General features: G+C 36.0%; 6 protein-coding genes across 6 annotated transcripts; all 6 read right to left on the reverse strand.

Annotated features, from left to right (window-relative positions):
• Positions 1–3,787: 3,787 nt before the first annotated feature.
• Positions 3,788–13,312, reverse strand: LOC106062177 (uncharacterized). The gene is made up of 3 exons (XM_013220446.2): positions 13,079–13,312; positions 12,451–12,614; positions 3,788–4,536 (listed from the first exon to the last, which is right to left on the reverse strand). Exons 1-3 carry the CDS (start codon positions 13,237–13,239, stop codon positions 3,788–3,790), a joined length of 1,074 nt encoding a protein of 357 aa, XP_013075900.2. The 5' UTR covers positions 13,240–13,312.
• Positions 13,313–18,398: 5,086 nt separating this feature from the next.
• On the reverse strand, positions 18,399–23,826 carry LOC106056655 (uncharacterized). Its single transcript, XM_013213469.2, has 3 exons — positions 23,564–23,826; positions 20,299–20,462; positions 18,399–19,642 (listed from the first exon to the last, which is right to left on the reverse strand). The coding sequence occupies exons 1-3, from the start codon at positions 23,722–23,724 to the stop codon at positions 18,894–18,896; spliced, it is 1,074 nt and encodes a 357-aa protein (XP_013068923.2). The 5' UTR covers positions 23,725–23,826; the 3' UTR covers positions 18,399–18,893.
• A 17,100-nt stretch (positions 23,827–40,926) lies between these two features.
• On the reverse strand, positions 40,927–45,903 carry LOC106056642 (uncharacterized). Its single transcript, XM_013213455.2, has 3 exons — positions 45,692–45,903; positions 42,522–42,685; positions 40,927–41,687 (listed from the first exon to the last, which is right to left on the reverse strand). The coding sequence occupies exons 1-3, from the start codon at positions 45,859–45,861 to the stop codon at positions 40,927–40,929; spliced, it is 1,095 nt and encodes a 364-aa protein (XP_013068909.2). The 5' UTR covers positions 45,862–45,903.
• Positions 45,904–48,169: 2,266 nt separating this feature from the next.
• Positions 48,170–55,985, reverse strand: LOC106056643 (probable G-protein coupled receptor B0563.6). Its single transcript, XM_056038170.1, has 4 exons — positions 55,861–55,985; positions 55,382–55,545; positions 50,015–50,690; positions 48,170–48,341 (listed from the first exon to the last, which is right to left on the reverse strand). The coding sequence occupies exons 1-4, from the start codon at positions 55,983–55,985 to the stop codon at positions 48,170–48,172; spliced, it is 1,137 nt and encodes a 378-aa protein (XP_055894145.1).
• A 6,341-nt stretch (positions 55,986–62,326) lies between these two features.
• LOC106056644 (uncharacterized) lies at positions 62,327–62,821 on the reverse strand. Its single transcript, XM_013213457.2, has one exon. It carries the CDS (start codon positions 62,819–62,821, stop codon positions 62,327–62,329), a length of 495 nt encoding a protein of 164 aa, XP_013068911.2.
• A 7,431-nt stretch (positions 62,822–70,252) lies between these two features.
• Positions 70,253–70,963, reverse strand: LOC106056645 (uncharacterized). Its single transcript, XM_013213458.2, has one exon. The coding sequence runs from the start codon at positions 70,961–70,963 to the stop codon at positions 70,253–70,255; it is 711 nt and encodes a 236-aa protein (XP_013068912.2).
• Between the last annotated feature and the right edge of the window lie 1,126 nt (positions 70,964–72,089).

The raw sequence follows: 72,089 nt of genomic DNA on the forward strand, positions 1-72,089 counted from the left end.
TTCGGGTTCGGTTCGGTTCGGTCAGATTTAAGTTCGGGTTCGGTTCGGTTCGATGACGAGTATAGTTCGGGTTCGGTTCGGTTCGGTCAGGTCCAAAGTTCGGGTTCGGCTCGGTTCGATGTTATGAAATTATGTAATAGCGAAATTAAGTTATTAGGCTTAATGAAATGTAGCCTATTAGATAAAACACTTTCATTTGAATTTTTCATTAAACAAATACTTTGCAACATATAATAGGCCAATGGGCAATACTCATTCCAAAATAATGTTGCCTACATAAATTTCAAGGGTTGTAAAAAATGTCTTAATGAGTCAGTGTCTCACACCTATATATAGTTGGCCTATGGTCAGTTTTTTTTTTCCGAAATAATGTTGCCTACATAAATTGTAAGCGTTGTAAAAGTTTCTTCATGGAGATAGAATTGAAGATGCGGCATGTTTTCGCTCAAGTCGGCAAGGGGTTTAATTCCGGGCGGGACGCGGCGCTAAGCGTATTCTAAACTTTATCTCATAGTAAGAAGAGATTATTTTTAAAAAGCTTATATTTAGGTTTTCTTACAGAACGCACTAGTCATCTTATTTTTAAAAAGTCGAGGGCCATATTAAATCTAGTAATAAAGAAGCAGCCTTGACCAATAGTATTATTCGAGGGACATTCTAGTTAGGCCGACATATTGTACACGTACTTCTGTAATAGGCGTGATCTTTTTCAAAAATATTCTTCGTGTTAAGACGTCTCTGTCGCAAACTTTTTTTTCCAACAAAAGTCGTCCCTATAATGAACAGCAATAAAATTCGACTATAATGAGACAAAAATTCCAGAATAATCACACTAGCGAAGATGTTTTAAAATGTGTTCTTCAAAACGTTTTGACCCGTATTGTTGCATACGGGCCTCGCAAAAGCAGTCTACATTTAACAAGGTCTTATTAGAAGATATTCCTACTTAATATATTTTAATTTTTAAACATAATTTTACTAATATTCAGATAAGTTACACTGAAAAGAAAACATTTATTTCGGCGCCCCCTTTCCTTGTTAGTTGGTTTGTCGCTTACAAACAGCTAGTATAATTGAAGTTTATTGAACCAATAAAGACGTTTTATATTTTTACTTAAACTTTAAAAGAAATTTCGTATGCGAGCAGCTCAATATAGCCTAACTGTTATTACAATATTCACATATTTAACTTGAGATATAAATGTAATATTAATGAAATATACTGATATTTAAACGAAATCTAGCTCACCACAAAACAACGTCTTTACATTTTCATTTCTCAAAATTGTCTGCCGTTTCACATTTTCATTACTCTAATTTCATCATCCTCATTATACATGCATACACCAATCAATCGCTTAACCTCATCTTACCGCCGCCAGGAAACACACACACACTCTATAACACCCCCTATTTGTCAGGAAGTTACTTCCACCCCTCCCCCAATTCGAGGTACTCGCCATCCCCACACCCCTGCATTAAAAATACTGATGATCACTAATGCAAACCAGAAAAATAGTATAATATTCCTATACGGAATACTTCACAATTTTTAAACATACAACACTAAAAAGAAATGTAAATACCGTTATTTAGTAATTAAATATTACGTTTTTTAAGTAGTTCTAATATTAAATATTTATAAAAGAGATTCCGTTTTAAACTGATTTTACTATGAAAAGAAGATAATTAAATATATTTTAAACTAGAATACATATGAACTTATTGAAGATTTATATCTACACTCTATAGTCGTCCAAAAATATTCTACTTTCAACTAACAGCCATTTCAATAAAAGTGACAATATTTTAAAATTGACTTTCTACTTATTAGATCTACTGAGAGGGCGGGCTAATCGGATCAAAAGAAATATTGCAAACAGCCCGCGAAAATTCAGGGGCAGGGAGAGTCGGCAGGTAAGGAAAAACCCATGGGAATACCTCGCGCGCGCTTTAATTTTTCTTTAGTTTCCAAAATACCCCCACCCCCTTTATCTATCCCATGTTTGGATGATGGAATCATTAGAATTAAAATAAAATATTTAAGTATTTTATTATTATTATTATTAAACTAAACAAAAAAAAAAAGATGTAGAAATTGCAAAATTAGTTCGGTTAAGATAAGGAGGGTTCGTTCGGTTCGGTTCGTACCGAGCAGTTTCAAAGTTCGGGTTCGGTTCGGTTCGGTCATAAGTGGGGTTCGAGTTCGGTGTGTTCGGTTCGGGTTCGGTTCGTTTCCCATCTCTAGAATGTACGTAAGAGAGCCTTGTTACAATTACGTCTTGCTTGTTTATTTTGTTAGCGGCCCCCGAAAGGGGAATAGATGCTATTAGTTTTGTGTAGTTTGCCTGTCCGTCTGTCCCGTTAAGATCTCAGAAACTATAAGAGAAAATGAAAATTGGACATAATGATATTTTAGATCATTCAAAGTTCTGATGCAATTGCTACTTTTTTCTTTTCCGAAAGTGAACCATTCAATTTTTTAAATTATATATGCAATCAGATTTTTTTTTAAAAAATGCACCACTTTGAAATGAAAAACTTCATTGGAGGTAAGTTTTTTAAAAAGGACACAGACGTCTTAATTAGTAACTCAAACTTTATTCTTAGATTCGCGCAATAACTCAATGGATGGAATACTAATTATAATGATGTTTTTAAAAAAGAATTTTTAATTATAAGTATAAAAAAAATGAACTACTTTTATAGAGAGCAGTTTTCACATATCCTTATTATATAATAATAATATATATATTATAGATGTCTTAATAATTTGAACACAATTTTAATTAATAAGGCAATAACTTATCTTCTGACAGCTTAGGGGTGCAAATTTATTTATGATGTAAACAGAGTATCGCATTAAGAAGGGAATCGGATACGGACAGCATAGTACACCATTACCCGGTAACAAAAGGCCTACTATTCATGATCATAACATTGGTCAAGGTCTAGTAGTTATACGATAAAACGTGTAGTCACAAACTAGATCTAGATTCTAGATCAAGATTCTAGATCTAGTTCTAGATCTAGATCTAGTTCTAGATCTAGATCTAGTTCTAGATCAAAATCTAGTTCTAGATTCAAGATGAATGTATGAATATATGGAGATGCTCTGGCTGACGGGTGAAGCAATTGGAACCGGAAGTCCTGTAATCGAATCCTGGTGAAGACTCTAGGTGGACTACTTTCGGGGCCGATTTTGAGTTTGTTTTCACACAAACTGTCTTTGTAACCTTGTTTTAGTAGCTTACAAAACTCTCTTATGAATGAATATTGTTCTAACCTTGCCATGCACACCGCCATCCAAATTCTAGCAGTAGGTGCGCACTGTTAGAGACTAGACTAAAAAGGAATGTTGACTGAAATCACGTGTTCAACACTTTTACCACACAGACCAACAGATGAGTTGATATAAGCTTTGTATAAATATATTTCTCCGTTCGTCCTTGAGTTTAACACATTAACATTGGTGCTATCTAAATAAACATGCAATCTAATCATAAAAAAAAACAATTCTTTTCTTAAAACCTGGTTTCTATAACCAATTTATAAAATCTAACTAATACAATCATCACATATACTGTATTGGTGAAGTTTTGCGTATATGTAATATCATGCAAATGTTAAGTAGATACGATTAGACGTATACATATTGGGGAAAAACATGTACAGACATTTAGACGATAATACCTTAAGAGGTTTGGTTTCGTTGAGTTGTTTAATCTTGAACCAATGACAACCAAATTTTATTGAATTTATTTTCGTCCCAATATTAAACTACAAGCTACAACTGAGTCCAAACATTCTTTTTGGCGCTGAAGAGAAGTATGAGTGTTTTCAAACAAGTGACTACTCTCAATGAGTTCAGCGTAGCTTTGTATTTAGAGCTGACAAAATAATAGATAAATATAGTACAGCTTGAGTTAATGATTTCTGAGATCCAAGACACTGACCACATGACCCCGTACAGAAGTACGTATTTACCAGTCAGACTGAAATCTGGGACGATGGCGTATGCCGTAAAGTTGCAGGCGTGAGGGAGATAACATATGATGAGGAGAAACGCCAAGACGCTGATCACTTTAAACACAACCCGGTCTCTTTTCACAAATGCCGCATCCATGGCACCTCCAGAGTTTGCCACCGACTGACGCCAAAGCGATTTTCTTTGAAGCTCCACAATGATGAGACCAGTGCTGAGGATGATGACTCCCAATGGTATGATGATGCTCATTGTGTTGATGAAGCCGCCGATGAGATCAATTTTATGGTAATTTGGGCCGTAGCCGAACCCGAGAAAAGTTCTGTTCGAGACGAGATCGAACTTCCAGACAAGAAACACTGCATTCAGATAGGCATGGGGGAAGGTGATGATTACACCCAGGCAGTACAGAACCAGCATGCATACGGCAGTTCTCTTTGGAGTCAATAGAGTCTTCACTTTCAGCGGTGCAACAATGCACATACATCTTTCTAGAGTGATGAACACTGTGATCCAGCACGTTATCTTGGAGAAATAGGCCCTAGGCCATGCTGAAATAAGAATTGTACTAATAATAACAGAGAAGTATTGACATCTTTTATGGAGATTGATAAGCATGGAGACATTTAAACAGGTTTTTTTTAATTGTATACAATTTTAATAAAAAAATAACTTTTGAAAAACTGAACAATCCTCCATGGTCCGGTAAAAGTGAACCAAGATGTTGTCATGAGGACACTAGACTAAAGGTAAGGGTGGGTTTTCTGCTAATAACTGGCATGAGATTAAGCTTGTAGACCTAGTGAAAAGTAATTCTTTGCCTGTTGTAAAATCTTTATATATTTAAACCTCGTTAACTACTGTAGAGTTTAATATTTTTTTGCCAAGTTGATATCAACTCTGTGTCTGTCTGTCTAATAAAAAGGTTTGTACACGTTATTTCTACCAAACCCAATCTCGGATGAAGTTGAAATTTCGCAAAACTATATTTGTACCTGACAAAATAAGAGTCAATTAAAAAATTAACCTATTATTTAGTTTACTATTGGTAATTAATTATTTTATTTGGTATCGAACAAGGGAAAGAAATTGTACTTTTTTTGGTGGTTTAGGTTGAGTTAATCCCCTATAAACCGGTTTATCATCTGAAAATACGCATCTCTCCCTCCAAAGCAAATAGTAAAAAAAAATATTTAATAAAAAAAAAAGTTCTTGCTAATCGTATATATAGATCAGTGCGTCAGTGACTTGAAATGGACTATTCTTATTAGATCTACCCCGAGATAGTATTGCTTCTTCTTTTTTCGCGCCCGCTGACGCGCGAAGATTTAAATGTTTACTAGATTTAGATGTAACTGATCTAAATAGAGAAAAGTTCCTTTTAATGTGTCATTTTAAATGAAATCTTCAAACTGATTGGGAATTGATTGGTAGATTAATTCTTATTCATCTAAACTGTATCTATAGTCTTGAACTAGAGATATTTTATAATGTTATGCACCTATAGATATGCTTTAATAGTGTTATAAACTTGGTGGTGGCACAGAGAGGGGTAGTGGTGTGTGTGTAGTCAGACGACGCAAATCGCCCCAGGCCAGCGCTAGACGAGCGGTCAACCGTGACGAGTTACGACTGTCAGCCGAGTCGAGTGTCAACAGGACAGTTCGGGAAGGATCGCCGTCGTGAACAAGAGCTCAGGAGCGTCACGAGAGTTGTAGTCATCTGACCACCTAGAAACGTCGAGCGGCGTTCTGTCCGGTTCGAGAAGGCTAGTAGGGACCCTATATAAGAGCGGAGGCGACGCAGTCAAGACGGTTCAGAGAGCGGGTTCACGACAGGAGTTCAGAACACGGTCGACTACAGCACAGTTCAACGGTGTGGTTCTGTACGGAGCATTACAACGGTTCAGTGCGGAGTACTGTCAAGTACAGTTGAGACGAACGGCGTCTTGATCTTGGTCTGTGATCGAGTCCGACACAACGAGCCCAAGTGTGTGAAGTCAGTCCTGAACTGTTGAACCCAGTGCAAGCCCGGAACGAGACGGAGAGGCCAGTGCAAGACTTGATACGGCGGAACGGTGTTATCGGAGAGATATTTGTTATCGCAGAGCTATTTGTACTGTTCTACGTGCTGCCAATTGTACAGTATTGGCTGTTATTTATGGACATTAAACCTTTACGTTATTTTGGAGCCCTGACTTGTCAAGTTCTTTAAGTTGGTGGTGTATGGTGCAGTTTGCAGAGAGCCTGGATAGTGAGATTCGTAACAATAGTAATACTAATCTTAGAATTTACGTAAATCAAGGTGCAGGATTAATATCAAGATCTATAGATCTAAATAGAACTAGATTATTCTAGATTTGATCTAGATCTAAATTTTATTCTAGTCTAGTTTTCTAGATCTAGATGTGACAAGGAGTTTACTCATAGAACTATACTACTATATACTACTACACTTAGATCTAGATTTAGAACGAATCTAGAACAAAGTAGGCCTACATCTAATTAAAAATTTACTCTGCTGACTACGTGTTGCAGCTCAACACGGCTCTAGATATCTGTAACTAGATCTAGATCTACTCAAAATCAGCAATTTCTGCTATCTTATAAAGAAATTTAGCTATTGATATTTATGAAATCTAAAATTTAAAAAAGGGTCGAAATTGGCTGTTCTAACTTTGTATAGGTCTAGTATTTCGCATTCAACATACAGCCTACGATTCAGTAGGATTGTTAAAATACCTTTCAATAGCCCTATGCACAAATTACAAACCAATCAACTGTCTACAGATCTAGATATATTCTTGATCTAGATTTGATCATATGTAAACCACCTAATTCAGGAGAGAGTTCTTTAAAGATGATAGTGAGAAGAGCAGAAGTTTTAATAGAAGAAATATTGGTTGCTCTTAATTTCTCTCTTAGCATGATAAAGGGAATCAACTGACTTGCAGAAAGTATCTTCTGTGGCAGATCGAAAGCTACTGTTATAGTCACTAGCGACTAGCTAGATTTCATTACTTATGAAAGCCTAAATTCAAAGAATGAAATCAGGAGCATTCAAAAATTCCCCTTTTTTTAAAATGAATTTTCTGTTGCGCTTAAATGGAATATGGAATACACAAGAGCAGCGGTTCCCAAAATTTTTTGTTTTGTAGACCCTTTTGCCATATTTTCTGGATTACGGTAGACCCCCTGCTAAACTTATATTGCACCAACTCCATTTTTTAAAACTTATTTCTAACTGTAGTGATTTCAAGAATGAAAATATAATTTAAAGCTACATGAAAAGTTAGAGAGATTTTTTTAAATTGTAAAATTGAAATTTAAACCAATTAAAATAAAATTAATATATACTACTGGAATCTCCAAACACACTGGAAACGTGTGTGTGTATGTGTGGAGGGGGTTTGCAGGTTCATCTTTCATTGCTACGGGTATTTTCATTCATGGCTGTAGGAAATATAGATCATGTGAAACACAACTAATAGGACTAATTGATGATTTTTCAAAAGGTTTAGATAATAGTGAACAAATAGATGCTATCTTACTAGATTTTTCTAATGCTTTTGACAAAGTTCACCACCATAGTTTGCTTAAAAAATTAAAATATTTCGACATTAATGGTCCACTGCATCAGTGGATTAAAGATTTTCTGATAGGGAGAGAACAAACTGTAATAATAAATAGCTCTAAATCAGCACCGATAACAGTAAACTCAGGTGTACCTCAAGGATCAGTCTCTGGTCCACTACTATTTTTAATTTACATAAATGATTTACCAAATTGCATTACTTCAGGAACAAAATCAGATTATTTGCAGACAATTGCATAATATATAGAACAATAAAAACAACACAAGACACAGATATTTTACAAAGAGAATTAGATGAATTACAGAAATGGGAATCAAATTGGAGCATGTCTTTCCACACAGAAAAATGTCAGTTGTTAAGAGTAACAAAAAAACTAAAACAAATTAATTCCACTTATCTTATTCATGGCAAACCAGTAACACAGACTAAAAACGCAAAATACCTAGGTGTTATAATAAATGAAAAACTGTCATTGAATCCACATATTGATGAAACTACAAAAAAAATCAAACAAAGCATTGGGATTTATTAAAAGAAATTTCTATAAATCAAATAAGAACATAAAACTAAAATGTTATTTAACCTTGGTTAGGCCAATAATAGAATATGCATTCTCCGTTTGGGACCCCTCAACTCAAGAAAACATTAAAAAACTGGAACAGACACAAAATAGAGCAGTGAGATTCATAACAAACGAATATTCACATTTGACTAGAGTAACACCATTAGTAAAATCACTAAATTTGGAAAGCCTTCATGACAGAAGGCTCAAAAGTAAAGTAGCAATCATACATAAAACACTGCACCATAATCTTCAAATACAAAACAAAATTTAATAAAATACTCTGAAAGACACAAAGATAAAGGCACATTCCTCGTCCCATATGCTAGGACAAATTTGTACAAATACTCCTTCTTCCCTAGTGCTATTAGAGCATGGAATGGTTTGCCTGAGCTTGTGACTTGGCAGAATTTAGGTCATTGGTTAATATGCATGACTAAATGCATGACGCGTAGGACGTAATCATCTTTTTTTTTTTTTGAAGTATCGTCTGTATTATATAAGATAAGAAGAAGATATAGAAATTTATTGTTCTATAAAGTAGTCCTTCAAACATTAAATATTAATTAATTAATTTGCCTTAAGTATCATTGTCAAAGTTTTCGCAAAGAGTTTCTCGTGGATTTCTCTTTACCGTTTGGCTCAAATATTGGGTCCGCGGAACTGTTTTCAATAACAGGAAAAGGGGCGAAGGCGAGTAACTGGCGCCTAAACCACTAAGCTTTTTCGTACGCCTTGGCTTGCAGTCACTTAGCAGAAGGAAAACTAAATTCAAGTTCTGCTGCCTTGCAGCTATAGCCGAACCCTAACCCTAACCCTAACCCTAACCCAAACCCTAACCCTAACCCTAACCCCTAACCCTAACCCTAACCCTAACCCTAACCCTTAGGCAGTTTGCATCACAGAGCTACAGAACTTGCGACCCCGCTGATCCCAAACTGTATATGTCATTTGCAAAGAATTGCATAAGCAGAAGAAGCTTTTAATGTTATAAGTATATAACTCATACCACCGATGTGCCCTTGAAATGTTGTTGCTTAAAGAAATTCGTTTAATAATATCAGATGTAGGTTTTTCTTAAAATAATTAGTTTTGAAAACTACATCAACAGCTGGTAAAAATCAATGTTTTGTCAATCGTGTTATCTATAGTGTTCTCCATATTTGTCTTTAAGTAAAGAAATCTTGTAAGACGATCACAAACCACCATCTTCTCTGAATGATGTTGAAGAGGGATTTTGTGGGCCTATTCTGAACTTTATCTTCGAGAGTTTTATTTTTTTATCAGGGTGGCATCGTCTCAAATAATCATCAGCGTAATTAGTCACCTAGGCAACCGCTTGTTTGACAAGGAAGGAATGAATCCCGATTTTCAATAAATTTTAACTAATTTTTAGCGGCCTCCGAAAGGGGAAAAGACGCTATTAGTTTTGTGCGAAATGTCTGTCCGTCTGTCCATCTGTCCCGTTTAGATCTCGTAAACTAGAAAAGATATTAAAAATCCGACATCACAATATTTTAGACCATTCAAAGTTCTGATGCAACGGCTACTTTTTTTTTTCTGAAAGCGAAAAATCTAATTTTTAAAATCAGTTATGCAAGCAGTTTTTTAAAGAGAAAAAGCTAATTAGTATGCATTATGAGTTAGACCTAAATTAAAACGAATATTAATCTTGTAAGCTTCATTTTCGTAAACTTTCTCTTTAATACGAAACTAATTTTCATTTTTTTATAAGCATTCGAATAGGAGATTGAGCCTTTTCAAAACAATTATATCAATTATAAGATTTCAGTTAGGCCAGGAGAGGCGCGGTAGCTAAGCGTTAAAGCGCTTGGCTTCTGAACCGAGGGCCCCGGGTTCGAATCCTGGTGAAGACTGGGATTTTCAGCTTCGGAATCCTTAGGCGCCTCTGAGTCCACCCAGCTCCAATGGGTACCTGATATTAGTTGGGGAAAAGTAAAGGCGGTGGTCGTTGTGCTGGCTACATGACACCCTCGTTAACCGTAGGCCACAAAAACAGATGAACTTTACATCATCTGCCCTATAGACCACAAGGTCTGAAAGGGGAACTAGTTAGGCCAGGTTCACATCTAACTTTGCATTAACTTGCACCTATCCTTTGATCTGCTGTACCGTTGGGGCACTACACAAGATCTGTCAACCTTCTTTCTCCATTCTTATCTCTCATTTGTCTTTGATATAATTTCATTTGGATGTTCTTTCTGAAAATATTGAAGCCTGCCTGGGTGGACCACTTCGGGGGCCGATTTTGAGTTTGTGTTTCCACTCAAACTGTCTTTGTAATCTTGTTTTTTAAGCATTAGTCAAATGTAGACAAAATTAAGCTGTTTAAATCGGTATTGAAATTAAATACAGCAATTTTTCATTTGATTAGTGGGAACATTTAAAGGATTAACTAAAGTACAAATCATATATTCGTGCATGAAATAAGTACATTAATAGGATCTGAAAATTTAAGTCACGACCTGCTTAAAGCAAATCCATTATTGTAGACCCCCGTGGACATCTCCTAGACCCCCAATTTATTTTTTCACTTTCGTAGACCCCTTGGAAGTCTTCGTAGACCCATTGGGGTCTATATAGACCACTTTGGGAATCACTGCACCAGAGGCATTATGATCATAAAATCAACTACGGCATCATTCTACCATTTGATAGAAAAGTCTATGACAAAGACTGAATGTAAATATTTGGACAAATGTACCAAATGTCTTGCATAACTTTATGATGTGTTCACTTTAGGATTGATGCATTTCGTGTATGTTACGTGCTTGAATGAATTTTAGTCTTTCATGGGTGTATTTCTTTATATTTAGGAAAATACGCATGTGCCCTTCAAAATACACATTTCCAGGTCTGAGAATACGCATTTCCATTATTGCATGCAGGCATCTCTGGCCATAGGCCAGAAAGCTGCAATTCACGCGATAATATGGAAAAACGACTTATTAATTGTTTTATATTATGTCCAACTTATATGCATACTAAATAGATTTTTTCTCTTAAAAAAAAGTAAACATTTTTTGTGTAATGTAGTAATTAGTATAACATGTGTATTGCTAAGACCATTTGCATAAATGTGTTACAAATATGGTAAATAGTCGTCATCCCTACTATTAATAGTGAATAGTTGTAAAAGTGTATTTTTATGAAAAATAGATTTTTCGCTTTCAGAAAAGAAAAAAGTAGTCGTTGCATCAGAACTCTGAATGGTCTAAAATATTATGATGTCGAATTTTCACTATCTTTTTCTAGTTTACGAGATCTAAACGGGACGGATTGACAGACGAACAGACATTCTGCAAAAGACTAATAGCGCCTATTCTCCTTTCGGGTGCCGCTAAAAAAATATGTAACGCATTTAAATCGATCACGGTAACCTTTACATATAAACGTTCTCCCCCTCCCCTTTCCCAAGTTGTCCTGATAAGTGATAGTATCTTAGCGCATTGAGAAAACTAACAGCATGAAATGATGCTAAACAAAAACATTTGGTAAAAATATTTCTAATCGCACAGATTTATTATTGTTAGTCTTGATCTATTACAAATTTAATTACATTACTGATTCAAACCAATTGATCCAATTTCACGCAATGTAAGATTTATTATTAAATTATTATATTTTTTATTTTTCTCAAATGCAAAAGTCTATATAAGAAAATCTGTGACATTGCAATAACTTTGTAAAAAGTAACAAACAATTTTCGTCGTTTACGAAGCTGATAGCTGTTTGTAAAAGCGAATACTTTGCCTTTATTGTGGCAACAATAAAAAACAGTGATGAAGATTAGACTACTAGAGCTAGGTGTATGACATAGTGTTTACTACTTTGGTGATAGGCCTATAGCTCCAGAAGAGGCTGAACAAAATGTTCCTGAACGTCTATTTATCTATTTAACTCTTTAAAAGATTACAGGCGGGATTATTAGCTAGTGTATGTGTATCCAAGATATAGATTGTCTAGATTTCCAGACGAAATGTAATTATTAGATTATTATATTTTGAAAAATTATAAAGGTCAAACCAGAGTTTTCCTTTTGTGGCCATTTAGCTAGTAACGTTTTCCCAAAGATATAAATAAACTGTCAAATTTCTGGGAAACTCATTGTAGCCGTTTTCGAGATCCGGAGTCCACCCAGAAAGGTTTTTATGTTCTATGAAGCTTAAAAATTAGTTCAGGTCATTTTAATAAAAGCATCTCAAGATTTTCAGACTGCAATGTATTTTAAAGTTTTTTTGTATTTTAGAGTAAAAGTTTTCCAAGTCTTAAAATAATGACGACTACCTGCTGTGAAGTTCATAAACTCTGAAGGAGAGTAAGCGTAATTTACAAGTCTCACAAAGTCAGGATTCAAACCAATGCCATACCACAACGCAGAAAGGAGACCACCAATGTCAGAACATGCCAATGTGATGAAGCTGATATTGACAGAGTCCCGGAAGCCTTGGCTATGTAGAAAAGAAACAACAAGTACATTTAGTTAAATACAGCGAATGCCTGAAGTTTGACATTTTGCTTTAATCTTTGCAGGGAATATTTTAGCGACCTATCAAGTAAAATGCCCACTATTGGGAGTAGAGTTTAAAACTGTATTTGACTTTTTTTTTTTGATCGCCTGTTTATCTGAACACTTGCTATGTAATCATTCCCGTCTTGGTTAGTGAACTAATGGGGGAAAACTCATTAAATCTAATCTAAATTCCCTGAAAACATACAGAAAACATAGGCGTAATGTCTATTTGTGTAAAAAGTGTTCGTTCAGCTTCTTCCAAATGTCCTTGTTACATAACTCCCCAAAACGATTCCATTCATTTCGTCTTTTATTTTAAAGTTTATTTGTCATCAAATTTATGTCTTTCCAACCCTCTTTTTCTCACCACTTATGTTTCTCTACTGATCGCTTTCATCTTACCTGACATAGACGATAATGTTGATGATGTTGAAAGCTATACCAAAAGCTGCCACCAGCGGTCCGAGATAAACATAGTACACTAGACAGATATACTTGGCAGTGTCATAGGAGATGAGCGAGTCAAAAGTCACTCGACCAGCGGAACTGCCCGAAGTGTTCATAGTCGTCTGGAAGATCCTTGTGACGTAATGTTCTACTCAAATTGATTGATGGGGATTATTTGAAGATGTGTAATCATAGATTAAAGAATGTATGACTGTGGGCATTCAAAACAGTTTAAGTGTCATCCCTATAAAAAACAACATGCAGACAGTTCCAACAATGAAGCTTTTGAACTTATTTCATTATAAAATACATTCGTTTTTATTACTTATTTATCTGTTGCCATTAATATGGTTTTAAAATACTGTTTCGCTTATGTTTTTGTTTCCTGAGTATCGTTGTGCCAGACAGAACTCTGCACTGATGTACAGAAACTACTGACGTTACATCTTGTCTGGCTTTATAAACTTAAAATATATCTTAGTTGTTAGATTTGTTAAAGAATCCTTTTTATTAGTTTTATAACTTGACTTTTAAAGATTTCCCTTTGAACAATCTTTTGGCAGCATAATAGCAACAAACATTAAGTGGCACAGTTTTCTAGAAATAAAGTTTTTATAAGCATGCAATAAGAGGGAAGCTTTAAAGAATCGTTAATGTTTCGCTTAAAAACAGAGATTATATGTTTTGAACACGCCGTAGACGTTATGACACTTAAATGTAATTTTAAAAAATTAATATCCCAGAAGGAAGAAGAAGAAAATAATGCCAACTAATTTACTGGTATTAACATATGGTATTCTAACAAAAATTATCATCGTCATTGTTTTATTGTTAATATTTTCACAATTTCCACAAATGAGAAATAAAATTTAAAAAAACTTTATTTTGTTGTAAAGGCTTTAAATTTAACAGTTTTTTTTAGCTAATTGAAGAAGGAAGTGTGACTACCTACAACAACAAAACAAAGTGATTAGATGATCAATACTAGGCTCTGATTTGCACGATTTCTCCACAGATAAATCTCATTTAAAAGTCCTACTAGGGTGTATTGTTGAAGGATACTTAACAGAGAAACAACCAATTAAAAAGTATGACAAATCCATTATTTTGGGATGCACTATTTTATAATTATTGTTTGTTTAGTGGTACAATTAGGTATTCTTTTGTAAAGATAATTGGGTTTGAGAAATAAAAGCTATTAATCTGATGTCTACTGTAAATTAAGATAATTGATTCTCTTATTGAAATTCTGTTCCTCTTTTTCCTCTGACCCCAAAGTTAACAAAGAAACAATGGAGTGTTGATCCTTTCTCGTGTAACGTTTTGTGGAAGTTATAAACAGGTGAACAGATATACCCTAGTCAATTTGTGAGTGCAGACTAGTGTCAAGGAAATGATGAAGTCATTCATTATTGGCTCCAATTTTTACTACAAACTTATGGACATTGTTTACAGTGTGATTCTAATTAAAAAACGATTCAGTGATGAAAGACGCACGAACTTGACGAAGGAATCTTCAGAGATTTAGAAATTTTTGACAAAATACCAAGAAATGACAAGAAACAGAAATCTCTGATATCAAACTGATTGCGTCAGAGTCCGCTCTAGAGATGATTCATTACTTAAGAGCATGAATTGGCTCCTAAATCGGGAGTTTGGCTTTGACCTGCTGAGTCCATGAAATACAAGACTTTATTTAAGTTGTTTTCATAAGGACATTTGTCAAATTATGCCATGACGTAGAACAACTTTCTCCTTCAAGGTTGTCCATATGTTCTAATTTAAGAAGGATGAATAGCTACTTATTGAACATTTCGCTTTGGGAATTTTTTGTTTTAATTATTAGAAATGTAAATGCTGAAATAAAATCGTTCTCTGTACATCTTAGATCAGGATAGTGAACTTGTTTTAATGTTTAAGGTTTAAAGAAATGTCTATTGGTGTGGACAATTTGAAGAGGTCGTTTGGGAGTTACGCTCTAATAGTGATTGATAAAGCTCGTATTAAGTACTTAATTGGAATGTTTAAATATTTAGTTGTTTACTTTTTTTGAATAACTTTGAAGAGATGGACAATTCAACACCAAACATTTATGATTAAAATGAAACGAAACAAAAGGAGGTTTTACAATTAAAGTCACTATTCAACTGGCTGATCTCTGAACTCTTGAATCAAATGACTTTCATGGATTAAACTCTCTTTGAGTCTAAGTAAACAAAGGGCGTTGCCTGAGTCTTTGTTTGTGTAACAGATGACCTTGCTGTCAAGTATATTGCTTTAGCTAGAAACAGAACCCATTGTTGTAGGTCATAAAGTCACGTGACCAATGAACCAGAGATCAGACTCTTTCTATAAGGTTTAAGAAAACCGACACCCCCACCCCCCATGAAATTCAACTAAGTCATTGACAAATGATTTATTCTGAACCTATACCCAAGATTTCTTTCTTCCATCTATAAGCTAAAATAAACACAATCTAAGGATATTTTTAAAGCTATTTCTTTTTTCAACGATGACGTAGTTGTACACTAAATAACATGTACATTTAGCTAGTGCATGAACTAACTTGTGACACTTGTTCAAGAGGAACCAGATCGATGATATTCTGGCAAAACGAATGGTACAAAGTGTATCTGTGAGAATATTGATTTTATAATGACACTAACATCATTCACTGTACTAAAACAAATTACATCTAAGAATTTGGAAAAAAAAATGCGTTTCAAAAATTCGCACAGATAAACGATTTTTTGACTATTTGATTACTTAACCTATTTGGTGCAATAGTCCTAGCTTTGGATAAAAACTTCGTGACCTTGTCAGTTCGTGAGAAGAAAGACGAATCGAAATAACATATCACCAGAAACAACTGCGTTTAAATAATATCATTTAGATTTGCATTAAAACAAAAAAAAATTAAATGTAAGAAACTTTTTGCTGCACGAGGTTTAGGCGAGGAATTAATTCTCGGAATATTTGATCTTGATGTACAGGTTAAAGACTTTTTTAGTTTTAAATGTTTTATCTTGTTGGAGACTTTCATGAGATAGAGAAAATCCAAAACTAGTCAGATCTTTGGGTGTTTACTGTGTTCAAAATCCAAAACTAGTCAGATCTTTGGGTGTTTACTGTGTTCAAACTACAAAACTAGTCAGATCTTTGGGTGTTTACTGTGTTCAAAATCCAAAACTAGTCAGATCTTTGTGTGTTTACTGTGTTCAAACTACGAAGGTTTTGATAGACTAAGTAAAAGTTCCCATTTCCGACATTGCAATCTATAGGGCAGATATTGTTCAGGTCATTTGTTTCTTTGATCAACAGTTAAGGAGCAGGGTTTTCTTGTGGTCAGCACAATGACCAACTGCCTTTACTTTACTCAAGTCAAGTACCCATTAGAGTTGGGTGGACTATGGGGTGCCCTAAAATTCGCGAAACAGAGATTCGAACCCAGGACCTTTATATTCAGAAGTCAAGCGCTTAACTAATTAGCCACCTATATACACCATTCGTTTTTAAACTATATAATATTTGTATGCAGACTTAGCACTGTATAATAATTATATAAACATCAAAATGTAAGATTCTATTTACTGTGAAAATTTCCAATACTAATGAAAGATAAATTTGGTTGTACTGAAAAGTGTGTTCAATAAAAGAGGTTATTTGTTATTTTATAACAAGCCTTTTTTTTCCAAGCGTGTATTCACAAATTATTGTAAACAGTGTGTTTTTCTTTTGGTTAAAATATTTCATTCTATTGTATATTTTTTTGTTTGGGTTTATTATGATCATTTTATTTAACCCTGTTCAGAATATATTTCGGTTACTGTGACAAGTCAAAAGCTTGCTGTCAGAGTCACTCAATTTTATCACAGCATTAATTATTATTATTCTTTATTTATTTATTTTATTTCAATTATTTCCCCATCCTACCCCCAATTTCTTCACCCGCACCACCTTTTCCTCTCCAGGCTAGACTTAGTTGACCACATTGGAGATAGCTAGGCCTCGTCTTTCGACTTATCTTCCCTTGACCGGGGTAAAGATAGACACATTCTCTTTGATCGTACCGGCCGGATGTCTGACGGGCGCAGTTGACACCACCTTGTGTGGAATGCAAGTCAATACTCCCCCCCCCCCATCTCCCCATCTCTGTTTGACTGCCCCAGACTTGCTGATCTCCGTCTCGATAGGTCTGGGAAACCCAAAATTCTCGACCTGTATGGCGACATTTATGCACTACGCAAGACAGCAGGGTTTTTGTCCAGGGCTTTTGCAAGAGAAGATTTGAGCCTCTCAAGCCCTCACTCAAATGGAGTTTGATGATGATGATGATGATTTGCTAAACATCCGGATTTTTCATTTATTCGATTTATTTTTACAAATAAAGATTACTTTTTTAAAGAGTTGGGTCTTTGTGGAGACATCTTGCCACCCAATGCACCGAACTGCGCTGGGAAATCTAACTCTTTAGATTATTGTTCCGGATGGTAGTGATAAGGGAAAATGAGCTCTAGACAATGAATTGATGTGTTTTTAAATTATATGCGGAAATATGAATAAACATTATAAATCTTTTTTTTTTATTTGTGATCATAATATATTTTATTTCGAGGATCTAATCTAGATCTAGAGCTGTTGACTTTTCCACAGTGATCCGTTTTCATTTTTCATTTTTCCAATAATTTTGACATGAATAATTAAATCAAAATTTACATTATATGTGTTTCTCTATACATTTTTTTTTAAATATAGATAAATATGATAAAAAATAGATGTGTCCGATATAGTAAAATAATACATTTTTTTCAAGATCAGGTATAAATCTTGATCCTGAAGACTTTTTCGAAGTCGATAAGTTTTCATTTTTTATTTTCAAACATTAATATTAAAATATTTTTTTGTTTTAAAAAAATTACTTTGTGCTATCTAAAAAATGACATTCATTTCCCCATCAATTCTATACCAAATATTACATAACAAATAGATTATTTTCTAATAACAAACAAAAAAAGTTATATAAGTTTAATCGAAGCATTTTTCGCACTCCGAAAGGACGAAAACATTATTTCCGTTAAAATGTTGAAAAACATTCCGGGGTCAAAGAGTTAATGACGGCGTTCTGTGTATTAATGTGTTATTTTTTTTCATCTCTCTCACACACACAATATATTTATGTATGGATCATTAAAAAAAAACATGTCTTGATGTAATATATTTAGTGACCAGTCTAGTGCATCACTTGCTATGAGTTTGTTTGATTACATTGGGGGGGTAGACGGGAGAATTTTTTTGTAATATTATAAAATGATTTCAGTTATTGGCTCCAAAATGTCTCTTAATCAGCATCATCTAATTCTATTTAGTGAGAGTTTGAGAAGTTCAAATCCTCTCTTGCAAAAACCCTGGACAGAAACCCTGCGGTTTGTGCACGCATGTCACCATACAGTTCTAGAATTTGTTGTTTCCCAGACCTGTCGAGATTAGCAAAATGTCCCCCCCCCCCCAGCGAGTAGTGCACTTCAACATATAACAAAGTGTTTTTTTTATCTTTATTCCTTTATAAATAACAAGAAAATTTTAAGCTTTAAATTCATGACCATAAAATGTAAAAAATTTCTTTATGTTTCAAACAATGTAATATCTTAATGAGCAAATATTAATCTGGTAATTAGCTCTATTCTTCAAAACAAGTGAAATGTTTAAAAACAAGAAATGCTCTTTTATAGCCCAAATTGTATATATATTGTTAGTTTATACACGTTTCAGTCTATAACTGTTTAAAAAGTGACTGACAATGACGTTTCCATACCTCCAGCACAGAGCAACAAAACGAAGGTACTAAATGTTTAAACGTCTCTTTATATTTTGTACTCATGTTGTAGTAAATGAATAAACTTGTAGTCGAATTCAGAGTTTCAAACATCCAAGAAAACGACCACATGACAATGAAGAAATTGTTGTATTTACCGTACAGCTGAAAACCATCCAACCGTGACATAAGCACGCAGTTGGTCGTGTAAGGAAGATAACTCACTATCAGCACTGCCGAAAGAAGGACGATAGTTTTGCTCAGAGTTGTGTCCCTTTTGGAAAGATTCCTTGCATCCTTCACAGTACTCTTGGATGAGTTCTGTCGCCATTTTGATTTCCTTTGCAGAGCTACCGTCAACGCGATGGTGGTGACGACGATGACAATAAAAGACGTCAGGAATGTAATGGCATTGACAGACGTTGTCACAGAGTTGACGCTAAAATAATCGTCCCTGTAGCCCAGACCTAAGAAAGTCCTGTTGTGAAGGAAGTCGGTTTTCCAAAACAAAAAAAGTCCACCCAAGTACAGGACTGGGAAATTAACGATCGCTCCAGCCGCGTACAGCACTGTCAGAATGAAAATAGTTCTTTTTGGTGTTATCATAGTCCTGACATGCAGTGGCGCCACTATACAGAAACATCTCTCCAGTGAGATGTAGACAGTAATCCAGCAAGTGACTTTTGTAAAAAACACACGAGGAAAAGCTGAAACAATTAAACTATGTTAAAATAAATCTCATAATATCACAGATTTAGTACACAAAATGGAATATTTGAATCCACTCTTATATAATTCGAAAAATGTTCGCATGCTTTAAGAAATTTATATCTCTATATAAATTAGAAAATATCCAATATAAACATTGTATTTTTTAAATCCACACCTAAAAAAAGCAAATTTAACTTCATCCAGTATTCTGGTTTAGATATCCCCAATAAAATAAAGAATTCTAAAGATACATCCTCATTTTGTTCTTTCTTTAGACTTGTAGGCATATTTTTGTTCAATAATAATCGAATTTCTGTTAAATTATATATATTTTTTCTATATATTATTTTAAAATCATACTTGTATTTCTACTTTTTAATTTACATATATATATATATATATATATATGTATATATATATATTAGTTATTTTCATTTTATATCAATTATTAAAAGTTAAATACAGACAAACTTAAAGAATACAATCAAAAGAGAGTTTCCTCCTTTTGAAGGTAGTTAAAATCGTTAAGAGAAAGACCGAGAGAGACAGAGAGAGTGAGAGAGAGAGAGACGTATGTGGAGAGGCAAAGGGAAAAGGAAAGATAGCTAGCAAGAGAATTCAAGATAAAAAAATAGAGTATCCTAAAACAGACCTCCGGTTATATAAGTCACGTCCATTGAATCAAAAGAAAGGTCAGTCCTCGTAGCTAAAAGTGGACTCATGCCAATACCATACCAAATACAGCAGATCAGTCCAGCTAGGTCAGTGAATGCCAAAGTTAAAAAGCTGATGTTTACCGACTCGCTCAAGCCATGCCTGGTTTAAATGTAAAAAAAAAATGTTTAGCCCTTATTAACTGAAGTGCACTGAATGATCAAGCGTCATTTTTAAATGTGACCAAAACATTCGCCTACTATTCCCGTAAGGCTTTGCTATTACACACGGATCTCTAGGAGACTTGTATTAACTTCGTTTATTTTACAATTAGTTATTAGCCAGCCAGTAGAAATAATGGTACTAGGCTAGATATACACTTTATGCTCCAAAAGTATTCCATGTCAACTTCTAAAACAAGTTATATTAAGTATCTGTTGGGCTGTATATTTATGAAATTGTTACGTTTTGACCCAATAAAATCTTTATTAATATAGCTTTTGAAAAGGTTCCTAATACAATGTGGCTAGAGAGATTAAAATAAAGAGAGAGTGCCTTGTAAGGGGTTTGCCCACCATTCAGACAACAGCAATAGCAGGTAATTAATTTATAGTGTCATACGACTTAGCAGGGATTTAACTAACAATACTTTCATAATTGGATGGTCAATATACATTTATTTACTTATTTACATAAATATATGACAACATAACGGAGAGCATTTTAACCCCCCCCCCCTTTTTTTACACCCCAAAAAAAAAAAATATAATAAATCCTAACTACAACCATAAAACATTACGATAAAAAACTGTTCAGAATTTTTCGCCATTGTCAGACAAGGTGATTTTATTTTGTTTATTTATTCTCTTCCGTCATAGGCGATGTGGTGGCTAAGTGGTCAAGCGCTTGGCTTCTGATCCGAGGGGATCTAAGGTTAGAATTTCTAATATCGGGATTTTAGGACGTCCCTATATCCACCCAACTCTAATGCATGCGTGCCATTATGTGGGTAAAGAAAAATTGGTTGGTCTTTGTACTGGCAACATTAGATCCTGGTAAAACGTCGGATACTTTATTTTACTCTTCTGCCTTGTTACAAAATCATTTCAGAATGTCTTTGTTAGTACTGACAACCGTGGTTACATGGACGTTTGAGGGGGGGGGGAGTTAAGTGTCACAAGACGCTAGCAGTGTGCTGGCGCCTGCTTGAACTGGTCGTAGTCTAGGGTGATTCTGGAGGCCCGACTGTTGACGCTGGAACTTTGGTGGCTTTAGCCTTGTCGCGATTTTGGTGTTAGTCATTATAATTAAGATATGAAACTAAACACCGGAATACAGTTAGAAACTTTAACTTTAAACTGTAACTTTATTTACACACAACATATAATCTTCCAAATGAAACGTTATATACAGGTACATCAACTACTAAACTAAGGTCTCTAATCGCTATTAACGTTAGATTTCACTATCCGTTTCTCATACAATATTGAGAAGACAAGCAGAAGCGGGAAATATGACCGTCCGCGCTACAAGACCCACGCCAACTAACTGTCTCTTTTTCAGAGCAAAAAGAACCCTCCCACGTGGACTACACCGCAACACAGTGGTTACGTCCCCTTGCATCATCAGTGACGCATAACCTCAGTGGTTACGTCTACATGCATCATCAGTATCTGACCAGTGATGACCACTGCCCCTTTCCCCAGATTTCCCAGATCACCCCGCCCTCGTTGTAGCCTAGGTACTCTGGTCCCGTGACAACAAAATAAACATTAAAGCACAAAAAAAAATACTTATTTCCCCCTTCCAATAATAAACAAATCTAATTAAAATATATTAAAACATAAATAATGACATTAGATCTAAAATATAAATAACAGTAAACAAACTTAAACTTCCCACAATAACTAAGTCCATGGTAGTGGACTGCGGTTGTTCTGCTACACACACACAAACGGTTGTGGGCTCACAGCGGTTTGTGACATTAAGTTAGAAAACAAAATCCAGAGTTATTTTACCCTCTCTTCACTATAAAATAAAACCTAGTTGATACAATTACGCTTCACATACATTTTTTGTTCTTTTTGATGTAACTGTAAATCTTTGAACGTAGCCAGAAGGTTTTGAGTGTAAAACCCCCTAAAAGATGGTTTTCGAAAAATATCTAAAGCTAACTACGAATGAACAAATTCCATTATGGTCACATCCCCCCCCTCTCATTTAGCAATAAGAAAATCAAAGCTACAATTACTAAATGTCATGAGCGTAGCCAAAAGGGAAATTGTCGGTTTCCCTCCCATCTCCAATATCAATAAATAAAGAAAAACTGAAGTTACCACTTTCTACCACTCGCTACCACTCGCTGGGCTCCATGAATAAAGTGCACTGAATAGCAGATTTAGTTTTCGACCTACAATTTTTGTTTATAGAAAAGCAGGATAATGCACCTCAGAATTTGCTTTTTTTTTTTAGTTTTAAATACTGGAAATAATGCTTGGCGCTAGGGTGGGGGCGCTCACAGCGCCCTCACTGACCCCTAGCTGGAAAGGGCGGGGTGTCTACTGTGATAAGCCTCTGTCTTGTAGTTGTTGATGCCTGTCTTACTTCGACAGATTACTCGGGAGATGTCTGAGTTTCTTGTGCGGGTGTATTCAATGTAACCAACTGACAAGAATAAGACTTACACAATTTAACAAGATTAAGAAACTTAGTCTAAACCGTTGTATAACACAGATGATAGTCCAATACTGAAAAGGCCACAGTCGAGTCTCTGTCTATAAAACACGTTATCCCTAGGAAATCCACCAACTGACTTCATTTACATAAGTAATCTCTAACCCAACTAAGTCGTAACGTCACTAAGTCACGTTCAAAGTCCGTCAACTATGGTGAGTCTCTATACAAACTACTAATACTAACTAGGTGTCTCACTGTCTTTTTACTAACTAAAGCAAGAGTCGATTCTATGGTACACAAACAACGTCCTAAAGAATGAAGGGTGAAATTGTAATGAAGATTAATTACGTAAACACACACCTACACACACACTCACACACACACACACACACACACCTTGAAAACAATTCTGGCTATGCCCATGCGTGGTTATATTGCCATGTAAATACTAATATAATATAACGGAAGCAAATTGATTTCATGAAGGAACCAAGATATATTTGTCTAGTTCACTGATGTGAAACTTTTTATTCAATATAGTATTTAGATGACATGAATGAATATTCTCGTACAAAAAAAGGACTTACTTGTAGTAGATCCAGCTATTCACCATGTTGGTTAGAATACCAAGGACTGAAACTATGGGAGAAATGATGACGTAACAGATGAGACGTACAAGTTCCGTGACCTCGTCTGAGATATCAAGGTCATATTCATTTGTCGTCTGACTACTATTTCCAGAGTCCATACTGAACTTGTTTAGTATCTTCTATTTTTAAATCATTTTCACAAAGCGGATATCAACTCACTCTGTCTATCTGGTACAAGGCTTATATCAACTCACTCTGTCTATCTGTCTAGTAAAAAGAAATTTAACGTTATTTCTCAAACACCCAATTTCGGATTAAGCTAAAATTTTGGATACTTATATCTTTTACCTGACAAAACAAGAATCAATTTAAAAAAATTGTCCAACTAGTTAATTAACAATTGGTAATTAATTATTGTGTTGTTGTTTCGTATCGAACAAGAAAAAGAATATGTCCTTGATGTGTGGTATAAGTTGAATTAGTTCCCTTTATACTTTGCTTGAAAGTTTGAATACTATTTTTACTGCTAATCCACAACGCGTTTGACAAATTCACCAAAGGCATCTATCTCCATTCAAGATTTGGCGGCTAACTCCTAAATATTGCCAGACTAAGGGCCAAAACTAAAATCGGAACCACCCTCGTAAGAGATTTGCTATTCGCGGATGACGCAGTGGTAGTGACACACTCACAAGAGGAGCTTCAGTCACTAATGTCCCGCTTCTCTCAGGCCTGTAAAGAATATGGCTTAACTATTATCACGAAAAAAACAAATGTTATGGGACCACCTGCTACAGCACCATCCTCCATCCTTATAGACGATGATAACAAGCTGGACGCCGTAAACGAATTCTGCTATCTCGGATCCACAATTCAAGAAGAGAAGATTTTTAAAAAAGCGCATAGGGAAGGCTGCCTCGACCTTCGCTAGACTCAGACCAAGAGTTTGGGAAAACCACAAGCTAACTACGGTGACCAAAATGGAAGTCTGCAAGGCATGCGTTATGAGTACACTACTGTATGGCAGTGAATCATGGACCACCTACGCAAAGCAAGAGAGAAAACTGAACTCATTCCATTTGAGATGTCTCCATAGGATCTTGAATGTCACATGGAAAAAAAAAAGTGTGGAATACTGAGATCCTTGCACGAACAGGTATTCCCAGCATATTTACAACCCTCAGACAACGCCCCTTGCGCTGGCTTGGACATGTTCGCTGGATGGAGGACAATCGCATCCCGAAAGTCATCATCTATGGACAACTCGAGACTGGCTCAAGAAAAACTGGTCGCCCCCACCTCCGTTACATATAAGTAATAAAACGGGACCTCAAATCAGTGAACAACAATACTGACCATTGGGAAGACATAGCTCTAGACCGCACTAGATGGAGAGAGACAGTGACCAAGAAAGCTATGGACAGTGAAAGTACATGGGTCTCAGCTCAGGAAGAAAAACGTACAATACGAAAAACGAGATGAGCCATAGTCGTTCTACGACTGAAGGAGGCCAACCAAAGTTTGAAACAATTTTGAATTGATGAATTGAACAATATTAAAAAACAATACATAACTATAAAACCTCATATTTTCATAAGCACTTCTCTAGTACAGTGGTTAGTGTGTTAGATTGAGAAAGTTAGAAACCTCGAATTCGATTCCAGGTCTTTAAACTTTTGAATTTGTTATAAATGCATTTAAAAAGAGACCATGGTAATATTTACCCAGAAATCCCATTTTTTCTCCTCCCACCCAACTGGTCCAAACACATGATAGGGTCAAGGCGTAGTGAGAAAGTTCAGCTTAAAAGCATGAAGTTGCGCTAAATAAAAACAAATGGTTAAAAATAATATTTCTTATCACACAGATTTATTATTGTAAGTCTAGATGTAAACACAAATTTAATTACATGACTGATCCTAACTAATTGATACAACTACGCTTAGTATAAACTTTGTTTTTTTTAAGTATTTTTTTGTTCATTCTCTTGTTCTTTTCGCTGTAACTGTAAATTGACCTCAACGAATTACTGACAATGAATGATATTTTTAATTTTTAATGAGGCATCCAAGTAACAGTTTTGTACACCAAGGTGGAAGAGATATATACTGTCATGTTAAAGAGTGTACAATATGCCTTTGGTACTAAATAAGAACATATGAATAATATTTATACCGCATTTAATTTTTGAATGTTTATTTGGTTACCATTAATTTTATTTATTGTAGTGCTCAGTTACTTTATATTCATAATGAAATTATTTTACAAAACCATTCTCTTTCTAATATAAATGTATCATTTCACTGATACAAAAATAAATTCATTGTGTAAAATAGGTAATGTAATATTTTTTTACTGTTATGACATCTTTAAAACAAGCAAAGGCATGAAAATTATATTTTTTAAGCATTTTCTATGTAATTAATAACATGTTGATTTAACACGCAGATGCTATCTAATTAATGAAACAAAGACCTCCTTATATGGACTGAAATTCTTCTTATAGAAAATCTTATAGGAAAATGTATTTTTACTGACAATATGTGATTAACAATGCGGTAGGCGAGTTGAACAGCAGTTCGAATATTACATTTGAGACACTGTCGAGTCTGGCAAAGAGAAATCGTTGCAATTTTAGGTGATAAAAATTATATTATAATTGCAAATAACTACCTGTATAGAGAGAGAGATGTAAGGTTGGAAAAAAAGTAATCGATTACAATCAATTTAGATCTTCTAAGATGGTCCTTATGTCTTCGCTGTTTGCTCAGTAACTACTTATTAGCCGTACTTTGCTAACAGTATAAAGAGTATAATCCGCTCATCCCGTTTAAGTCTTAGTTTGCAGCCACTTATTAGCCAGCCAGTAGGTGTAATGGTACTAGATTAACACTTTAATGCGCTAGAAGTTTTCCATGGTAACGTTTATTACAAGATTTTAATAGAGTTGAGAACTTCACAGGTCGTTTAATCATTTAATTTCTCATTCAGCAATTTTTTTTATTAACTTGTATTCACAGACTCACATTTAACATAAAGTCAAAGGAGACTTTACCCACCAATTAACATCATGAAACATAATTATGTTTGAACAGAACTTAATCCAGAGAGAGGATCTACTTCGTAATTGTATTTAGTGTGAAAATCTCAAACACTAATGAGACTAATAACACTGCCAAAAGCTGAATTATCGAATGTATTTTAGATTTGAGATTGCAAAAAAAACAACAACAAAACTGGAGAACAAAGCTGTGGGCTACATTTCTAATTATTTAAAAGAAAGCTCATTCAAGTCTGAGTCACTTTTGTAAACTTCACTACATTTTGCACACACATATTTCTTAGTAGTAACCATGTGGCAACCACTGAATGTGTAGATTTTGTTTAAATGTGAACCATTTTCTCACACTACAGAAAGATTTCTATTTCAGTGACAGAACAAATGTTGCTAGCAAAGATTCAATCGGACACTAACACTGACTTCTGGTTATGTTTCTATTCAGTCAGTATGCTCCATTATAATTCTATTGTGTGTTTGTATTCCTTTCGCTGCCTATTTTGTCACGGTATTGGTAACGTCTGTGTGTATGCAATAGCTTACATCATAGACTTATAGAACCAAAGACGCATGGACAAATCGGACGTAAATGAGCCCATAAGAAAATGGCTTTTGTTTCGGGCATGTATATAGTTCCAAGCGAATGTCAACTAAAATTATGTTTAACCTTATAACCTCTGAAGTCAAAATCAGGTTTTTTTGTACACTGGACAGGAAATGATTTCCTCCTCCATCTGGTTATAACTTTACAAAATATTTTATTTCTATGGACGATCTATTATTACATATGTATGTATGTATAGTTCTTGTAGAAATGGAAACCGTGTTTTAGTATTCTCATGTAGACTGTATCTCAAACATTGAATAAAGATTTTCGAATTCACAACTATGAACTTTATTAAAGGATTTAGTTTGCTTTCAAATTTCGTAGCAAAGAAACAGAAACGACCTAACTATAAACAAAATATTTGACATAATAGTTGCACAAGTAGTAATGCCCTCCCCCCCCCCTCTTCCTTTAGCGGCAATAATCTCCAGGTAAAATGCTGACCTCACCCCCCCTCCCGCAAGTTTTTTTTTTTATTAGACAAGAATGAAAACCTGTGAACACATTAAGTAACTCTATGACACGAAATGGTGACACTACTCTGTACTGGGGTCGGAATTGAGCTATATTCCAGTCCCTTCCATATCCGCACGACGAGGTTGAGGGTATTTTGAGAAAGTTAGTCTAGAGGAGCTGTGAGTGTCTGAAGTCTCAAGAGCAAATGACTCACGTTAGTCTAGAGGAGCTGTGAGTGTCTGAAGTCTCAAGAGCAAATGACTCACGTTAGTCTAGAGGAGCTGTGAGTGTCTGAAGTCTCAAGAGCAAATGACTCACGTTAGTCTAGAGGAGCTGTGAGTGTCAGAAGTCTCTAGAGCAACTGACTCACGTTAGTCTAGAGGAGCTGTGAGTGTCTGAAGTCTCAAGAGCAAATGACTCACGTTTGTCTAGAGGATCTATGAGTGTCAGAAGTCTCAAGAGCAAATGACTCACGTTTGTCTAGAGGAGCTGTGAGTGTCTGAAGTCTAAAGAGCAAATGACTCACGTTTCTCTAGAGGATCTATGAGTGTCAAAAGTCTCAAGAGCAAATGACTCACGTTTGTCTAGAGGAGCTGTTAGTGTCATAAGTCTCAAGAGCAAATGACTCACGTTTGTCTAGAGGATATATGAGTGTCAGAAGTCTCAAGAGCAAATGACTCACGTTTGTCTAGAGGATCTATGAGTGTCAGAAGTCTCAAGAGCAAATGACTCACGTTTGTCTAGAGGAGCTGTGAGTGTCTGAAGTCTAAAGAGCAAATGACTCACGTTTCTCTAGAGGATCTATGAGTGTCAGAAGTCTCAAGAGCAAATGACTCACGTTTGTCTAGAGGATCTATGAGTGTCAGAAGTCTCAAGAGCATATGACTCACGACGACTCACGTTAGTCTAGAGGATCTGTGAGTGTCATAAGTCTCAAGAGCAAATGACTCACGTTAGTCTAGAGGAGTTGTTAGTCTCAGAAGTCTCAAGAGCAAATGACTCACGTTAGTCTAGAGGAGCTGTGAGTGTCAGAAGTCTCAAGAGCAACTGACTCACGTTAGTCTAGAAAAGCTGTCAGTGTTCGAAGTCTCAAGAGCAAATGACTCATGTTAGTCTAGAGGAGCTGTGAGTGTCAGAAGTCTCTAGAGCAACTGACTCACGTTTGTCTAGAGGATCTATGAGTGTCAGAAGTCTCAAGAACTAATGACTCACGTTTGTCTAGAGGATCTATGAGTGTCAGAAGTCTCAAGAGCAAATGACTCACGTTTCTCTAGAGGAGCTGTGAGTGTCTGAAGTCTCAAGAGCAAATGACTCACGTTTGTCTAGAGGATCTATGAGTGTTAGAAGTCTCAAGAGCAAATGACTCACGTTTGTCTAGAGGAGCTGTGAGTGTCATAAGTCTCAAGAGCAAATGACTCACGTTTGTCTAGAGGATCTATGAGTGTCAGAAGTCTCAAGAGCAAATGACTCACGTTTGTCTAGAGGATCTATGAGTGTCAGAAGTCTCAAGAGCAAATGACTCACGTTTGTCTAGAGGAGCTGTGAGTGTCTGAAGTCTCAAGAGCAAATGACTCACGTTTGTCTAGAGGATCTATGAGTGTCAGAAGTCTCAAGAGCAAATGACTCACGTTTGTCTAGAGGATCTATGAGTGTCAGAAGTCTCAAGAGCATATGACTCACGACGACTCACGTTAGTCTAGAGGATCTGTGAGTGTCATAAGTCTCAAGAGCAAATGACTCACGTTAGTCTAGAGGAGTTGTTAGTCTCAGAAGTCTCAAGAGCAAATGACTCACGTTAGTCTAGAGGAGCTGTGAGTGTCAGAAGTCTCAAGAGCAACTGACTCACGTTAGTCTAGAAAAGCTGTGAGTGTTCGAAGTCTCAAGAGTAAATGACTCATGTTAGTCTAGAGGAGCTGTGAGTGTCAGAAGTCTCTAGAGCAACTGACTCACGTTTGTCTAGAGGATCTATGAGTGTCAGAAGTCTCAAGAACTAATGACTCACGTTAGTCTAGAAAAGCTGTGAGTGTTCGAAGTCTCAAGAGTAAATGACTCACGTTAGTCTAGAAAAGCTGTGAGTGTTCGAAGTCTCAAGAGTAAATGACTCACGTAAGTCTAGAAAAGCTGTGAGTGTTCGAAGTCTCAAGAGCAAATGACTCATGTTAGTCTAGAGAAGCTGTCAGTGTTCGAAGTCTCAAGAACAAATGACTCACGTTAGTCTAGAATAGCTGTGAGTGTCAGAAGTCTCAAGAGCAACTGACTCACGTTAGTCTAGAGGAGCTGTGAGTGTCAGAAGTCTCAAGAGCAACTGACTCCCGTTAGTCTAGAAAAGCTGTGAGTGTCAGAAGTCTCAAGAGCAACTGACTCCCGTTAGTCTAGAAAAGCTGTGAGTGTCAGAAGTCTCAAGAGCAACTGACTCACGTTAGTCTAGAAAAGCTGTGAGTGTCAGAAGTCTCAAGAGCAACTGACTCACGTTAGTCTAGAGGAGCTGTGAGTGTCTGAAGTCTCAAGAGCAACTGACTCCCGTTAGTCTAGAAAAGCTGTGAGTGTCAGAAGTCTCAAGAGCAACTGACTCACGTTAGTCTAGAAAAGCTGTGAGTGTCTGAAGTCTCAAGAGCAACTGACTCACGTTAGTCTAGAGAAGCTGTGAGTGTCTGAAGTCTCAAGAGCAACTGACTCCCGTTAGTCTAGAAAAGCTGTGAGTGTCAGAAGTCTCAAGAGCAACTGACTCACGTTAGTCTAGAAAAGCTGTGAGTGTCTGAAGTCTCAAGAGCAACTGACTCCCGTTAGTCTAGAAAAGCTGTGAGTGTCAGAAGTCTCAAGAGCAACTGACTCACGTTAGTCTAGAAAAGCTGTGAGTGTCAGAAGTCTCAAGAGCAACTGACTCACGTTAGTCTAGAAAAGCTGTGAGTGTCTGAAGTCTCAAGAGCAACTGACTCACGTTAGTCTAGAGGAGCTGTGAGTGTTCGAAGTCTCAAGAGCAACTGACTCACGTTAGTCTAGAGGAGCTGTGAGTGTCTGAAGTCTCAAGAGCAACTGACTCACGTTAGTCTAGAGGAGCTGTGAGTGTCTGAAGTCTCAAGAGCAACTGACTCCCGTTAGTCTAGAAAAGCTGTGAGTGTCAGAAGTCTCAAGAGCAACTGACTCACGTTAGTCTAGAAAAGCTGTGAGTGTCTGAAGTCTCAAGAGCAACTGACTCACGTTAGTCTAGAGGAGCTGTGAGTGTTCGAAGTCTCAAGAGCAACTGACTCACGTTAGTCTAGAGGAGCTGTGAGTGTCTGAAGTCTCAAGAGCATATGACTCACGTTTGTCTAGAGGAGCTGTGAGTGTCAGAAGTCTCAAGAGCAAATGACTCACGTTAGTCTAGAAAAGCTGTGAGTGTCAGAAGTCTCAAGAGCAAATGACTCACGTTAGTCTAGAAAAGCTGTGAGTGTCAGAAGTCTCAAGAGCAAATGACTCACGTTAGTCTAGAGGATCTGTGAGTGTCAGAAGTCTCAAGAACAAATGACTCACGTTAGTCTAGAGGAGCTGTGAGTGTTCGAAGTCTCAAGAGCAAATGACTCACGTTAGTCTAGAGGATCTGTGAGTGTCAGAAGTCTCAAGAGCAAATGACTCACGTTAGTCTAGAGTAGCTGTGAGTGTCAGAAGTCTCAAGAGCAAATGACTCACGTTAGTCTAGAAAAGCTGTGAGTGTCAGAAGTCTCAAGAACAAATGACTCCCGTTAGTCTAGAGGAGCTGTGAGTGTCTGAAGTCTCAAGAACAAATGACTCACGTTAGTCTAGAGAAGCTGTGAGTGTCAGAAGTCTCAAGAGCAAATGACTCACGTTAGTCTAGAGCAATGTTTTCCAAACGTTTTCCTTAGCAGAACACTTCGCCCATTCTGAGTATTTAGAGAACACTTTGCTAATTATTTTTAGACCGAATGATTCATGTGCTGGCCTACTAGTCTTTATTCCAGTAGTTCGTGGAACACCTCATCAGGCCATACGGAACACTCAAGTTCCACTTCATTGACAGGTTCACGGATCCTAAATATATGACCGGAAAGTTAGATGTCACACCAACAATATGCAGCCCAAACAGAAATATTATAGTTCTCCTCGGAGTCATCATAGACTTGACCTTCAGTGAGGACACTATGCATAGGCATCTCTCCACGGAGATGTACACAGTTATCAAACAGGTCATCTTGGAGAACAACACACGTGGGTAGGCTGTAGAAGAGATTGGAACGTTTAGTGCATGTTGAAAGCAGCTATTGTTATGGCTAAAATATGAATATCAATCAATTTAAATATAGACAAATTGTTTTTGTTTCAGAACTAATTTTCTTGTTATGGTAACACCTTTATAATGATGTACTTTTGGAGGCCTTCATGGTCAGTGTAGTTAACTACTTATTGCTCGATAGCTGCGTTAGGTAGCTAAATGATGGAGGCAGCATTTTAGGAGAACTGTGCAACATACGCCCTTATTACCGTCACTACTCAGGGCCGGCCTTAGGTATAAGGAAACTAGGCAGCAAACAAAGGGCCTCCAATTTTTTTTTTTTAGAAATAGCGAAACGTGTCCACAATTTTATTGTTGAAGTTCACTCTATTCTTAATTCATTGCGTACTTTTAGTTTTTTTTCGTTGCATTTTCGTTGAATTTCGTTGTATTGTTTTTATAATTAATGTTTCTATTTCATTTGTTGCCAATAAATTTACTTCGCACAGAGCCTCCAATTATCTAAGGCCGGCCCTGCACTGGTTTAGATAAGAACACCTGGCATCAAACTTATTTCGAAACAGTCATACGAGGCCATAAATTTGAACAGTCATACGAGGCCATAAATTTGAAACAGACAGACGAGGACATAAATTTGAAACAGACAGACGAGGACATAAATTTGAAACAGTCATACGAGGACATAAATTTGAAACAGTCATACGAGGACATAAATTTGAAACAGACAGACGAGGACATAAATTTGAAACAGTCATACGAGGACATAAATTTGAAACAGTCATACGAGGACATAAATTTGAAACAGACAGACGAGGACATAAATTTGAAACAGTCATACGTTTTTTTTGTTGAAGTTCACTAGATACTTAATTAATTGCGTACTTTACTTGGTTCATCTTGATATACTTATAACATATAAATAGCCCTAAAAAGTTGTTATTTCTTTTGATTGAAAACTCTATGTACAAAGAGTTATTTCCTTCGTACATAGTGACAATGCCTGAAATTTGTTCTTCAATCTATACACATTGGATTACCTCCCGTGATATAAGCAACGTCCTTCAGTTCGATGCCAGACTCGACACCTGAGACCATCGAAGGACTTATACCAATGGCATACCATATACAACACACTAGTCAGGCAAGGTCAGTTACTGCCAGGGTAGGAAAGCTGATGTTGATGGACTCACCCATACCTGGTCTGGTTATGTTGAAACAAAAGAAGGGTATCAATTAGCAGTTTGTTAATTTTTGTTATTACTTATAAAGAGATTGACTTACAAATGTTAGAAACTGAAAAACATGAACTCTTGTCCATTTGAAGTTTACGTAGTTATTTCGAGCTATTGGAAACTTGATTTGAACAAGTCCAACAGACCGAGGGAGTTCGAAGTTCCCTTCTGTGCTTGATTTAGTCTGAGATGGGTGTCAGGTAGCAGGGTATGGTCCATTTCACTCTGGGGTGGCTAGGTTCAAACGTTCCTAAAAATGTAATGTTTAGACTATCGGGGAACACGGACTTCCTCGTGTGTGTTGTATTACAGTATCGAGTATATCATACAGGGTGAAGAGAACAGAGGCTCGCTAGCCTCCAATCTTATTTTGGATATGATGAGTCTTTGTTCTAGAAGGCAGTTCATTCATGGAAAGATTAGCACGATGGAGGAAGATGAAGGGCTTCTAAGGTATGATTTCTACCTGAGCCTATAAATAAAATATTGTTTAATATCATTATTATATATGTTTCTAAATATCTGCATCACTGTATCTTTCTTAAACAGTAGTGCCATGCATAGAGATTCTGTCTTTACCTGTACTCAGTTATCATGTTGATCAAATTGGCTTCAATTCCAAACACAGAGAAGATTGGAGAAATAATGATGTAACACAGCAGGGTAAACATTTGGGCCACTTCGTCGGGAATACTCGTGAGGCCATCCTCGGAATTTAGAAAGTAATCGCTGTCGTGGGTTCTATTTATAGTGCTCATTGTTTAACCAGTTCTTCTACAATTCAATCGCCTTTACAAAAAGTTCAAATATTACAATTCAACAATACAACTTCATGATTAATTTCTTACAGTAACAAAATAAAGGAGCTCTTTGATCCTCTTCATTCACTATCTTAATTGACATTGTAGGGCACTTCAGTATCTTTATATCTTTCGGGGCTGCCAAATCTTTCTTCGGAAACAAACTCTTGTATACGTTATAGAGGAAGAATACTAAAGCGTAATAATTAAATGTTCTCTTCTGTAGTTTGTACTTTTCTTTTCTAACCCACGACGACATTGTAATCACAGTGACAACATTGAAAAATGATTAACTGTAAATGTTTTAATTGTATTTAACATTAAAAGACGATTCCGATAACCTTTCTTTGATTGCCAAGAGATGTCCAACAATTACCTAGTGTTCATTGCTGTAGATATTTCTAGTATCACCTAGTACAAGTCATGTTTAGTCGGGCTGTGAAATATGTGTACAATTGAAACAAAACTTCTCCGTAATGATTTTTTCCCCGTGTCAAGATCAAAACGAGACTTTCTTATCATCTTCGTTTGCATGTCTCTTTATCTTGATTTTGTTAGTTTAAGAAAGTGAGATAAAAAGAATGTCAACAATGGATGAGATCTGCTGACCTGGTTTTAAAATTGAGTTTCAAGACAAAGTAACCTAGTGACTTCTCTTTGACTTGTTTGCTGTGTAATCATGAGGCCATCAGATCTGGGATCTTTAAAACAAAGGGTCACATATATTGAAAAAATCGATATAATAGAACACATTTTGTGTTTAGAAAGTACTAATGAGACTAATGAATTCATCTCCGGACGTAAAATAAAATTGACTTCATTCCTTGCTAAAGAACACGTTGCTTGAAACTAACTGCCTCTATTGAACAATTAGACTCCTTTCACATGGACCTTATATATTACCTGCAGTTGAGGATTTAAGCAACCCCCCCCCCCACCAGCCCCAGGGAATTAATGTACAACATATCTCGCAATTTAAACTTATTGTAACTCTTTTAAATTGTATATACTATCCAGCTGTCTTTTATTACCAGCTCCAGTTCTCTTTTATTACCAGCTCCAGCTGTCATTTATTTTCAGCTTCAGCTATCTTTTACTAACTACAATGCTATTATAAATGTTAAATTTATAATTCCACATTGGCTACAGGATACAAAGATCTTCTTAATTATAAGACTTTGAGATGCATTCTAAAGTTGTAACACTTTGATTAAAATCTTGTAAGTGTAATTTTTGAATCACACCTTGAATGTCTCCAGTTCCACGAGCTGTCCACATTTATTAAATAAATAAAAACTAACGTATATAACATTTTTATGTAGTCTAAACAAAGAACTAAATCCTACCAAATTTAGTTTTCGTTCGTAATATATTAAAATGACCAAAAAATGAACATTTGTTTATATCGAGTAAAATAAATGTAACACATTTACAAAGTTAATAAAAAAAAATAAGTGTTCATTTATGTACCTAAAACTCAAATATCTTTTATAATTGCAAAACTTATATATATATATATATATATATATATATATATATATATATATATAAGGTCATTCCAGTACCAATGTTGGACACATTATTTCTCTCACTTCCAAGTTGAAACTCTGCACAAACTTATTCATTATTCCTAACAACTAGCTCATTAAATAGTGGTAGCTAAGTCATTTTGTTTGATATCAACAAGGGGAATAAATTTTACAGTATTGAGATGTATTGATGTAAATGTGGAATTCTTCCTCTTGGTTTTTTTTTTTTTGCTTGTAAGTTTTTTAAAATATTTTTTATCTATGTAATATACTCTACAGACAAAGAAACATAACCAATGTAAATATGATAGGATGGCCGTGACTTTCAAGGGGGGCTCACTAGTTGAAATGCAATAAAAGCCCCAGAGGATTAACAATTTAATAAAGAACAGTCACTTCCTACGTTCAAATATCTCACTGACACTAACATTGTGATTTATAATCTACAGAACACTTAGTTACCAGTTGTTGTTTTTTTACTATTAATTAACAGTAACTGTCATACATTTTAAACTAAAATTCTCTCTTTCTTTTTAATCACATTTCTTTAAATAGATCAATATATGTGACTAATTGTATAGCTTCACATTTCCCAAAAAAAAGTAAATAGTCATTTTTTTGTTAGCTAATTGACAGAGAAACATTGATCATTATTTCTACTTGTGGAATTGATTCTGACTAACTTAATGAGAAACCAAATCTTTGTTGACCAAGGCGTTGTTAACGGTGCAATTAAGTACACCATGACCTTTGAGGGACACTAAGGGATCACTGTGCACTCTGTTTCCTTTTATCAAACTTTTGTTAAAGTCAATGAAATACTTTTGTTTACTTCTATATTTAGTTTACTTTGATGTTAGGTAATGTTAGGATAAATTAGCTTGATTAGCCACACCAGATTCTGCCCCGTCTCAAGACTAAACCAAAACCAGTGACTCATCTGGACGCATCCATCCATTTCGAGACAAAAGGAGCCATAGAATGTTAGGATAGATACTTGAAATGTAATGACAACACTTTCTTAATATAAACAAATAACTAGCTTCTTTAATCGTAAAATGTTTTACATGTTTCGGATGTTCCTTCAGAGTCAGGCATACATTCGTCTCCCATACGAATAGTTTTAGTTTTCCAATAAAAAGCCGAGAAACATTCAGATCTGCCTTTTAGATTTAGTATCGACTAGCAAAATACTACTTTTATTTTTGTTTAAAGAGATCAAGATAGATTTAGATATATATGCCAGTGAATTGAAAAGTAAATTAAGTATAATAATAATAATAATTATAATAATAATAATCTTTATTATCCGTAAGGAAATTTGTCTTACAATTAGTGCATTACTCCAAACAAAAAACATTATAACTATAAGAAACCAAAGTGTACATTCACACCAGACTCACTCATAATTTACATGTGACAAAGTTTATACCAGATTGTTCTTATTTAATGATTTGATTGCCTGGGGAACAAAAGAGTGTTTGTGTCTGTTTGTCTTTGCTATCGGTGTCTTGTATCCATTTTGTGATGGTAAAATCACAAATTCCTGACCCAAAGGGTCATTCTTTATTTCGAGGATCTTGTTAGCTTTTTTATAGATGTTTGTCTTTTTTTGGAAATTACTGTTTTGGTTCAAATTCGCCCTCTTATTACATATTTTATTTAATGAAAGCTGACGCCTTTTTTTTTCAAATCGCGAGTAGGATTGGCGTTTCCATATTGAGTGAAACCATTGCCAATTTGGTCTATTTTTTTCGGGACATTTTTATGAGTTTAAAGGATATTTTAATAATTTCAGGATATTTTAATAATTTCAGGATATTTTAATAAATTCAGGATATTTTAATAATTTCAGGATATTTTCATGACTTTTTCGTATACTTTGCAATTTTAGTACATTTCCAGGAGCTCCTAGAAAATCAGGAGGCCGCGGGAACACTGTTGTAAGTTAAAATTGTTTAATTTAATAATTTACAAGTAGAGTTAGCGCAGGGCCTATGAAAGTGCGGGGCCCACTGCGGCCGCATAATTTGCAGTGGCCTAAGGCCGGTCATGGAGTTAACACTGACCTGTAACGTTCCAACCTGTGGGCAGTGTAGACCAATAGCTCGTTGCCACGTCATAGGTCTGTACGTGTACGGCGTGGCAACAAGCTATCGGTCTAAACTGCCCACAGGTTGTGACGTTGCAGGTCAGTGTTCATGCCTTGTATAGCGATTGGTCTCTGTGGAACAGGGGTTCTCAACATCAGGGTCGCGACTCCTTTTGGGTCGAATGACCATTTGCCAGGGGTCGCCTAAGACCATTGGAAAATTGGGGGAGGGGGAGTTGGCAATTTTTAGGTATGTTTTTGTTTTTAATGTGTTGTAACAAGCATATTTGTACCATAGTGGAAATAGATTTACGTAAGTGATGGTAGCAGTAAGGGACATTACTCAAATTATATTATTACCAAACAAATTATGAAACGATCGTCAAGCTTGAATGAAATAAATAAATAAATAAAAAGTGTGGGCGACAAATATAAACAAGGACATACTGCCAGAGGATACCGAGTGAACTTTTAGTCAATGTATCATCTTTGTTGGAAAGTAGACATGTTTTTTTTATTGGTTCTACTTTTTTTTTTTTTTTTGGGGGGGGGGGTGTTTTTGTTTTTATAAGTGTTATTCAAAAATAGATGTTAGCCTACAGACCACATCTCCGTTGTTGCTGAATACATTTTTCAACAAATGAATTGACTGTCCATGAATGAGTCGAAACCACATTGCAGGATCACTATTTCTTTGGTAAAGATCTTATCATGTCACGTATTATAGTCGATATAAAATACATAATTGTGGAACAACTCACGGACTTCAAACAAAAGAAAGATAATAAAAGAAAAGAGAATGACGATTATTTGGCGGTAAAGTTTTACTTCAATAGTTCAAGCAGGAATTCAGAGACCACTATGCAGCATTTGTAATGAAGTTCTATCTGACGTATGTATTGTGGCCGAACAAACGTCAGATCTTTGCCAATAACGAAATTCAGTGGTTTAGTTTTGAATCCTGATGAAGTTCAGACTTTACTCAGATGGCAAGTACCATAATTAAAACATATCAGCCTATGAAGCTTCTTATTTTGGTGGCTCTCAGTATCGCCATAGTCCTGAAACCTCACACCATTACCAAGGAGTTCTTGTTAGCGGCCAAAGACATTGCTCGTTATGATTGGAGCCTAATTTATACATACATTTTGTGCGATTTCCATACCTTATGACACTATTCACAGACGATAAGTTTTGATATTAAGAAAATGATGTCTACTTCTTTTACAATATTCAGCATCCAGCTTTATGACTCCACAGGCGTTGTAAACTGTTCAAAACTACTAGTTCCGGTATACTTACGATATATACATAATGGCGATTTTAAAGATACGTTTCTATGCAAACCTCTATAAACGACATCTACAGCGCGTGATGTAACTGACAAAGACTAATCGGAAAAATATTTGTGGTGTCAGCACAGATGGCGCTCTAAGTATGATTGAATGTCGGTCTAGATGTCAATGTTTGCAACAGATTGAGTCACCATAAGAATCCATTGTAACTCATTAATGATTCACCGACATATATTAGCAACGTCAATAGCAATGCACCTAAATATGTCTCTTCAATGTCAGTTACACAATTTTGGTCAAGTGTTTGCAGTCACTCTGTTCTATATGACACATTTTCTAGACTTCCTCTTCCATTTCCAACACTGTATCTTTGTGAAACATGTTTGTTTTTTCTGCCTGTCAGTGATCCAGTCTAAATACAGAAAATAACTTCATGTGAATTCCTAAACTAGTGAAATAAAAACAAACTTAACCTTCACACTAACGTTGGCGTGTTTGAAAATACTGTCTCAGCAGTTTCCATGATTTAATACTTTTAAATGATAAAATATGTATGTAATGGGGATATTATAAGCAATGAAAAGTAAATAAATAAAAATCATAAAATTTGCTTTTTATAAAATTAAAGCATAAATTTATTTTACACTAAATAAATAGGATACGTTTGTAACAATTAAATTAACATCATGGATATTACAATATATACATTTTGATAACCATTTTATACGATTAGCTAAATCACATTTACCTAGACCTATGACAAAAAAATGTTTAAGGTTGAGGGTCGCCCCCTGGTGAAAAATTGTATTCGGGGTCGCGGAGCTAAAAAAGTTGAGAACCGCTGCTGTAGAAGATAGTAGCTATCGGGAATTGTTTTAGTGACTTGATTGTAGTTTAAAACATAGAGACAACACTGACAGTTGTTTTGAAGACTCTGAGCTGTAAAGACTTGTTAACTCTTTTTCTCCTAAATGACGATACCATCGTTGATTTGACATGATTAAATCAAATTAATGTTTCATTTTATAAACTTTATTTTGTGTTCTATAAAAAGAGCATCCATTCCCCTTTAATTCTAGGCCAAATAAAACATTTTTAAAATTACAAACGACAAAGCTAGTGTGTGTAAGTTACATATTAAATTAAATACTAGTTAGAGCTCGCGTGTAAAATACTCGATAGAAATTATCTTGAAAGTTAGTCATCAATACCACCAATAAAAACAGAAATGAACAGTAGGTATTTGAAATGTAGATAAGACCGTCGTTGATGTAGTGGGGAAGAAGGTTTGACCGTTCTCGGTGCAATTCTGCGTGATCTTGGACGAATATCTGACCATCTTTAATATAGTAAGCAATTAAATCTCCCTGTCTTAGCCATACAAGTTAGAATCCTGCAGTTTCACTAGAACTTTGCAAAGTCTAAAATATCATGATATTGGATTTTCAATATATTTCTAATTTCTGAGATCTAAAGGGGACGGACGAACAGATGGACGGACCACATAAAACTTGTATCGACTTTCTGGGAGCCTCTAAAAGCGACTTAATATTTAATCTCAAAATGAAAGTGTTCATTTTTTGACGATGCTCGTAGTCTTATCAAGTTTCATAACTTGCTGAAAGACTGAAAGTAGATTCTCAGTTTTCGACATTTCTAACCGTAACAGACAGAAAGACAGACAGAAAGACAGACAGAAAGACAGACAGAAAGACAGACAGAAAGACAGACAGAAAGACAGACAGAAAGACAGACAGAAAGACAGACAGAAAGACAGACAGAGGGAACAACCAAATCTAAAAGTGACTTTTTCCTTCTATGGGGCTGTTTATAAAGAAGAGATTTTACATTTTACACTCTAGGACATACTAATAAACCAACATAAAAGTTGAAAACAAAAATACTTCACAAAATTTTGTCTGAGCACGTCTTTTGAAATCTTCTATTTTATAAAAAGATTATTTCCTAGAAATATCCAACTTTCGAAATTGAACAGTAAACAGTATTCGTCTTTATCTTAATTATAATATTCTTGAAACATCTTGCAATTCTCATATTAATATTTAAACGTCTTTTCTGTAAGCATGCCTTTGAATGACATTAAGCCGGTTCAGCTGTGTTTTAAATCCAGGAATATAGATTCCCAAAAAGTGTTTCACTGTTTCTTTATATTTTGTGCTCATTGTGTAGTAAATGAAAATACTTGCAGTTGAATTGAGTGATTCTAAAAACCAAGAAAACGACCACATGACTATATAAAAATTGTTGTATTTACCATACAACTGAAATCCATCAATTGTGGCCATTAGGACATTGTTGGTTGTGTAAGGGAGGTAACATGTAATAAGAGCTGTGGATATAATTATTGTAGTTTTGCTTAGAGTGGCGTCCCTTTTCGAAAGACGTTGCGCTCCTTTCGTTAGAAAGTTGGCAGAGGTGTCACGCCATTTTGATTTTCTCTGAAGACTAACACTTAAAATGACAGTGGAGATGGCGACGACTATGAAGGAAGTCACTAGCATGAAGGCTTTGATTAACGTCACAATGGTGCTCACATCAAAATAGTCTGCGCTGTACACCATGCCAAGGTATGTCTTGTTAGAGGTGGGGTCCTTTTTCCAAGAAAGGTGCAGCGCCCCTAAATACAAAATAGGAAAGTTTGTTATCACACCGAGGGCGTAGAGCAAGGACAGAGTCACAACGGTCCTCATGGGCGTTATCAAAGTCTTGACGTGAAGTGGTGCCACCACACAGAAACATCTTTCAAGTGCGATGTACACTGTGATCAGACAGGTCATCTTGGAGAACAGCACCCGTGGGTAGGCTGTAAAGAAAGTCTGAATGTATTCTTCATTCTATGCAGAAGCGTTGCTAGGGTTAGTTTCACCTGATGCAGAAAGTAATTACCCATACCCAACATATGTTTTTAAAATAACGGCTATCTTTAGTATTAAACATGCTATTAAAGTAAATGTACCTATCGCACCTTGCTACCTAATGGGATCAATATACCTAATCTCAATCTTTAAATGTAATCGAAGGAAAGGGGACTAATTCAGCTTATACCATCAATTCAGTTAGGTGCAATTTCATTTCCTTGTTTGAGATATCTTAATTAACTAATAGGTAAATATTTTTTATTCATTCTTGTGTTGTCAGGTAAAAAAAAAATAATTTTTCAAAATTTCAGCTTGATCCGAGATTGGGTGTCGGAGAAATAACGTGTGCAAACCTTTTTACCAGACAGACAGACAGACAAAGTCGATATAAGCTTTGTAAAAAATGGAAAAATCAGATTTAACTATATTGATGCCAATTCTATAATATCAGTATTATATTACAATAACTAGTATCTGTAGTTCCCTCTATTTCTTCCCTTTCTATTGCACCCTATTGTTGCTACTATGTCCGACACAATGACATGGCAGAGTAGCCTGACCTAGTTTGTGACTTTTGAGGGATGAACAAGAGTTCCTCGATGGCGTAGCTTTTTGTTTGACTAGAATTACTTGTAGCCAGTTACACAATAATACAGAACATGTTTTCTAAAAGCCTCGCAGTTCTATTTGCTATAAACAAGCCCCACCCAAGGCCAAGCTTACCCTTGCACCATTTGTATTGGATGTAGGAAATAAAAAAAGCTAAGTCCACAACTTACCTCCAGTGACATAAGCCACATCTCTGAAACTTATATACACGTCAGCACTTGATACCAACAATGAACTTCTGCCAATACCATACCATATACAGCATACAAGTCCGGCAAGGTCAGTCACTGCAAGGGTCATGAAGCTAATGTTGACTGACTCCTTCATACCATGCCTAGGACGATAATAATTAAAATTGTTTTATTTGGCTGTATTATAAATCTGAAGAGGATTTCATTTTGAAGCCCCTCCCTAAAGCACATAATTTACTCATGATTTCAATTGCATTTGAGACACATTGGACATTTTCCAAAGCCGTAATATTAAACTATTATTAGTTTTTAAAACCTAGTTACTTGTGAAAATAACATATTAACTACTTATCAGTTCTTGGAATCAGATGGGAAGAAATGGCATAACTATCAGCTACACCCGTTGATTTGTTCCAGGATTATATAGATTCATTTTTAAGCTGGTCAGATAGCACACCATGAAAATGTCTTGGTCTCAACTTTATTTATAACCGGGAGATTGTCATACCACATCCTAGTGGAACACTATGTCATTTAAAACAGATTTGTTGTAATAGTTTCGTTGTAATAGTTTCGTTGTAATAGAATTTTTGTAATAGATTTTTATGATAGATTTTAGCTACCCCTAAAGGGAAATAGACGCTATTAGTTTTGTTTTGTCTGTCTGTCCGTACGTCCGTCTGTCCGTCGCGTTTAGATCTAGTAAACTAGAAAAGATATTGAATATCCGACATCATAATAGTTTAGACCATTCAAAGTTCTGATGCAAGGGCTACGTTTTTCATTTCTAAAAGTGAAAAATTTATTTTTTAAAATCAACTATGCAAGCAGTTTTTTCATATAAATACACCATTTTTAGAACTATTCACTTTTAATAGTAACAAACAATGGAGGCTATTTAGTAAGGAAGATGACACTATTTGCCATATTTCTAAAACATTTATGCAAACGGTTTTAGATTTTTTGTAAAAAAAAAAATAATTGTTTACAATTGTGTTGCTTAGTTATGTCATATTAACAAATAGTTGTACAAAAAGAAATGTTTTTTTCTTTAAGATAAAAAAATATTTAGTATGCATATAATTTGAACAAAAATTAAAACAACAATTAATAAGTAGCTTATCATATATCGCTTAAACTGCAAAGCCGCAGCCTGTGAGTCTTTGAATAAGAGATTGACCCTTTACAAAACAATTAGATCAATTAGATTATTATATGACATCAGTTAGGCCAGATTCACATCGAACATCTTCATTTTCACCTATCCTTTGGTCTGATTGACCATTGGGGCATCACACAAAATCTATCAACCTTATTTCTCCATTCTTCTCTATCATTAGCCTTTCTAAAAATATGAAAACCTGCCTTTTTACCTGCCTTTTACTTCGGGGGCCGATTTTGAGTTTGTGTTCCCTCACAAACTGTCTTTGTAACCTTGTTTGTAATAGATTTGTTGGAATAGATTTGTTGCCATATATTAGTTGTAATAGATTCGTTGTAATAGATTTATTATATTAGATTTCAAACCTCCACTGCCCTTGCTTTACTGTGTTTTATCAAAAGACGTTGGAAGTATTTACAAAGATATTTCCTCATGCAGTCTCATGAAATGGGTTTGTACCTAATGTATGTGTGCCTAATCATTATTTCTGTCATATTCTAAATGCACTACCATAAGTAGAACAAGATTACAAAGAGAGTTTGCGTCGGAGTCGGATCCCTGTCGGACGCGCCTATTCGCAAGGAATACTAATGACATGATTTAAATTTGATGGTCAAAAGTAATAATGTTTCAAAGATTCATTTGCGTTGTAAAAAATGTTGTTCTGTTTTACATGTTGTCGGTTGTTCCTTCTAAGTTAAAAATAATTCACTTCTGGCTGGACGACGGAGGATGGCAGCGAGCAGGGTATGAACCCTGCCTGGTCGTGCATCTTTTTCATTTTCAATTAGAGATACTTAAACTTCTGCAATGTTTTGGAATGAAAATTAAAGGTTAAATCAGATTTTCGATTTGCATTTAGTGTTTTTTTTTAATAAACGTGAAAAAAAATAAGTGGTTTTAATCCTGATGTGGGCACTAAACAAAAAAATTAATAAATAAAATCTGATTATTTAAAAATGTTTAAGGAATTAGTTTAGCACCATATCATGCCGTGGCGTTACGCTACTGCAAGAAAGTCGCTGCATATAAAGTCTATTTTAAAAAGCAGGTTATTTACACACAAAGTGCATTCTTAGTCTTTATAAACGAACATTAATGTTTTCTTTTAAATTTAGCAGCTAGTTGACCAGAAAAAAACACCTTTAACTAATATTTATATTTGTTGTGAACATTTTGTACATTTTTGAAATTTATTTGACTTGGTGATACTTAATATACACTTTGTTAACATATTGAACATTGCCTCCCTTACATTTACGTAATTGTTTTAGAATTGGTGTATTTTTATGAAAAAATCGCTTGCATATATAATTTTATAAACTAAACGGTTTGCTTTTAGAAACCAAAAGTAGCCGTTGCACCTAAACTTTTCAAGCCGCACCGCATTGTGAAATAATATTTCTCATTTCTCTTCTAGTTTTCGCGATCTGAGTGTGACAGACGGACATTTTGCACAAACCTAATAGCGACTTTTCCCCTTACGGAGGCCGCTAAATTTTTTTTTTATTTGTATACACAAAAATAATGTCGGGTTTATAAAAACATGGAAGATGTCCCAGTTTTGACTGTCAAAAAAAAGCAAAACAAAAAAACATTTTTTTAAACAATGCCTATCTACGGAAACAGTTTAAGCGCAAAGCAGCATATGCTATTGAAAGTTATTTGTAAAAATTCAATAGTACTTATAAAACAGAAGAAAGTATAGTTCTGTGCTTTTGTAAAATTTCGGCTTTTAAATCATATTTGGTCGAAATTGCGAATAAAAGACCTTATTTTTTTTTGTTGTTGTAAATGTATCCCTTCTGTTTCGATTGTAAAAGTAGCTTAGTTGTTCTGTAGGCCTGGTAAGTAATAACCTGATAATTTATTGTAATTTGTTTTCCCAACGCCACTGAGAAATTAGTGAAAGTAGTAAATAGTGATAAGTCAGAAATGGATTTTGAGTTTACACTATTTAGACATACATTTAGACACACCTACTTACTTGTAGTACACACTTATGTTAATCAGATTTGTGAAAACACCAATGACGGATATAACTGGCGACACAATCACGTAGCAGAGTAGGCTGATCAAGTTTGCGACCTCTAGGGGGATGGTCAGAAGTTCTTTGATGGCGTAATTCTCTGTATGACTAGCATTACTGGTGGTCATTGTGAGCACATAGAGCTTTTAGCACCTTTGATTTCAGCACCTATAAGACTAAATTAAAACATGGCTAAAACTTAGATTCACACATGTTCTACAAGCAAACATCTCAAACCTACAGCGATAGGGGAACGTGTTTTGAGAACCTCTATAAAAAAGAAATACACAACACAGCTGTGCTGCACAATTCCTTTTAGGGCGTCATTTTTATTTCAGCCTTTTGTTTTAGTATATGTTACGGATAAAAGTCTGTAATGAAAATTTGAAATGTAACGAAAAAAAAGAAGTCTGGTGGCTGTTAGGAATAATTTATGATAGGAGACATTAGGAATGACAAACGAATTTGTAATTTTGTATCCATAAATTTATTGTCTATACCATTAACAGCAAAAATATATTTTAGACTAATTCAGTTGATCAGTAATTCAAGGAGTATTCTGACAAGGATTTTTCAGTAAAGTACAATTCATTTCCCTTCTTATAAATACCAAACAAAATAAGTAATTACCAATATTTAATTAACTAATTTTTTATTTTTTTAATTGATTCTTGTGGTAAAAGAAATAATAATAGTGCAAGACTTCCAGTTTGACCCGAGATTGGGTGTCGGAGAAATAACGTGTACATACTTTTGACCAGACAGACAGAGTTAGATGATATAAACTTTGTAAAAATGTAAAAATGTTTCCAATCGCACAGATTAATTATTATTAGTCTAAATCTATTACAAATTAATTACATGATTGTTTAATAAAAAAGAAACAATATCACTAATATAAACTTTTTTTTTCCAAATTATTTTTCTTGTTCTGTATTTAAAATGTAAAATGAAATAAACAATAGAAAGTGAAAGCCTAAACTAGAGTAACTCGCTTCTATGTACTAGCTTGTAAGACATGTAGACCTACAAACTGACACTAGATTAAGATGGAAAGTATTAGTGCCAAGCAACTTGCTAAAATAGCCAGGTTTTCCTAATTAGTGTTTATCTTTCTTAAGGCTAATTTAAACAATCGGTTTTAGTTTTTTCAAGTGCACCGCTGCCAAATAAAGAATCAATATATTCATTCTAGAACGTATCAGACATCAGATGTCGGTGGATATACTTGCAGATAAAAACCTCGTAGTTGTCGGTGGATATACTTGCAGATAAAAACCTCGTAGTTAGAGTTAATGAGTTGCTAGTTACACAGTGATAGAAAATGGAGCATTGAGAATTGACAAAACTCTCTCTCTGCCTAATGACACTCATGTTTACATCACATTTTCAAACCAAATATTGACAAAGGTAAACGGCCTGACGAGCAGTATTGGAATTAGCCAGTACGTTTTTAATTTAAAACATAAACATATCATTGAACACAATCCTGAAGTTTAAAAAGTTTGATTTGTTTAATTGATCAAAAAAAAAATTGTGTCGACCTTTTGCCTTCTTAATAAGAGTGCATGTTATATGATATGATTATAATTGTTTTATTTGGTAATCTGGAAGTTCATTAGAGCCAGGTGCTTCATGTCTTTTGAGCTTTCCAAATGCCATTTCAACCTCATGTTGCTCTCACCGAAAGGTTGACTGACATTTTATTTTGTATTGCCTGAACTTCGCGATGCCACAATAATGTCCATGTATAAAAAAGGCTAACTGCTCCAATTACAGTGGCGGGAAAAATCCTTGTCAGAATACTCCTTGAATTACTGATCAGCTCAAAAGTTGGCAATGTGCTCTCTGAAAGTACACCTTGAAGGATTGATCAGCTCCAAAGTAGGCAATGTGCTTTCTGAAAGTACACTTTGCAGGACTGATCAGCTCCAAAGTAGGCAATGTGCTCTCTGAAAGTACACCTTGCAGGACTGATCAGCTCCAAAGTAGGCAATGTGCTCTCTGAAAGTACACCTTGCAGGACTGATCAGCTCCAAAGTAAGCAATGTGCTCTCTGAAAGTACACCTTGAAGGACTGATCAGCTCCAAAGTAGGCAATGTGCTCTCTGAAAGTACACCTTGAAGGACTGATCAGCTCCAAAGTAGGCAATGTGCTCTCTGAAAGTACACCTTGAAGGACTGATCAGCTCCAAAGTAGGCAATGTGCTCTCTGAAAGTACACCTTGCAGGACTGATCAGCTCCAAAGTAGGCAATGTGCTCTCTGAAAGTACACCTTGAAGGACTGATCAGCTCCAAAGTAGGCAATGTGCTCTCTGAAAGTACACCTTGTAGGACTGATCAGCTCTAAAGTAGGCAATGTGCTCTCTGAAAGTACACCTTGAAGGACTGATCAGCCCCAAAGTAGACAATGTGTTCTGTGAGAGTAGGTATGGTTAACGGGCTGGTAGAGGCAAATGGACATTATTTTTGTCTTGTGTCAAGTGCAGGAAGAATGCAGGGAGCAGAACCTGGACATGTTTGTCACCATCATTGATCTCATTGAACACAGGTAGTCGCCATGGCTTATTAAGGATTCTGTGCAAGCTCCCATCCATTCTCAAGCAGCTTTATGTTGGACAAAAAGGACAAAATTAGACACAATGGTGACCTATCTGATCACTTCCCCATAGAAAATGGCGTAAATCAGGGCTGTGTACTTGCTTCTACTCTGTTTGCTATCTTCTTTGTTACAATACTGTGGTAATTAAGACAGAGACTGCACTTTGGCATCTACGTCAGGTTCCGCTCAGACGTCAATGAGTTCAACCTTCGGCGCCTACTGTCTCATACTAAAATCAAAGAGATGCTGGTCACAGAGCCAATGACTGTGTTTTACTTAGTTACACTGAGCATGAGCTCCAGCTCGCCGTTAACGACTTTGTGTACGCTGCCGCTTCTTTTTGTTGGTTTCTAAGCTTTGCATAATGATAAATAAATTCGATTTTCTTTAGTTATAAATTGTTTATAAATATACTTGCATACCATTCCAGTTAATTTGGTGTATTTAGTTGAATTAAAGAATGAACACAAGCGTGCTATGGTACATTCCCGAGATATAAATTGACTTGATTGTATGCTAAGAATAGGATACAAATGTATTTATTTTGTAAAGTGCGCCTATCCGTCTGTCCCTGTGAATTTGAAATCTAATTTCACTCAATTTTGTAGATTGGTGCAACGGAGAGTTGTTTTTTTTTTTTACTCAAACCATTTTTAAAATAAATTTACACTTTTAAAACAATTTCAGGAAGGAATATATTATTTTTGTTATGTAAACAATTTTATCATTTTTCAAAACAATGGCATAAAAAATAGACATATATGTTACTTCTTTGTGTGCGCGAGAGTTTTAGCTACTAACCTTTTTTAGAACAAAAAATATGATTAGGATTCTATATTTACATATATTTACACATTGTTTTAAAACACTACTGGCTCATATTAGTGGTATTATGCGATACAAACTACACATTGAAAAAGGCTCCTGAGATCCTTTACAAAGGGTTAGGATTTCCTCCAGAGGCCAGGAAAGAGAAAGAGGCGCTTCGTTAAACCCTAGCATTGGGTGTGAGCAAAAAGGCTTTACTCTGAACGTTCTGTGAGTAGAACAGGTAGAATTGTGGTCATAGTTGGGTTGTTTTTCATAGCTTCTGATATTCTGCTAAAAATGTCGAATCTGTCTACCTGCATTACAGACTCATAAGTAATAGCACAAACTCTTTTAGGAACCTAAATGTTGTGGTTGTTTTTTTAAATGCTCCTGTCAGTCTACTTCATGGTTTGTTCTCTCTGGTCCAATCCCATTTAATGACATGGGTTTAGGGGTGGGGGGGAGGAATTGATAGATCTGAGGGAAATTATGCGTGGTGCCTTTGGGCACTCAATAATTACTCAGCTTAAGTCGAGATTCGAACTCGAAACTCCTTTATAGCTAAGGTGCTTATGCCACTCATGTAAATTTATGCCTAAAACTTCAAAAAATAAGCTTAAGTTAGCAACAAAAGACAAATATATAGGATTAGGTAAGGAAGAATCTATAGCTGTACCGGAGTCGTTGGGGTGGGGCACTGTGGCTGAGTGGTTAAGAGCTTTGCTTCCTGACCTGGGTTCCTGGGTTCAAATCTCGGTGAAGACTCTAATGGGTGGGTTAGGGTTAGGGTTGACTTTAGTTAGTAAAAGTAAAGCTTAAGCACTACACCGAATATTGTTTAGCTGTAGAACAGCTAGTATTTCCAAACAGTAGCAGGAAAGTCTCCCTGTACTTAGTACTCATGCTGTAGTAGATAAATATGCTTGAAGTAGAATTCAGAGTCTCAAACAGCCAAGAAATGGACCACATGACTATAAACAGATTGTTGTATTTGCCGTACAAATCAAAACCATCCAAAACAGCCATCAGCAAGCAATTAACTGTGTAAGGGAGATAACTTACGATGAGCACTGAGGACAATAACACGATAGTTTTACTGAGAGTTATATCCCTATTCCCAATATATTTGGATCTGTTTTTGCCATAGTTTCCTGAACGTTGACGCCATTTTGATTTTTTATTCAGCACTGCAGCCAGGACGACGGTGGTCAAAATTATGATGACAAAAGACGTTAAGAAAAGACTCGCTACTGAAACCACGCTGACGGTGGCCACTTCTGCATAATATGTACTCATACCCATCCCAAGCACAGTTCTGTTGCTAAGAGGATCTGTTTTCCATTCTAGAAAAAGTGATCCCGAATAGAAGACAGGAAAGCTGGTGATGATTCCTACAGCGTACAGTCCAGCTAGCGTCCAGGCAGTTCTTCTTGGTGTAATCATTGTCTTGACATGAAGTGGTACCACTATACAGTAACATCTCTCCAGAGAGACATAGACAGTTATCCAGCAAGTCATTTTTGTGAATAAAATACGTGGATAAGCTGAAAAGAAAAAGAAAACAAGGTTACAAAGACAGTTGGTGTGGAAACACAATGTCAAAATCGGCCCCCGAAGTGGTCTACCCAAGCAGGTAAATAGCAGGTTTCAATATTTTCAAAAAAATAAGAATTAAATTATAAAGGCAAATGACAGAGAAGAATGGAGAAAGAAGGTTGATAGCTCTTGTGTGGTGTCCAGGGGCGGACTGGCTATATGGGCAAACGGGCAAATGCCCGGTGGGCCGGTACCAAATGGGCCGGTCTGGTTGCGACCAAAGAAAAAAAATTAAATGCAGACAACTTTTAAAAAAAAGTGACAGCAGCAAGACACAAAAGCCCGAACACGTTTTCTTGTTGTTGTTGTTTTTTTTTTAAATTATTATTACAACTAATTTTGTTTGAAATTCAACAAGAATGAAATTTAAGAATTACAATATACACTGTACGTGTTATCATTTGTAAAACGTTAGACCGTACTTTCTGCTTTGCACGAGCGGCTTGGCCTTCAACACTACTTTGATGTCTACGAGACTGTGTTTGGCCTGATCATTTTGCTGGTCGGCATGGGCCTTTGATGGCACTCCTATTTTCGTTTTGCTCCTTCCCTCACCCGTCTTTTGATGGTTCCATTGAAAGTAAACGAAAAAGAGGGATGGGAGAGGAAACCATTGGTATAACGCGGCAAAAGGGGAGACAATTAGCTTTTTAACAAAACTTAATGGAAGTTAACTTAAACACATACACACAGCCGAGAAATTGCAAACCACCCAACTTATTCATAGATCTAGCTCAAGATGGGTAAAACTTTATAAAGTTCTACTTTCTGCGATTTGAAAAGAAAAAAGTAAGTTCATTGTTGTTTATTTGTAATAACATAGATCTAAAATACTACACTTTAAGCTTACAAAAAAAATAAAAAAATATTTAATTAAAACATAAATCTAGATCGAAATTAAGTTTTGTATCGTTATGATTAATGGCAAACTTATGCTTAGTATAAAGTCATTAATAATGACAATTATTACAATAACTACAATAATTTATGTAGCGCTGTCACATCCGATATTTAATGAAAGGAGATTTAGAATCATTTATATTTTAAATAATATATTCATATACAAATCGCGTTTTTGAGTATGTACTAGGACGAAGCAAGAGCTTTTCACATTAAGTAAGTACCTCTCTAACCGTTCTGCTTTCTCTTATCTTTTAAAGGAATATATATAATTCGTCCATCGTAGTTCGATTATGACCACTTTGTCATCCAGGGGGCTGAGGGCTTTGCACTTGGGTTTTATGTCTCCTCGTGTGGCTGGTGAGACCTATGTGAGCCCGGAATGTTCGGCCGCACACTAGGCAGGTTATTCCAGCAGTAGCTAGTGTCATTGGCCTTGCTTTTCTTCTCTGGTGTTTTTCTTCTGCCAGCTTTGTTCTCTTTTCCTCAGCAACCTGTTTTCATAGCGCGACGTCATGATGCTCTGTCATGTGCCTCTGTCTCCCAGGTGGCTGGGTCTATGCTGAACGCCTTCAGAGAAGCTTTGAGGGTGTCCCTGAAGCGCTTTCTTTGACCACCTTGCGAGCACTTTCCTTCGCTTAGTTGGCCATACAAGAGTCGTTTAGGGATGGGGTGGTTTTTCATTCTGCATACGTGTTCTGCCCATCGCAGCTGGGACTGCATCAGTATTGTGTGAATGCTTTGCAGCCCCGCTCTTCGAAGGACTTCAGTATCTGGTATTTTGTCTTGCCATTTGACATTCAGTATTTTTCACAGACATGTCATGTGCTAGTGATTCAGTTTCTTTGCATGTTAACTGTACATTATCCATGTTTCGGAGTAATAGAGCATTGTAGGGAGGACGACGGCTCGATAGACCCTTGGTTTTGTATTTGTGGTGATACCACTTTAAAGGAATGGGTTGCCTGAGTCAGCCAGGAAAACCAATGACTTAGCATATTTTAAGTCACAGATCTACATTCATGACTAGATTGACACGTGAAATGCGTAGGACCTAATCATTTATTATTTTTTTGAAGAAACGTCTGTAATCTATAAGTAATACCAAGAAGTTTTAAACTCATTAAGGCTGCTATTGTAGTGTTTATAGTTTTCAGACTACATATATGTATAAATAGAATACATTATGTAAGCCTACGAAAGCCTACGAAAGCATACATCCAGTTTTCCATGCGTTATCAAACTTTATATATTTTGAATAGAATTAGGCTTACACCTATGATAAAACACATGGGCGTAGCCGAGAGGGGAGGAGTTCAAACCATCACCGGCCTCAGATCTCATTGTCTGAAAGGGAAACTTTACTTACTTCCCCAGTGCAGCAAACTTAAGCAAGCTACAGTCACCAAAATTTCACGAGAGTAGCCAAAAGGGGTTTTGTGGTTTCCCTCCCGCCCTTCCAATACAAAACTAAAGCATTTTACCTTTTTCTACCAGTCGCTGGACTCCAGTGAATAGAAGATTTAGTTTTTGAATTTTTTAGCGGAAGAGTAGCAGGCTAATTGCACTGTAGATACCTCAAAATATGCATTTTTTAAAGCTTAAAATAACGGAAATAATGCTTGGCTCCGGGGCTTCGTCCCGGACCCCACTGGGGGAGCTTACAGCGCTCCCCAGACTCCGTAGCTGTCCCTTGGCGGTGTATACTGCCTTTCACTAATTATAGGAAGAGAGTATTTTAGGGTAGAAAAACGTCTAAAAGAATGAAAGATAAGCATGTAATGAAGATTAATTGCATATACACACACACTAATATATATATTTATATATATTGCGGAGGATATTAAAATTCCCCCCCCCACACCGAAAATATATGACATGACATTTGTGGGCCGGTTTATATGGTAATGCCCGGGCCGATTTTGATACCCAGTCCGCCCCTGGTGGTGTCCAGCAGACTAAGAGATAGGTGAAAGCGAAGGTGAAGTTAGATGTGAGACTGGCCTAACTGATTTCATATAAGGGGTCAATTTCTTATTAAGAAAAAAAATCCATATTTTCCTTTAGTTAAGTGTTCCATATGAATCGGTAATGGCACTGCATGGACTGCAGTTCATAATATGAAAACTACTTATTAATTGTTGTTTCAAATTATGTTCAACTTATATACATACTAAATAGACTTTTTCTCTTTAAAAAAAAAGTATACATTTGTTTTGTTAATAAAGTAATTATTATGAAGGAACTTACTTAACTTAGCAATACAATTGTGAAAAAATAATAATTTTACAACAAAATCTAAAACCGTTGGCATAAATATGTTTAAAATATGGTAAATAGTCATCTCCCTTACTAAATAGCTGCCAACTTTGTCATAATGAGAACTATTGCCAAGATATTTCGAATTTCTTTTAAATTTTGAAAAATTATTAAGCAAAGAAAGACCAAAAAAACTAAATTGAAGAAAGTGGGCACGCAACGCCTTTCCGGACCTTAGAACTAGAAACCTATTATTGTCTGGTGCACGTCCCCCACCCCCGCGATATCACACTGGTAGAAACAAGAATTTAAATTGTAAATTTAATTCCAAAGAACTTTTATTTTGATCTTTAATTTAATTCTCTTCCAATAGCAGACGCTTAAGAACTCAAAGAAAACAAGAAAACCATTAACAGTGATTATCTGAAAGACACTACCTTCTTTATACAATATATAGAGCCATTGTTCTTCTCTTTATAACTGATCAATGTTAGATTAAAAAACAATGGAACATTTTTTAACCCCTTCCTCTCGAGACAGAATCCTGGTTAAGCAAATTACACTTTATAATATTTCAGTGATAGACCTTTAGATCTAGACTAAGAAGACGTTGCGCAAAATGTTTTTAAAAATGTATTTAATTTAACTCTTAAACATTCGGAAATACTTGACAGCGATAGTCTTTTCAAGATCGCGACAGTCCTTTCAAAACCGATGTTGGATCTAGATCTATTTCTTAGCCAAATGTACATTTATTTTGTTTTCTACTTTGAAACATTATAACGGTAAACTAGAGTTTCTCCAGTGTGGCCAAAGAGCTAGTTGCCATGCAAACCCAGTTGCGACCTGCATATTTTTTTCCCCATCTAATGCAGACAAAGGCGTTGTTTGCTGGGGGTTCTATTTAAGTTTTCTGCGCCTCTCTTGAGCAAGGACTTTTCTTTTGGTCTCATCTTTCTCTTTCATTAGCCATATGCTGCCAGCTACTTCTTCTATGCCAGTGTGGGCAAAATAGCGCCTAAGTTGAACTTAATAGCGTTTACGATTATGTTATACAACTTTGGCACGCGGTGGACTCGAGAGATATAAAAGAATTTTAAATTAGTCTGTCTACGAGATCAAAACAATTACATCCTATTCTGAACTATCTCAATGTTTAAAGTTGAAGTAAAGTTATTACTCTAGAAAAGGTCAAATCTTGAATTCAAACATGAAAATCTGTTTTCTCTAGCAAGACATCACAAGTCAGTCATATTCATCTCTTTTCATTGATTGAGCGTAGATATTCGGATCACAAATATAGTTCTATTAAAACGTAAGTTCTTCCCTCTAGGAAATGTTAAGTTCCAATGGTGGGCTATACAACGTTCATTTCATTCATTATCTCTATTTTTCTTTACAAATGCCTCATGCATGGTAAACATTTATATAATAATGAAATTATTTGTCAAAATTAAGAATACATCAATTGAACACGTACCCCCAGTGAGATAGGTGACTTCCACAGAGTTAAATGAAAGGTCAGTTCTAGAAGACAAAAGTGGATTCACGCCAATGCCATACCAAACACAACAGACTAGTCCAGCAAGGTCAGTGATGGCCAAGGTCAGAAAGGTTACGTTAATAGATTCTCTTACACCATGTCTGACAGAAAAAAAAAAGATCAACTAATAGACAAAAATACATTAAATTCCTCCAGCTCATAGTCTTAAGAGCTTCACATAGAAAAACAAATTGGGATGGCATTTTTCTAATCGCCACAACCATTGTAACTGATCCCCTACCACTTCCTAAAGGTATGTATATTATTCTAGTGCTTTTTTTCTAATCTATCTCATCTAAATTTATATTTTATAAGTACAGAACCACACAAAAAAGATCAGATTGCAATGAATAATGGAAATACACTGTGTAAAAAAACAATCAATATATCTGAGTATAATAACGTGAATGACTCACTTGGAGTAGACCACAATGTTGATGACGTTAGTAACAATACCAGCTATGGTGATGATTGGAGATACGATGACGTAACATATGAAGACTTCGATCTCAGTGACGTCATTTGAAATGTCTTGATACATTACCTGCTACCGGATTCTCCAAACTCTAGCTTATTATTTGCTGCTATTCTTGTTTGATTTAACGTCTGTTTCTGGCCCTAACCTTAACCTTATATAAGTATTGCTCTTCGCTAGATCAAATGTTAATAACTTGAGCACTGACTTTTATGTATATGCTTTGAAACATGTACATTGAAACTATATACAAAGAATATAGTTCATTCTCGCCGTTTGTCTGAGACAGAAACAATAGACTAGTGCTACGGGATGATAACAAGTTACACACCAATTATATCTATTAACAAGCTTTCGTTTGTACAGCGATTTCGATTACTTTTTGCCTTACTTTAAATGTCCATATCATCTGTTTGAACTCTCATACAATGTTTGATCATAAATGATGTTAAGTCTACTTTGAAGTTGCTGATTAACTGAATATACAATGAGGAGGGTAGTAATTCTAGAATTTTTTTTTCCATTGCATTCATTATGTTTCAGTGTCATTATAATGATTTCATGTTTTCGACAGCGTATCATCAAATCATTTAAAAGTGATTTATTTTATTTCTAAAATGTTCTCTACAAATGGCCTATGCAATTAAATTACTTACATAGACGTAGGGGTGGAGCCAACACGAGAGATATAGGCGGCAGGAGGTGGGTTGACTTTAGTTTTCCTTTACGATTACGGAATTAAAATAAACTCAAAACCCCCTTTTAGCTACTCTTGTCTGACTGTAGCTTTGCTTTCTTCTTATCGGAGGGGTGTTTTAACCTCAAAATTCTCTTGTCTACATTTGTGGAATAAGAGACTAGTTTTCCTTTAGGTTTTATTGGAGGATAAAATCAAACACCCCACCCATGCTACGCTCATGGAATTTGGTGACTGTAGTTTGCTTTAGTTTTTTTATTGAAGAAAGAGGGGTTTCACCTCAAAACTCTCTAAAATGTGGTTTTAATATCAAAACTTTCTGGAGAGGATTTAAACTTTAAACTCCTAATCCCGCTTCTCTAGGCTCATCGAGTTTAGTGACTACAGTTCGCTTTATTTTATAGTGTAGAGATGTAATGTCTAAACTGACTCTGTATAGCTTGTACTGTTCAGCAAATGGGTTGCGTGTTTCTGTACGCGTCAAATTACTAGCGAGTTTCTGGTTACAGACATGCAGACGAATAATGCAACTCCACAAATAGAGTGAACAACCAACAGGCGTATGAAGTATAACTGTTTAATTCACAACGGGAACAGTCTAGTCTCAGTCACCACCATGCACGATGTTACCTCTATGAAAGCCTCAACTGTCTGTTTAATCTTGCTAAACTACAGTCTCGCTTTGGATTTAGGTCGACACAATGATGCCTTCACTATCTGTCACCTAAAGTGCGTCTCTAAAAAAGGGGGGGGGTATAAAACTCAATTCCCTAGGGAGAAGATTTCAAACTCACCCAACCCTTGGCTATACGGTCATGGAATTAAGAGTGTAATTTGTTAGCTTTTTTTAAAAATCGAAGTGTGGAGTTCTAGCGTCCAAACGCCCTGGAGGGGAGTTTTAGAATCCATTCCCATAGAATGAGGGCTTAGACTTCAAACCCACTCAAGAAGATTGAAAGCCCCCCCCCCTCCCAATGCACCAAATTAGCTACGCTCATGATATTTTGCGATTTAAGGTCAAACCCTTCCAGCGAGATTTGAAGCTAAAAACCACTTCTTTAATATGAAATTAAAGCAAAATACAGTCACAAAATTATATGAGCGTAACCAAGGGATTTTTTAGTTTAAACTCTTCCTCCACAAGGCTTTAAGTTGAAAACCCCCTCCGATGGCTTTTTAGTTTAAACCCCCCTCTACAGAGAGTTTTGAAGTTAAAAACCCCCTCTTCATTATTATTAAAAAGCAAACAATAGTCTCCAAATTCTATGAGCGTAGCTAAGGGGGTTTCGAGTTTGTTTTAAAAAAAAAATCCAGAGATCTTTTAGTTTAAACTACCTCCCCCCCCCCTCGATAAAGTTTTCTTTTTCAATATAAAATCTAAAGCGAAATACAGTCCTCTAATTCCATGAGCGTAGCCAAGAAGGGTTACAAATTTCTATCAGTTGCTGTGTTCATTATTAATAAAGTGCAGTGAATACCAAACCTGGTTTTAAACTAAAAAATTTTAATAGCAGGATAGTGCACTGTAGATACCTCAGTATATGCTTAAATACCCGAAATTCCTTCTACTGGCTCACACTATCTTCTTATGTTGGTGGAAGCACTGGCGGATCCAAGGGGGGGGGGGGTTGGTAGGGGCGATCGCCCCCCCCCCACTCGGCCTACCCCCCCCCCCCACTCGGCCGACCCCCCCACCCACCCGCGGACGAATTTTAGTATAGAATTTACACAATTTGTATACGAATTTATTACTTATGTTAATAATATATACTAATTATTTATATTTCAACCTATTTTTAGATTATTTCGCCCCCCCCCCTCTAGTATGTTGGCCGATTTGGTGGGGTCGGAAGGGAGCGATGGTATCAATCCCTCCCCCCCCCCCATACACTTTCGAGTGGGGGGGGCGGTTCAATTTATTTCTAGAAATCACAGCTTGCTAACAGAATCAATTAAATATCTGTATGATTAAAACTTGTTATTGATATTTTAACCGATCTCTATATTATGTCGTTCCCTGTTTGCCGATTGGACGGGGGGGGGGCGAATACCTCTACTGCCCTTCCCACCTAAACCCTTTGAGTGGGGGGGGCGGTCCTACTTTTATGGAGAAATCATAATTTGTGAACAACATTAGTTCAATTAATATATAAATTTTATATTCTGTCAATCCCTTTCTGGTATCTTGCCAATTCGGTAGGGTTGGAGGGAGGGCGATTGCATGTACTGCACTCCCCACTCTAGCCCTCTGAGTGGTGGGGGGCGGTCCTATTTTTATAGAGAATCATAGTTTGTGAACAAAATTAGTCGCCCCACCCCTATTCTTTAATGCCAAATGCTATCTTTAGCAGAAATTATTAAAGGAGCGAGGATTAATCGTTTAACTCTACCGCCACTCCAATTTCCAGACAGAGTTTATGTAATTTCACGTTAATTTATAATTATTATTTTAAGAAAGTTAGAATTCAAACGAAATTTTTCAGTATAAGAGTCACGATTGAGATGAGCTCTAAACTCGAATGATACTCCCATAGTCCGTTTTCCCAACCTTTACTTAATTTGATATTTTGCTAGTTTATACTTGATTTTTATTGAATATTATTTTTCGGCGTCGATCCTCAAAGCCAAAATCTAAATATGTGGGTTATCTTATCTTTTCAAGGAAAAAATCGGTTTTATTTGCAATGTATTTAGGGCCTATAAATTCATATTAGAATACTTTTCAAGTACAACATTATTTGAAAAGTCCTTTTTTAGAAGTATAAATAAAGAAAACGCTTTTGGCGTCGGGGCTTCGCCCCGAACTTTATTGATGAATAATGATCAGAATGCAAGAAAACGCTTTTGGCGTCGGGGCTTCGCCCCGAACTCCATTAATGAATAATGAGCAGTAGATGCCAGGAGAATGGGTTTCTATATTGAAGAATGCAAGAAAACGATTTGGGCGTCGGGGCATCGCCCCGAACTTCATTGATGAATAATGAGCAGAAGATGCCAGGAGAATACGTTTCTGCATTGAAGAATGCAAGAAAACCCTTTTGGCGTCGGGGCTTCACCCCGAGCCCCACTAGGGAAACCTTATAGCGCTGCCCCAGTTGTTTTGTTTTCGCCGGAGGTTGAGAAATCCTGCTTTTTTTATTCTCAAATATATATATATATATATATATATATATATATATATATATATATATATATGATATATATGATATATATGTGTGTGTGCTGTACGCACGTTTATGCATAGGGTTAGGGTTTACTGGGAGTTAGGGTTAGGGTTTGGAAAAAAAATCGCCCCCCCCCCCACTCCAAAGTTCTGGATCCGCCAATGGGTGGAAGGGACAAGTTGGTTAAAAAGTTAAAAATCTGCACATTCCTGAATCTGCCAGCGAAGTTAACAGAGCGTCGTACTAATAAGGCGAATGTCGTGGGTTCGATCACTTTCTTGAAAAAAAATGTTGTCCGATTCAATCTGATCCGAGTTATTAGAGTCCATCGTAGGAATTAATTTCTTGAAACAAATACTCTTACTTAGCAGTGGCGACCTTAGCAGTGGCGACCTTAGCAGAACGCCGGGCCCTGTCATATAAGTGGCCCTAAGGCTATATATATCGAACCGCATCACGCTAACGGGTTCGTCCGCCTTTAACATCTAATTATTGCTACTAAACATTGTACCTTACGTAGGTACTGTACTATTTGCCTTTCACTAATTTCATATTGTATTGTAATTGTTCTGCATGAAAGATTTCGCCTGTTTACGTTAATAAACGTAACTAATGATTCAGAAACATTTTGCATGAAAATTGAACAAACTAGATGATAATAATTTCTGCATGAAAATTGAACAAACTAGATGATAATAATTTCTGCATGAAAATTGAACAAACTAGATGATAATAATTTCTGCATGAAAATTGAACAAACTAGATGATAATAATTTCTGCATGAAAATTGAACAAACTAAATGAAAATTTCTGCTAAGCTGAAGTTGGAAAGTAACTATTAATTACAGAGGAGAACCAGAGCACTTGCATTCTTGCAATAACCAAATAGTTGCTTAGACGGTCACAGATGGAACTTTTTCTGGCTTGTCGCTTTGCACTAATAATTATGAATCTTCTCTCCCGATGCGCGGCCCGAATACCGAAGTTAAATTGGGGTTCTTTAAGAACAAGGTGTGTGATGGGAGCTACAGTTAGGATTGCGCCCCCCCCCCTCAGGCGCGGAGCCTGGGGTGGTTGCCCCACTAGCCACACCCTAAGGCCGCTAATGTTACTTAGTATTCTTAGAAGTTTTATCATGATGGAAAGTCAGTCGGACTTGTATAGGTCAAAGTTTTAAATTGAGATTTTTTCGATGCATATTTGCTTTCATCTACTTAGTTCTAAAACATCTGTCAAGATTAAATACAGGAAACATCTGTCAAGATTAAATACAGGAAACATCTGTCAAGATTAAATACAGGAAACATCTGTCAAGATTAAATACAGGAAACATCTGTCAGACATGTAGATCAAGACATCAATAAGCATAAATAATATGACAGGGTATATCAATGCGATCAATTGTACAAGGGTTAGAAACAAACGTGTCAAAAACAAACGTGTCTAAAACAAACGGGTTAAAACAAAACGGGTAAGAAACAAAACGGGTTAGAAACAAAACGGGTTAAAAACAAACTGGTTAGAAACAAAACGGGTTAAAAACAAACTGGTTAGAAACAAACTGGTTAGAAACAAAACGGGTTAAAAACAAACTGGTTAGAAACAAACTGGTTAGAAACAAACTGGTTAGAAACAAACTGGTTAAAAACAAACTGGTTAAAAACAAACTGGTTTGAAACAAACGGTTAGAAACAATCGGTTAGAAACAAACGCTTAGACACAAACGGTTAGAAACAAACGGTTAGAAACAAATGGGTTGGAAACAAACGGGTTAGAAACAAACTGGTTAGAAACAAACTGGTTAGAAACAAACTGGTTAGAAACAAATGGTTAGAAACAAACGGTTGGAAACAAACGGGTTAGAAACAAACTGGTTAGAAACAAACGATTAGAAACAAACGGTTAGAAACAAACTGGTTAGAAACAAACGGGTTAGAAACAAACGGTTAGAAACAAACGTGTCAAAAACAAACGGTTAGAAACAAACGCTTAGAAACAAATGGTTAGAAACAAACGGTTGGAAACAAATGGGTTAGAAACAAATGGGTTAGAAACAAACGGTTAGAAACAAATCGGTTAGAAACAAACTGGTTAGAAACAAACTGGTTAGAAACAAACGGTTATAAACAAACGGTTAGAAACAAACGGTTAGAAACAAACGGGTTAGAAACAAACGGTTAGAAACAAACGGTTAGAAACAAACGGTTAGAAACAAACGGTTAGAAACAAACGGGTTAGAAACAAACGGTTAGAAACAAACGGTTAGAAACAAACGGTTAGAAACAAACGGTTAGAAACAAACGATTAGAAACAAACGATTAGAAACAAACGGTTAGAAACAAATGGTTAGAAACAAACGATTGGAAACAAACGATTAGAAACAAACGGTTAGAAACAAACGGTTAGAAACAAACGGTTAGAAACAAACGATTAGAAACAAACGGTTAGAAACAAACGGTTAGAAACAAACGGTTAGAAACAAACGGTTAGAAACAAACGATTAGAAACAAACGGGTTAGAAACTGTACTAATTGTAGACCGCAACGTCATTCTCGTGAATTCTTTCCTTTTCCTTGTTTGTCCGATGTGACAGTTTTATTTTCAAACATTTGCCAGAACGTCTCTCTGTATTTAGAGCTCATAGTGTAATACACAAATATACTCCTGGTAGAATTGAGTATCTCAAATAGCCAAGAAATGGCCCACATTACTCGGAAGAGATTGCTGTATTTGCCGCCCAATTCAAATCCTGTGAGAAAGGCTACCAGCAAGCAGTTGTTCATGTAAGGCAGGTAACTCACAATAAGCCCAAGGGACAACAAAACGATGGTTTTAATGAGATTTGTGTCCCTTTTAGCCAGATTTTGTGATCTGCCTGTGATACAATTAGTTGAACTGTTACGCCATTTGGATTTCTCGTGCAGTGCAACTGTAAGAACAATGGTGGTCAGGACGATGATGGTGAAAAAGATAAAGAATAAAACTGCCACTAATATCGTTACGACGTTGGTCACTTCTGAATAATAATCACTAACAGCCATCCCAAGAACAGTTGTGTTTCTTAGTAAATCTTTTTTCCATTCAAGGAAGAGAGAGCGTGTGTAGATCAGTGGGAAACTGGTGAAGATTCCCAAAGCGTACAGTCCAACTAATATTAATATTGTCCTTCTTGTTGTTATCACATTCTTGACATGCAGTGGCGCCACTATACAATAACATCTCTCCAGAGAGACGTACACAGTGATCCAGCAAGTCATTTTGGTAAATAAAATACGCGGATACGCTGTGAAGAAAAGATTTCAATTATTTTGAATACCTATGAAATTATAAAGAAATGTGTATTTAAGTTTATGATTGCCATAGAAATTTTAGAATCACATATTAAATGTTTGATTGGCTTCTGGAATAATACAGAAGTCAGTTATCACTTATCAAACCAAGATGATCCTAGAGGAATACATAAGGAGGTTTTCCATTATTCTGTTGTAATTGTAATAGCCCTGAAGACCTTGCAATATGACCATAAAGGGGCTCGCAAAGACTTCCTTCAGGGAACAGTACCAGGAAAAAGAAAAAGAGGCAGAAAGAGCAAGAGATAGAAAGACAACACAAACGAATGGACGGGCCTGCCATTGAAAGAGATTCCAAGCCCATAGACTGAGAGGGATGGAGAAAGACGGTCGACAGATCAAGTTTAGTGCCACAACGGTTCAACAGATCTAGGGATAGGGGAAGGTGAATGGTAATAACTAATTTCCCCTAGATTTTACATTTACATTAAGTTAAATAAGTTAGAATTATTTTCGCAAAGCGTTAAAAAATAAAAATAAAAAGCTACCTGACGGACATTCATGGGAGTCCGCAGGATTTTTTGCAGGGGGGTGCAAGCTGCTACCCATGGCTCAAAGTCATATCCTCAACTTTCTTTTTATAATATTAAAGAAAAGAACTGCCTCCTCCCCTTTTCGGGCCCTCATACCTATTCGATATTAAATGCACAGCCAATACTTCTTTTTCATGAAATAAAACAAATAAGAAACTAAACACGTGAACAAAGTATTTACTGTACCACATGGTTAGCGTTATCTGTGAGGCCCGTGCTTGCCTACGTTTAATGAAACAAAAACCGCAAATGTTGACTGTGGTTGAAGAAACTGTCAATAACTTTACTACAGCTATGTGCAAATATAAACAAATCGTCACGACTAACTTACTATTGAATATGTGACATCCTTTATAGAACAAAGAATTGTAAGCCTTTAATAAATCGTACATGGTCGACATGAACTACAGATTTGCCTATTCTAGTTACAATAATAGCATAGCTTTACAACTGTACGTCAGTGGAAGCACCACATGTTAAGTTACTACACTTTATAATAGTCCAATGATAGGCCTTTAAATTTAAACTTAGTAGACGATGCGCAAAATTTTCCTGAACATTAATTTATTAAACTCTTGAATCAATATTGCATGGGCACCCACAGGGGGGTACATGGTGGTTCACTTGCACCCCACTACCCCTGGATTCTGACAAAATCTACATCAACGTAATAAAAAAACAGATCTGGAAGATGTATTTCATTATTCAATATTAAAAAATGGCTATAATGTGGCTACTCAGAATTCAGAGGCGCGCACTTACAAGGTTGGCCATCCACTCCATACGCCTAGGTTAATCTACTTATTTCTACTACTACATTAACCAGTGGAAGCACTACTTGTTCAGTTGCTACTTAGAAGTTAATTAATTTGATGGTGCGAAAAAGAATTAGGCTACTCAGAACCCTTTCACCGGCCTGCGGGCGCCATGCTGACGAACCCTATTTGGGATGGTAAGTTATTAAGACGGATTGTTGTAATTCTTCTTTTCGCATGATCTGAACTTGAGAAATGTCTCACCGACGTAACATGTATTTTGAGAATAATTACATTATTCTGGTGTCAGTGAAGAGGAACATTAAAACTATATACACCGTATTATAAGAATTTAAATGTGATACTTTTAAAGATATTTGTAATGTTTGTAAGAAACAAGTAACGTAAATAATTAAAACAAGGTTACAAAGACAGTTTGTGTGGAAACACAAACTCAAAATCGGTCCCGAAGTGGTCCACCCAGGCAGGCTTCAATATTTTCAGAAAGAATATCCGAAAGAAATTCTATCAAGGAAAAATGACAGATAAGAATAGAGAACGAAGGTTGACAGATCTTGTGTAGTGCCCCAGCGGTCCAGCAGCTCAAAGGATAGGTGAGTGAATGTAAAGTTAGATGTGAACCTGGCCTAACTGATCTTATACTTGATCTAATTGTTTTGTAGAGGCTCAATATCATTTTTTTTTTTCAATCTCTTATTCGAATCTTTGAGATTATGATATTTATCATGTCCATATCGATAAAAAGAGAAGAAGATGCAGTTTACAAGATTAATATTTGTTTTAAATTATGTCTAACTTATAATGCATACTAAATAGATTTTTTCTCTTTAAAAAAATAGTTAACATTTGTTTGTGTGTAAATATAGTACTTAGTATAACAGAACTTACATAACGCAACAATACAAATATAAAAACAAAAAGTTTTGACAAAAATCTACAACCGTTTGCATAAATGTGTTAAAAATATGTTACACGTTTGTCTCCCGTAATTAAGAGCCTCAAGTGTTTGAGTGTTTAATAGTTAATAGTTGTAAAAGTGGTGTATTTTTATGAACAAACTGCTTGCATAAGTGATTTAAAAAATTAGATTTTTCGCTTTCAGAAAAGAAAAAAGTAGCCGTTGCATCAGAACTTTGAATGGTCTAAAATATTGTGAATTCGGACAGACGGACAGACATTTCACACAAAACTAATAGCGTCTTTTCCCCTTTTCGCTTAAAAAAACATCAATACTTTATAATGCACTGTCATTTCTGCTTTTATTTTTTTTTTGTCTTGAAATGATTCACACTATATCTAGTGATCCCTGCATAATTAAGTTTTTCTATCAACAGTCTGTCTGATTGTCTGATGGTCTCTATATAGGACAATGCTCTGAGTTGTTGTCGAGGTACTATCTAGTTTGCAAGCTAACACGTGGAATTGTAGAAATTATATAACTAGCTGTGGAAACCACTGCGCAGTTCATCTCATGTAATGGTCTAGTCATCTGAACGCTCCAACATAAAATTGAGAACGAAGAAGAAGAAGAAAGAATATAACTAGCTAATGTCATCAAAATGTACCTCCGGTCACATAGGCGACCTCCTTAGAGTTAAATGAAAGGTCAGTTCTAGATGACAAGAGTGGACTCACGCCAATGCCATACCAAATACTGCAGACTAGTCCAGCAGTGTCTGTGATTGCCAAGGTCAAAAAGGTTACGTTGATGGATTCCGTCACACCCTGTCTGAAAACAAAACAAAGACAAGAAATAAAAGCTGCTTACCTAGCACATAATCTTGTCATGGGCCCTAGGGGTACAATATATTTACATCTAACTTTGTGTCAATGCAAGAGTTTGGATCAACATGAACTGATTTGTTTATGTTTGATATAATACTTCAAATACATCTACATCAACTACGCATACACGAACGCATGTACAGACAATAAGTGAAATTCATACATTAAGGACAATTGCTTGTACCCTTAATTCTCTCGAAGCAGGAAGTTTTGGGCGGAATATTTTGGCGCAAAATGTTCTAAGCCACATTTGATATACAAATGGCGCAAAAAGTGGCTGCGTCAAAGCGTCGCGTACTCTGATACTCTGTCCGTCACTAAACATTTTGTTTGTTCATATTTTGTTGAACTTTATAAAGATTCTGTGGAGAAAATAAACTGAAGACAAATAATTGGTTTAAAAAAAAATGACAGATTAAAAATACATATTTTCTTTTTTGACCATTGCTCTTATAGAGTCATTCACTCACTTTGTAAAGACCACAATATTGATGACGTTGCCGGCGATGCCAGCTATGCTGATGACTGGAGAAAGAATGACATAGCATATGAACATGAGAATCTCCGTGACATCGTTTGAGATACTGAGTGGAGTCACCAGTGAGTTGTTTCGATCCATCACGTTATGGCTTTGTATTTAACGCACGGACCGTTGAATTGTCTTCATGGCAGTTCATCCCGATATTTTTTCCTTAATATTTTGTGCCTTTCGCTGAGAGATTTACAATGACTTCAGATGACCTACATGCTGGACTTAGTTGTGTAACGTATAAACTAGTTCAGACGTGAAACTACAGGAGGTTTAGTTCATTAATAATAACCCTGAGCACAAAATAACAGAGTCAAGAAAGTTTGTCGTTGTTGTGTCTACTGCAACATATTGGCTCGCAATTTAATTAACAATCGATTGACAACACAAAGAAATGACTAGCGCATGCATAGTGAGATAATTACATATTTAAGTAATTGAATATTTTAACAAGCTGTCGATTGCATCGTGGTTTCACTAGCCTGGTGTGCACTTAAAAACTCGTGGCACAATCTACGATCAAATTGGTTGTTGTGGTATATTCCTTAATTTGAACTCACGCAAATTTAATTGTTTAATAGAGTCGTACAGTAATGGTAAGTATTAGTAATCGAGTCCATTTAAACCTTTTCTTGCTTTTATCCTGAGAATGCTGCCATGTTCAATACACGACAGGTCCGTGATTTAAATAATAATAATAATATATGAAGGGGAGACAATAAGTGTGTTGGAGACTTTGGCATCCTTTGTTTTGTTTTACGTGTTCTTAAAGTTCCTTTAAATCTGATGATTATTACATCCTAGCCCGAACACTCCGCAGGTCGGCAGGGGGGGGGGGTGGCGAGTGACCATTCGCTATAGAAGACCTCAACACTGACCTGCAACGTCGCAACATGTGGGCAGTAGTGACCAATAGCTTGTTGCCACGTTGTACAGACCTGTGACGTGACAACACGCTATTGGTCTAAACTGCCCACAGATAGTGACGTTGCAGGTCAGTGTTGCGGCCTACTATCACGATTGGTCTCGGGGCGGGTAGAATTCGAGCTCGGGTCCATCGAGACCTAGTTCAGAGTGCATACCACAGGAGATGGCAGCTAGTCTACTTGAAGAGGACATTAACAAGATGAAGGTGCAGGAGATGGCAGCTAGTCTACTTGAAGAGGACATTAACAAGATGAAGGTGCAGGAGATGGCAGCTAGTCTACTTGAAGAGGACATTAACAAGATGAAGGCAAAGCTGACAATGAACACTTGCCTTCCTAGTCACTTCCTTCAAAGACTACTGCTTCAATGACAATTGATAAATGGTTCAGCAAACAAATGGTTAACAATACAATTGATTCATAGGATAAAACAAAGTAATCAGACTATTAGTTGAAACAAAAAATTCACATACTTATGGTTGACAAACAACTGGTCCAGTAAACCACTAAAAATGGTTCCACGACATTTGCTTCACCAATGATTTAGTTCACAATAATTGATTAGCTGGAGAGACGAATATTATAATGATTATTTCAATGATCTCTAAAAGCCGATGGTGACACGGGTTCCTTGTGAACTTTAGTTTAGCATTAGTTAAGGAAATTTAAAGGTCGTTGGTTGTTGTGCTGACAATAGTGACACGTTCCTTAGCCATGGGCCACAGAAAGTGATGACCTGTACACCATGGCAATGTTTGTAAAGGGGACAAAACGTTTGTATTTACATATTGCCCGATAGCTCTGTCAGCAAATCCTTGTCACATTCTGCTATCTCGTTGACTTTTGCATGGAACGTAAGCACTGCGGACTAGAATTCTAAATTTAATATTTTGAAACTAAATTGGTATATTGAATGATTTTTTAACTGACATAATTACACATGGTAAATTTACAAATGCTTTGCACACGTATGGTTATGTGTTCATGTACAATGGAAGTAATGCCAGGTCATTGCGAACATTAAGTAAGCTACTATTATATTCTGAATTTTTAGGTCATTTATGGATTTGAATGTATACTTTTACAATTCCTCTTTTCAGCTAGCCAATTCTTCATCAACAAAAACCAGGGTGGACACTATTCTCGAAAACGGCTCTTCAAATTTTCTAAGAAATTTGACAGCTTATGTATTTATCTTTGAGAAAAGAATAACTAGCCATTTGACCACACTTGGAATTAAATTTGGTCCGGAGGTTAATACCATCTATATTCTATATCTTGAACACACATACGTCAGCGGGTTTCCCCGCATGTCTGAAATAAAGAGTGAAACAGACCTTCAGAACCATTTTGCGCAGCGTGTTCTAAGTCTGGATCTATAGGCCTATCACTAACACTAAACTAAAATCTTGTATACTAGTATTCTTGTCTACACTATAGCCTTTTAATGTTTCCATGCTCTGGATCTGTATCACCAACAAGCTCTTAATAAGTTTATATTCTGTTTAATATACAGTCTTTATTTAATGATTTGATCAAAGTACATGCATTCACTATGTAGAAAAACACGTTTATAGTAGTTTAAGTGTACTTTAAGTATGGGAACATTACGTTTGAATTTGTTTCTAAAGTGGGCAATGTCAGCCCGTTTCACGTCAGCCAAATAGTTCAAAGGCTCGGAGTCTTTTTGGTTTGAGCCTTTTTTATTATTGCATCAAAATCTCCACCCCACCTTAGGTTAACCTTCCTTAGTCACATTTTGGTCAATAGTTTATAGTTTTTTACGTTGGATTAGGACAGCCTACAAACAAACACATACTTCTGGCCTGAGAACTCTACGTTTACTTTCTCACTTTCCCTGTAACAACCCAACAAAATAACTTTCCATACAATCATTGACTTTTATTCGGCTTCTTAATCCAAAATTAAAGTCATAAGCTCTTTGTTGCTTTTGGTCTGACCTTTTCTGGCGTTGTAAATATCTCCCACCCAAGATTTTATTTTACCTACGCCCTCTCTGTCTGTCTGTCTGTCTGAGTGTCTGTCTGTCTGTCTGTCTGTCTCTCTCTTAACAGACAAAATAATAATGTTATACCCACATTTCATCTTGTTTTTATAAACTTTGACACACACAATCATGTATTAAGTCAATGACATATGACAAAAGAAACTATTTTATACAATGTCAACAGAAGCAAGTTTCGAGACAAAGAGAAATCTATGCTCACACAAAAATTGTTTAAATAGTTCTTAAATACGGAAGTAAGTGTAATCTTGTACTCTATGATATGTTGGTTAAAAAAAATATATTTGGGTCTAAATTGCGAATAAAGAATCGCATCTGGTAATTTTAACCACTTCTGTTTTCATCGAGAAAGGTGCTTAGTTGTTCCATGTACACAGAAAGTGAGAATACGTTATATTTTCTTATTTAGGAGAATGTAGACATGACACAGAAGTAGAATGTAGACTTGACAGAGAAGGAGAATGAAGACATCAATATTTCACTTTAATACATTTTGAATGGCCGACGGGTAAACAAAATTTCTATATAAAAATGGAACCAACAATTCTTAGTTTGAATTATTCTGAAGTTTCTGTTGTTTCCCTGGTATAGAACGAATGTTAGCAAAAATTTGCCAGAAAGTCTCTCTGTATTTAGAGCTCGTAATGTAATACACAAATAAACTGGTGGAAGAGTTCAATGTCTCAAACAGCCATGAAACTGACCACATAATCTGGTAAAGATTATAGTATTTGCCGTATAACTCAAAACCTTTGAGAAAAGCTACCAGCAAGCAGTTGATCATGTAAGGAAGGTAACTCACAATAAGTACTAGGGACAATAAAACGATGGTTTTAATGATAGTTGTGTCCCTTTTGGCCAGACTTTTCGACGACTCTGTGTTACAGTTACCTAAACTATTACGCCATTTTGATTTCTCATGCAGTGCTACTGTTAGAACAATGGTGGTCACGACGATGATGGTGAAAAAGAGAAAGAACAGAACAGCTAATAACACCGTTGTCACGTTGGCCACATCTGCATAATGGTCGTTTATTCCCATCCCCAGCACGGTTCTGTTGATTAGTAAATCTGTTTTCCATTCCAGAAACACAGTTCCCGTGTAGAACAGTGGGAAGCTGGTGTTAATGCCCACAGCGTACAGTCCAGCTAAAGCTACGAAAGTCCTTCTTGGTGTAATCATTGTCTTGACATGAAGTGGTGCCACTATACAGTAACATCTCTCCAGAGAAGCGTAAGCGGTTATCCAACAAGTCATTTTAGTGAACAAAATACGTGGATAAGCTGTAAAGAGAAAAAGAAATTTCTATTATTACCCATGAAACGTTAGGATTGAAAGCTATATTCGTTTAAAATTCTGGCAAATATAATAGCTACATAAGTATTTATTTCCCTAAAGTAATGTTTGAAACAAGCAGAAAAAATCCATTTAAAAAAAAACAAAAAACAAAGCTTATCTAAGAGAAAGAGCTCCGCACTTACAACTATATCTCTCAATAATGTAGAAGTTGTGTTCCTTATTCGATATCAAACTAAATAATTAATTGCCAATAATTAATTGACTAAGCGAAAATTTTAAAAAATAAATTTGTAGGTACAATAAATAACTGTTAAAAATTTTAACTTGATCTGAGAATGGGTGTGGGAAAAATAACTAGTTTAATTATCCAAGGCGACGAAATCCTAGAGTTTTTGTCATATCTGTGAATATTGAAGGATTAATTTCCCTTAATGGTATCAAGCAAAATAATTAATTACCAGTAATTTTTTTGACGAATTGGTAATTTTTTTAATTAATTCGTGTCTGTACTATGCCAATGAATAATTGTGCAAAGTTTCCACTTGATCCGAGAATGGTTGGTGAGAAATGTACAAACTTGTTACCAGACAGACAGTTTGAGTGGATATACGTTTGGTAAGAAACACAACATTTAAAGTCTAATAAGAGGTAGCAAAAGAAAATCTCAGAAAAAGTTAGGTTGGTAGAATGGAGATATTGCTACCTTTGACCTGTTTCTTCTTCTTCTTCTTCTTGAAACTGTCAGGTAGAGTTGAGCCTTTGGCTCTTGGAACTCCAGGCCAGCAAAAGTCAGACTCGCAGCCAGAGACCGCGTGCACAGGGACCCCTGCCATTTTCCTTTTCTATACCAGGCTAACCGTGCAGGACACGCCATTTATGTAACGGCCCTTTAAGGAACGGCGCCTGGATTGTGACAAGGATGTGGGAGCTTTTTTACAACTCCGCGCAGTGCAATGAGGATGCTCTCGCACCCCCTTAGGCACCTCACGGGAGTCTTGTTTTGCTACCCTTTAGCCTATACTCCTGAGATTTTATTAAGTTTATCATATGCTCCAGGTCCCTATGATGTTCTCATTGTAGAAGG

Source organism: Biomphalaria glabrata, chromosome 8 (assembly GCF_947242115.1).
Source record: "Biomphalaria glabrata chromosome 8, xgBioGlab47.1, whole genome shotgun sequence".
NCBI lineage: Eukaryota > Metazoa > Mollusca > Gastropoda > Planorbidae > Biomphalaria > Biomphalaria glabrata.

Bases quoted from the DNA above. Each gene is read 5' to 3' on its own strand.
- LOC106056642 (XM_013213455.2), bottom strand. From the start codon at position 45,861: ATGACCACCAGTAATGCTAGTCATACAGAGAATTACGCCATCAAAGAA. The intron at 42,686-45,691 runs GTAAGTAGGTGT...TTATCGTCCTAG, and splicing joins AACATAAGTGTGTACTACAA to GCATGGTATGAAGGAGTCAG. The intron at 41,688-42,521 runs GTAAGTTGTGGA...CTTTCTTTACAG, and splicing joins TGTGGCTTATGTCACTGGAG to CCTACCCACGGGTGCTGTTC.
- LOC106056643 (XM_056038170.1), bottom strand. From the start codon at position 55,985: ATGTATCAAGACATTTCAAATGACGTCACTGAGATCGAAGTCTTCATA. The intron at 55,546-55,860 runs GTGAGTCATTCA...TTTTTCTGTCAG, and splicing joins AACATTGTGGTCTACTCCAA to ACATGGTGTAAGAGAATCTA. The intron at 50,691-55,381 runs GTACGTGTTCAA...TTTTCTTTTCAG, and splicing joins AGTCACCTATCTCACTGGGG to CTTATCCACGTATTTTATTC.
- LOC106056644 (XM_013213457.2), bottom strand. From the start codon at position 62,821: ATGGCTGTTAGTGATTATTATTCAGAAGTGACCAACGTCGTAACGATA.
- LOC106056645 (XM_013213458.2), bottom strand. From the start codon at position 70,963: ATGACTTGTTGGATAACCGCTTACGCTTCTCTGGAGAGATGTTACTGT.
- LOC106062177 (XM_013220446.2), bottom strand. From the start codon at position 13,239: ATGAACACTTCGGGCAGTTCCGCTGGTCGAGTGACTTTTGACTCGCTC. The intron at 12,615-13,078 runs GTAAGATGAAAG...TTTTCTACATAG, and splicing joins AACATTATCGTCTATGTCAG to CCAAGGCTTCCGGGACTCTG. The intron at 4,537-12,450 runs GTAGTCGTCATT...TTCTTATTTCAG, and splicing joins GTTTATGAACTTCACAGCAG to CATGGCCTAGGGCCTATTTC.
- LOC106056655 (XM_013213469.2), bottom strand. From the start codon at position 23,724: ATGGACTCTGGAAATAGTAGTCAGACGACAAATGAATATGACCTTGAT. The intron at 20,463-23,563 runs GTAAGTCCTTTT...CATTTAAACCAG, and splicing joins AATAGCTGGATCTACTACAA to GCATGGCTTGAGCGAGTCGG. The intron at 19,643-20,298 runs GTCTGTTTTAGG...TAATTGTTTCAG, and splicing joins CGTGACTTATATAACCGGAG to CTTTTCCTCGTGTGTTTTTT.